The sequence below is a fragment of the Diuraphis noxia genome, unplaced genomic scaffold (genome assembly GCF_037042655.1).
Source record: "Diuraphis noxia isolate RWA-SAM2 unplaced genomic scaffold, SU_Dnox_SAM2 contig0001, whole genome shotgun sequence".
Taxonomy (NCBI): domain Eukaryota; kingdom Metazoa; phylum Arthropoda; class Insecta; order Hemiptera; family Aphididae; genus Diuraphis; species Diuraphis noxia.
The window spans coordinates 19,485,627-19,557,715 of record NW_028301711.1 but is presented as its reverse complement, the minus strand read 5'-3'; the positions used below and the strand labels follow the sequence as shown (position 1 = coordinate 19,557,715).

The following is a 72,089-nucleotide window of genomic DNA, read 5'->3' as shown; positions in this document are numbered from 1 at the left end:
GTGGATTTTGTGTTTAGTAAGAGAACTATGTAAGTAAATTTTTAGCATCGTTTTATGTTATACACAATTGTAATATGCAAGACACTTGCTATAAAACATCAGCTTCAGTTGAATGACTTATTTACTAAAGGAACTTTATCTAACGAAATAGAATTAGGCCCTTGTAATAAAGTAATAAGTGATATCGATATACAACTTCTATGATTGTTTTTGAATATTGAGCCTCTAAACATGTTAACAAGTTGTCCATGGGTTTCAGTTAAAGGTACTCGGTATCAGCTTAAAATGATTTTTACTCTAGATATAGTTGAATATGATTTTCCTAAATTTGGTATAATATTGATGAAATATATGTTTACGATAACTTAATAATATTTCAGTGTTTTAAATTTAATACTATTATGTTTGATGATGAACACTATCATTGATTTGAGGTAGAAAAAGTGATAAATGAACTCATATTTGTTAAGCATAATATGCTGGTTTCACATATACCAAATCATATGTGTATCATGTCAAATAGAAAAAACTATATAACAGTTAGAGGTTAAATTGTAATTAGGTAATATTATAAATTTTTGTTTTTTTTTATTAGTCAATTCTGACTGCTCTGGTCATTGGAGTTAACTATTATATGTATTACACACAATTCCAGTCTCCAGATGTAGGGAGTTAACATATTTTAATTTATTTATTATTAATAATAATAATTAATATTTTTAAAAGTTAATTTATTATACATTTTGGTTTAATAACAATCTAAAATTGTAATCATAACTGAATAAATATGGAACTGTACATAATAATCAGTAAATGTTACACACATTTTTATGTTACACATACACAAATTCACCAAGTATTGTCGTAGAGACTATGCGATTTTCTGTAAGAGAAGTCAAAAGAATACTCAGCCTTTATCAGACTGTATACTTAAAAGTACAAAACAGAAATTAGACCTAGTGAATTAATGTGTTATGAATACAAATGTACACGGTATACACAACAAAACAAACTGTTTGAGGAACAATTATATTGGTAGAAAATAACCAAGCTCATAATGTACCTACAACAGAACATTTTGTTGTCATTACAATCTCAGTCAACAACAATTAAAATGTAACTCCTACCGAACATTTGGCCGTCACAAGAGCAACCAAAAAACATGGTTATTATATTCTGACTACAATTACCAAATATTTTTTTCCTGGTCTGAATCATCATTAAATGAAAACTCCTTAACTAATAACCTTTTAAAATGTTTACCTGAAAATCAAAGATACCTACTGTAATCTCTTATATAAACATTTTGCCCTTTAAAAAATATGGTAATATTACTTAAATTCACGATTTTGAAGTTGAAAAGCTCAAAAAACTAAAAATTATCATAACTTTGAAATATTGAAGATTGCTTTGTATATGATTTGTTAGAAAATAAGCCATCTGACGATAAAGTCCAACAATATTCTGACTATTTATCTGAAAATTATATTTTTTCGTTTTCATTATTTTCTCCAAAATTGTGGTCTTCTAATGAAATTACTAATGCATACGAGTCATTTCATTCAAGATTTAATAGTAGTTTTTATCATTATCATCCAAATCTCCATTTATCCATGAAAGTTTTGAAAGATGTACAAACCGGAACATACATTAAAATTAAGAGCAGTCATCATACAACACAACGCAGATAGACAAAAACAATTTTGAAATATTAATTTATAAAAAAACAAATATATACAAGGAGAAATTTTACGTTAGGAGTTTATCTCCAAAGTATGCCACAAAAATAGATTATTTTAATTTTTGTTTTAAACATAAATGATTATGACTATTGTTTTATTAACATCTGAAGTATATTTTTCAAACAATTTTTATTTAATGTGTTAATCTTAATTTATTGCAAGACTAATATTTCTTACAGCAATACGAGTGATATTAATTTTTTGTAAGAGTTAACACTATCTTTTATAGGAGTTAACGTTATCTTTTGTAGGAGATTACACTACATTTGTAGGAGTTTACCATTCCCCATGGTTTCTGGGGTTTTGTCTGCACATTTAAAGGTACTTGTGATTACTTAAAAACCTCTTGCTCATAAAAACAAATTTGTATTTAGTTACAAAAATATAGAATTAATAAGTAAAAATAAAAATTGTGTTTTAGAAGATTTATTAATTAGGTATATTCCATTTTCTTTAAATAATAATATTAAAAAAGAAAGATTTTTTATAACAAACAGCTAGTATTTCTTCATAATAGTAAAATTATACAATATAAATAGGTATTAAAAAAAAAAATATTACAATGAGAAAATTAATAATTTTTCTTTTATAATAAATTATAAAAAATAAAAATTTAGGAATAGTATAGTACCTATTATATTTCTTTTAATACAAAATAACTTTATTGTTTTAAATTAATAAACAAAAAAACACTCAACAACATTGTTTTATAAGTATCATTATTATAAGTCATCAACATTTTCTATGAATTTTGTTTTAGGAGCGTCTCTTATATAGTTGTCGGTAACAGTATGAAATTGCTTTTCGTTGAATGGTGTTTTTCTGAACCCAGACAAGGCTTTTAAGTTAAAATAGCACATTATTATTAAATAAATTATACAATAATATCGCTATACAAATGATACTTTTGACACTTACCATAAACAACCAAAAACAATTTTAAATCAGTTAATTTATTTTTAGTCTTTCCTTTGTAGCTAAAATTACTTAGAACATTGTAGTTGAAGCAACAATTAATTGCTTCTCGTATCGCAGCACTAAATGAGGACATACTTTTCCAACTTTGATGAGAAGATAATCATACCTAATAGTTTCTTAGAAATACACAATGTGCATAAATATTATTATTATGTAGGTATATAAAATAGTATTAATTAGTTTTGAAATAATAATGAAAACAATAAATCTGATTTTGTCAAATTTGAATTATAATAAGTGACTTAACCTAATCTTGTGTTTACCATCCCTAAGTGGAACTATACATATAGTTTTTAACATTATTTAGTTTAAAATATTATTATATTATTATTTTATCAAACAAACCTAGTGAAAATGTAATAGTTAAAACTTTTCATTTTTTTTTTTATCTAGTATCAAAACTCTGATATAGAAATGTGCATTATTATGTATTTGAAAATAATGTTGAAATGTTGTTGAAATCTAAAATATACAAACTTAATAATTTAGTAATGTGATACCTATACTAATACTCAGGTCCCCCACATCAAATGTTGGGCCCCCGTACTAAATGTTTTTGAGGGCCCTATACATTTCCCAATAAAATACAACCCATTACAAGCAATGCGAGTATCCCATACACGTTTTTCACTTAATATATAATACTATACATTATTTATATCAGAAAATAATTATTTATATAAGATAAGTAATCCTTTATCAACGATTCAAAATTTCAAAAATTACAAATCAAGCCCTTCAAATAGCCAGGACCCTGTACTCCAGAACCAACAGCCCCCTTTTGTGAGGGCCCTGCTAATACTAATAATAAATGGTTTACATTTAATACTTTTAATCTATGCGAATTATTATAGGTACTCACTAATTGTTCAATATTATCTATTTCATGTTCACCAGATAAAAGTGATTCAATAGTATATACTTCATCCATACTTTTAGCTGGTAAAATACTAATAAATACCGTTGGTATAGTAGGAATTGGCAAAGCTAATGCTCTCATTCTTGAATCAGCCTTCATAATTACTATTAGTTTTTGATCTAAATTTTTGATAGCTTTGCATATTTTTATATTAGAATTATTAAGCATAGAAAGCTGAATCAACATTTGTTTTAGTATAGATTTATTGGATTTTTGAAAACATTTTTCTAAAACAAAAATATCAAACATCATATTATAGTTTACCAAAGAAAATGAGTAAATAAGTAGAAAATAAGGAATATCATAAGCATGTTTTGAATTACCATTATCCTGAAGTTCAGATCAATTCAAAGCTGTATTATTTTGAGAATTAATATTAGTATTCAATAAATCATTATTGTTTTCTAAGATAAAGTCATTTTATCCCGCACCAATTAAAAAATCTGTTAAATGGTTTATATCATTATTATAATTAGGGTCAAGACATTTTGTTTGACTAGAATCTGTAAATATAATATTTTTAAAAATGAATTAATAACATTTAATGAATATGTAAAAATAATAATTATATTGAACCTGATATAATCTTATCATCTTTGGTTATAATCTGTAGGTATTTCGCCAATGTTTAATTCATCATCATAGTCTGCACAGTGCAGAAGATTTGAATAACAAAATGTCTACATTGACTGATTTGACTTTTAATAAGTATAATAACAATAAAAAAGATTATAACTGAAGGAATTGCATAATACTAGCTAAAATTGAAAATAATAATACATATAATAATAATAACCTTCATTTTTATCTTTATAATAATATGTACTTCAAGATGCACTTTCAGTTTCTTTGTCAAGAATTAACTCTTGGTTAAATATATCAGCAGAAGATTCAAACAGTGACTTTTTTGCATTCACTGGTGACACTTCTAAAATAAAAACAAAATTTAAATAAGAAATGTATATATTATACTTATTATATTGAAAATATAATAACCTTCATTTTTATCTTTATAATAAGTACTACAAGATGCACTTTCGGTTTCTTTGTCAAGACTAACTTTTGGTCAAATATATCAGCAGAAGATTTAAATAGTGAATTTTTGGCGTTCAATGGTGTCACTCCTAAAATAAAAACAAATTTAAATATGAAATGCATTTGATATCAATATTGATAATTTACCTGCTATTTTTTTCTCTCCGTCAAAGTGAAATTTTTTTAAATTATTGGGAGTATAATATGTATGGTCGTCAGTATGATTAAGATGACCAACAACTATTTAATATAAAATTATATTAAAAAAAATTATATAAAATAAAACAGTATAATATTAGGTAGGTATATACTGTACTCACATTTCATTTTAACTGCTGAATTAGGTGGTTTTGGTTACAATATATTTTTACCGGGGTTTTTATTCAAGTTATAGTTTTTCGTAACTAATTTTCTTTTTTTTGGAGAAGGCTGTTTTGGAGATTTTGGCAGTTTCATAATTATCTGAATCGTCAGATGACTCATCTTTTTCAGACCACGCTTTCGATACTTTTTTTGCCTTCCTAATTTTGTCTATATAAAAGGTATAAGAAATAATTTTAAATGAATATATTTACACTTTTATCCTACATGATGCTTACCAAATGGTCCTGCCAGAATCGAAACTTCATAATGTCTTCCATCTTGATCATTAGGTGGCACACATTTGTTTATCATGTACGTTATTTGAGATGAGCTAAATTATTTTTCTTGATTATCACATGTGGTTTATGGGAACCAACAACATGTTGGGTTTATTTGCCATGTAATGAGAACATGATTAATTTCATTAGTTTTTATAAACAAGACAACATTCCAATTCCTATAATAATATAACAGAATGGTAATATTAATAATATATATTTTCATAACTTAAATTAATATTATAAATGCCATATAAGTTTAAAATTTAACTAAACAATATCAATTTTAATTGAGAATATTAACAGGTTACTTAAAATCAATAGTATATATTATATAAACTCTTACAACTTACAATATATATTTTATACACTAATATATAATATTATGTGTTTACTTATAATATACTGTGTACACAATATTTCTGAATACCTATACCTACTATATTATTTGATTCAGCTATCTAGTATCTACTTGAATATTATGCACCTAATATTATATTAAAACGATTATTAAAGTTATATATATATATATATATAATTACCAATATTATAATAGGTTCATATATGAATGTTCGACATGATCCAAGTATAAATCCATATTTTTGTAGTATTAAAATTTATGTTTAAAATGACTTAATAAAGAAAGTTTTTTACAATAAATAAATATATATACAAATAAATCTATCTAGAGTAAGTGGCCTATTTTTGAATTTACACTGACTGCTATTGAAAGGTCCTAAAATATTAGGTTTACGTATAGGTTGTTCACTTTGTAACATTTTATCCTCGGTATATCGCCTTGCCAGTTGTTGTAGTGGTTTAACTCCGTTTTTTATAATTTTTTTTATGGTTTGCATATAACTTTCAAAAGGAAAAGCAGAAAAGTTATTAATAGACCTAAATTTTTTTGCGCTATCAGCTAAATGCAAAATAACATGTATATTATGGGACATTTACATTTTTCCATAAATATCTCCAAATTTGTCTACAAAATGAAATATTAAAGATTTTGCATACTGATTAAATTCTTCAGTGATATTGTTAATAGACAAAATTCTCATTGCAATGCAAAACTCCATAAAATGATCATAACTTCATTACTGATTATTCCTTGAAAAATCACCATACCAGTGTACAGAAGTGATTGTCTCAACTCGGTTGCTTTCCAACGGTTAGAATCACGGATAGGATGTTTTATATTGTTTTCATTAGGCGATCGTTGAAATTCATCAGGGATATATTGGCTTACTTTGTTTAATCTATCATCTAGTATGGATAATAAATTACTTGGAAGATTTAGATGGTGTATTTTGATTCCTCCTATCCAAAATCTTAATATTTTCTCCATCAGACCGATGCATGAACAATGCATAAAGTCAAATGGAACTGAACATATTATATCAAATTAAGGTATTCGTGTAAAAATAGTTTCTCCACAATGAAATTCTGGATCAGAATAGGATACAAAGTCATCATGGTTTCTTAATGATGATGATCAATCAGGAAAATTTACACTTTTGTTCTCATTTGACCATAAGACAACTGTTTGACACCGTAAACATGAATGTTTGCCAGTATGGCCCTTAATATTTAATATAAATGATTTTGCAGGCGTGTCGAAAATTACAGCAGCAAATATAACATTAATTTTTTTATTATTATTAACAAAACCAACATTGATTAGTTCACACATTTCATCAATAAAGTCCTTTAAGTATTCATTACAATCATTTGGTTTGGTTTTGCCATAATATGCAATGATAATGTTGATGGCAAATGTTCATAAAGCTTAAATAAATATTCAATTTCATTTTTTATTCCAAAATGGTAGTATTCACCACCATTAATGGATTGCAATGATGTAGTTTTTGGTGTGTTTAATAATGAACGAGCATCTTTTGATAAACTAGTAAGTAAATCATTCAAAGCAGACTGTGTTATACTGTGGCGAATAGCCTAACATGCAATTATTTTTTCAGGATCTTCACTAGTAGCATTAAAAGGTACATTATTATTACTACTTGAGTTACTGTTATAAGGTGTATTTGAACTAACATCTTCATTTTGTACAAATGTATTTAAAGTGGGAGTGTGAGATGTTGATGAATGAGATAACAATGTATTACACTCATCGTTGTCTTCCCTACTCAATGAAAATAGACTAGCAACAGACATGGCAGCTCTTTTCTGTTGGCGGTAGCGAGTCAACTTTGACCTACATGAATATATTTAAATACAATATGGCAAGATTATTATAATTATATGGGTAGGTACTCTGCATTATTTTTATTATTTATGAAAATGTATGTATAAAATAAAATATAATATATGTAATGTATATATACATCAAATGTTTTTAGTTAATTATAACACATTATTAATAATATGGCAATGTCATGGTTGGTTACAAATGGGAATTAAAAATTCAAGAAATTATGATTAATGTATAATAGTAGTTCAAGTAGTTCATCTATATAAAATATTTGTATGAAAAATAGACATTATAATTGTATAAATAACTTATAAAATATAAGCACACAAATCTACTATGCATATTACAGTACCTATATAATTAATATACTTGGGTATAATTCCATTTTTAAATAAATGAAAACATTTAAGTAGATTATAGCTGATATAGGTACAAACTATATACAATTATAATAAAAGTATATAATTATATAATGTACAGTATCTATATATATATAGATAAATTCTCAAACAATAAGTCTAGGTAGATGTAATATTATATAGTTTATTCTGTCACATATTATGATGATAAACATAAGATGATTTATTTTTAATAGTAAAATTATAAATCATATTATTTGAAAATTGTGTGAAGTTGGGTGACCAAAGCTAGGTGACTACTTTTCGGGCGGGTAGTGAGAAACCTTGTACGTTGGATTGCGTTCTTTAAATTTCAAGGGTGCCAAACTATTAGTTTATGTTGCATCGAAACTATAAAGTAGATGTCACCCTATGTCACTTAATAATTATTTGTTTCAAAAGTATATAAATAAATATTAAATTATATTGGCGTCGTTACCACAATAATTATACCAAACATATTATAGTCATAATTACATTATGTTTATGACAAACCAATATTAATTGAAAGTTAGGTTATAATTCTCTCTAAATTCGAACACACGTTCTAACAAATGTACATAGTTCATTATTACTTTTGCAGTTTACATAACTAATTAAAAGTTTAAACTGTTTAACGATATAATTTGTTAGAGATCACACTTTTCGGAAACAGGTAAGTTTACTACCGTAGTAGTACACCATACTGCAGCTTAACAATTATGTAATTATGCTATGTTAATTGTTTTTATTTAATGGTAAATTTTAATTAATGTTTGAATCTCGTTTGTGATCATCACCATGTCATGTAATTATTGAAATAATAAACTTGCTCCTCTGTAGGTAGATTTTAATTGTGTATAATATCATTAATTTAAGAAATACTTATTATGCATATAATACATAATATTATGCTCATTGCTCAGACACTATTGTTTAGTGACCTACCTTCCTTAAATATATATCGATTGTAACATTACAGTTTATACTACCATTTTGAAAAAAACTATATGTATTGTAGAAACAATTGCCTAAGTTATAATTAATATTAATACATTTATTTGTCATAAATATAAAAATTAAATTCAACACCTATAAAAATAATAGTATGTGGAGACTATGTGATATTCATGTTTTTAAGGTAACGTACAGAGCTAATACCAACTATTAGGTATCTAATGTCACAATATACAATATCAAATAAAATTATATTATATTTTAATTGTGTTTATATCATTTTTATACATTTGTTAATTAGCTGTTATAAATATAATGATACAGACAGTAAAATATGTTTGTGTTACACATATGTGACAGTTAGTTTGGTAGGGATGTGTTTACTACCCAATATTTTACAGGATATCTGCCTATGTATTAGAAATATTCTAGGTACATTAAAAATATGGATGGACATTTGGAGTTTATACAATTATTTATTTTTGTAAGTAAAATATATAATAAATAATAATATGTATCAAATTATGACTTATATCAAAGTTGTTACTTGTTTGTATAACTGTAAAAACATATAGGTAAAGAAATAATTTTCATGATGAGAAATAGTTTTTAATAGGTTTTAGAATAACTGAAACTGTTTCTATATGTAAGGTAGTATTGTATTAAAGTTCTAAGTATTTAAGTTTTCAATATTAATTATTAAATGTATTTGAGAATCTCTTGACATAAAAAAAAAATTATAAGTTATTAATTTTAAAATGTATATATTATTCAAATAGTTAATGAAATTGATTATTCAGATTCTGGGTCTTAAGTGGCCTCAGTATTAACTTAAAACATACTTAAGTCATATTCATACATACTATAATGGTTTATGTATATTTGAAATATTTCATTCAATAAATGGGTAAAAAAAAAACATCTTCTTAATTGAGTATTCGTTACCCACACAGTAAAATTATATTTTCAAAATATTGTGTAAATTTTTTGCGAACATTAAAATATTTTATTTAGATTGTCAGAATGTTTTAAAATATTTATGACAAAAACATTTATATGTAGTTTATTATTTATAAGTATGAAACATCCAGTCACAGTTCTATCATTGAAGGAGTGTTCATGTTTTTAGTATTTCAGCTCGCAAACTGTTGGATGACTACATTTCATGACACAATAAGTAAATACAACTTTCTCTTGTACTTCCCATTGTATTTATTTTCCCATCCATTTTCAGGTGGCATGCAGTTTACATTTACTGTTGTACACAAGATTGGATTATTGCATTTATTATTGAACTCAGTATTGTTGTATCCTTTTTAGACTTAATTTAATTTAATTATTAAAATGATACATGTGTAATATTTATTGTTTGAATATTCAATATTTGGTAAGTGACAATCGTCAGCACAGGCTACAGGCGTCATAGAATTAATAATTGTTCTACAGAAAATAATTATGAAGAAACTAAAGATTAATTTTAAAATTAAAGTTTGTTTTCATAATAACATAATTTTATAACAAGTAATACTTTTTTTTTTTTTTAATTTAAAATTATCTTTAATATTTTTGTTCTCTTAAAATAATATCTTAATTTATTATCCATGTGTGCCAGTGTGGCATTGTCACAAGTTTAATGATGATTTATAAAAGTGTAAAATATTATTGAATATGTTAATATTTATAGTTTATTTTAAAATTAAACTGTGTATTTTTCAGGCGCAAGTGATCCGGGTTTTTCTTCACATTTTCAATTCGGTTTTCCACTGCATTTTCCTTGCGGACTCACTTCAGTGTTTCTACCAAATGCTAATTCTAAATATTTAATTGTTAGAAATATTAATTATTTGATTTATTCCAAGCGCATTTACTTTTGTTTTCTACAGTTATTCTGCAAAGTGCTAATTCTAAACATTAAATTGTTAGAAATTTACATTTTTTATTGGTTTTAATTGTGTTTTTATTATTTTTAGTTTTCATTTTTTATAGTGTTGTTTTATTATTAGATAATTTTTTAAACATTGTTTTTCTTTTTTTTTTAGTGTTAGGTGTAGCTGTCTAAGGTTAAGAAAGTTAATTTTAGACGGCTAAGATATACAAAAGTGTCCTTGAATTACTATTTCAGGCATACAATAGTGTCGTTGAATTACAATCTCAGACATACAAAATTGTCGCTGAATTACTATTTTAGGCATATAAAAGTGTCGTTGAATAACTATTTCAGGCATACAATAGTGTCTTTGAATTACTATTTCAGGCATACAATAGTGTCGTTGAATTACTATTTCAGACATACAAAAGTTTCCTACAAAAGTGTCGACGAATTACTATTTCAGACACAGAAGGTAAACAATTAAGTTTAAAAATGAGTTTAAAAGATAAATTAAATGAGGTAGCTCTTTATATAATAACTGAATATCCAAAATTGAATTTTGTGAATGTCTCAGTTTCTGACAGTTGCATAAGTAATATTTGCAATATTGTATTTAAGAAAAATATTGATCACAAGTTGAAAAAATCAATAGTAAATGCTATTAACAGAAAAACTTCATCTCTTCGTAAGTGTATTGAAACTATGAAATGTGATAATGTAGTTAATACATCAAAAATGAATAATAGTGCAATAATAAACTATATTGAACATTGTAATTACAAGTCTGACGATTTCGTAAATTACAATAATAAAATTCTATCTGACATATGTAAACACATTAAAGTCACTGCAAATAGAGTCAATTGTTATAAAGTGTACAAACAATGTATAAAGTACCTCAATCTGCCTTCGTGTCTACCGATGCATAACACAGAAAAAATTGATTCCAATAGTTTTTGTTTTAATGGAAATTCTGGTAATGATAACAATACTTTTGAAAATTGTATTTCTTACTCTGTGCACACAGAGTCTGAACTTCTACAAAGTGACAATGTTTCATTGCAATATACGAATGGATCGCCAGAAATTGATTTCATTCAGACTAAAAGAGATCCACTAATACCTAGTAGTACTCCAATTCTACCAGAAAACATAACCGATGAATCTGTTTTTGTTACCCCGAGTAAACTAACTAACAAAAAACATGTTCCAAGCCCCCTTAGGAATGCCTTCTATAAGAAAACGCCTGTAAAGTCTGGTGTTGTTCTACCTTTGGAAACAAAAAATCAATTTTCAAAACAATATGACGACCATGATTTTAAGTGTTTTGAAGGATCTTTTAAATTTTCATTTGAAGAATGGTCTCTTATGAATTATACAATTTCAGAGGTGAAAGCCGTTTGGACAAGACTAAGTATCTTATTATGTTTAGGAAGCGCATAAGAACTGTGAACAATACATGCGTTGTTAATGCTAAAATGGTCAGATATTTTAAAAATCACTGCAACGTGTACATGTATTGTAGCTATGAGGGGTGTAAAACTTTTAGGATTAAAGTTCAGCCCGCAAACGGAGTGTTAGTGGCGGATGTGTATAGTTCTGGTTTGAATTATCATCACAATCCAGATGACACTGGTCTCACAAATCATGTAAAAGAGTTTCAGCGTGACTTGAGCAATGAAGCACTAAAAAAAACTAAAGCGTTTTCCTTCAGGTCAGACACTATTGACTCGGCATCACCCACTCAGTTGAATTGTGGCAATTTGCAAGGCATTAAATCAGATTATGTTGTCAGAAAAATCAGATCAGAGGCCTTGACTGCTGATGATTATGATAAAGATGATTTTCATGATATTTTATTGATGTGTAACGATAAAGAAAACAATTTTGTACAGCATGTCGGTATACCTTCAGTGCATTGCTATAGTAAAGAACAGTTAGACATACTAAGAAAACTGATTAAATATCAAAATTCAGTAACTGGCTATTTGGATGCAACTGGTACATTGGTAAGGAAAATTGACAAGAACAGCAAAAGAGTTCTTTACTATGTTCTAGTTGTGAATGTCCCTTTACCTAGGAACTCTAGTGTCACGTGTCCCGTTGTTGAGATGATTAGTTCAGCACACGACATAGTTGCAATTTCACAATGGTTGAATGCTTTTAAAGCATTTGTTTTGAAACACAAACTGACTTGGCCCGTATTCACAAACATAGTGACAGATTTCAGTTATGCACAAATGAATGCCTTGTGTATAGGTCGGGATGGTTTTACCTCCATATTCGATTATCTTAACTGGTGTTACAGAGCATTGGTTGAAAACAATAATGGGTCTAATGTCACGATCATAAACATATATGCGAATCATTATACAAAAATCATAGTAAACCATGTCTATACATATTTTCAATCTGAGACAAACAACAGTAAGAGTGTAAAAAAATGAAAAAAAATAATGTTATTGATTGGATATGTTTACTGTTTAACGCAAAGAGTTTGGATGATATTGAAAATTGGTTCAAAATATTTTCATTAATATTGTTGTCTCCGTGTAGTACAGGAGAAACTAAAAATGCCATTAGTACGATGAGAGACAAGTGTAATATTAACCACCAACTGTCGAATGAATCAAACGACGAGGGCGAAGATTATTCAGAAGAGATAAATATATTTCTATGCGAGTCAGACACGAGTAATTCCATGATGTACAGTAGATTTCAGTCTATCAAAGAACATGTTAAAACCGAAGTCTTAAATTGTGCTGTAAATAGTGATGATATAATTATTAATGAATATCATGATGAATTATATTTACACAAATTCATAGTCAAGTGTGTACTTTTCTTAGCATTGTGGACACCTGTTATGAACAATAAAGTCAACAATGGCAATGAAATCCGCCAGAGTAATACTACCGTTGAGTCTTGGTTTAAAACGGTAAAAGTTGACATACCTGATGGCGACTGGAGGTGGAAATGCGGTCGTATTCTAAAACTTATGAGAGAGCGTGTGTTAAATATGCTCACAAACAAATAAAGTATAATATTAGAAAAAAAACTTGTACGCGTACACTTGATTTTGAGAATAAGTCAAGGCAGATAACTACCAAAAGAAAAATCTTGGACATTTCTAGCCATAACCATTTAGAGGCAATAGAAAGTTGGGGGAAAAAAGAGAAACAGCACAGACATCTCCAACACACCCAGTATCGTCCTTTCAAAGCCCTGTCATTAAAAATCCCAAAATATTCGACCGCTACAGCAGATGAAAATATTTTTCCCATTGTGGTTGATGGTATTGAAAGTATTGTGGTTACAAAATGTGACAATGAGACTAGGTTTAATGTTGTTGAGCCTATTAACAATGACATGGATGTACATGACTTGAGTAAGCAAATCAATGATAATTGCTTAATTAAATCTGTTTCGACACCTGGCAGTCATAAATCTCCGTTTCGACAATCAGTGCAATCTATAGATTTATATAAAAATATGCTTCCTAAAGATTTGACATATTTTAAACGAATGCCAAATGATATATTCCAGACAGATTATATAGTAGGAAGTTATGGGTACATATTACCTAGTTCCAGACATACTATGGACGTTTTGGACGACCTGTACTTTCAAGATTTTGATTCATTATCTGGGGAAAATTGGTTGACTAACTTTGTTATAGATATCTGCTTGATGTCATATGCTTTTAAGCTAGGCTCAATGAATATCCAGGTTTTATCAGTCAACCATGTCAGACGTCTGTTTGAAAAAAGAGAAATTGGTGAACAGCATTATAAAACTACTTTTACTCAGGACAGTACAGTTATTCTACCATGGTTAGTTAATAATAATCACTGGATAGTAATTGTTTTAAATTTCAAAACCAAAGAGTATTACATCATGGATCCATTTAATCCATATAACACAGAAATTCAATCATCAAAATTTCAAATCAATGTACCAAAAATGCTAAAATCAAATGTTATATACGGTGACGATTTACAATGTCCAACATTATCACATATTACATGCCCTTTGGAAAACGTTCCACGACAAAAATATGGGTATAATTGTGGAATTTATTTAATATACTACGCATTTAAAATTATGGACGATTCTGAATTCAGTTTAGAGTTTAATCCTAAAAATTACAGAGAATATTTAAAAAATTATCTCTTAGAAAATTTTGAAGACATGACAAACATATGCTTATACTGTAGCCGGCACTCAGATAAGCATCGAAGTCTCCCTAAAGATGACTGTGTAGAATGGGTGTCGTGTTCGGTGTGTTGCCGCTGGATAGCAATAAATTGCATTCCTAAAAAAGATAGAATTGATAATTATGAAATAAATAATTTCTACTGTTTTCTTTGTCAGAAATTATGAAACTAAAACAATATATAGAAATATTAAATATTGAGTTTAAATAGGTGAACAAGTTTATTGTTATATTATGATTTACTATTATATCAATAATAGCTGCTATTAGCAGAGCAAAATTAAAAACCGGTTTGCTTTAAATTTAAATTTTGAAAAATATATTCTATGGGTACAGAATTCACTTATAAATAAAAGCAATAGATATCCATTAAATAATTTATTACTTTCCATGAACCACAGCTGTGTTTGAGAGAAAATACTAATTGTAACTATACATTTTTCTTAATGTGGGGTCTCTTATAATTGTAGGTCAGTAGGCTTAGACAGGCTCAGTCCTTTCCTGAATTAATTTTATATAATCAAAGAAAATAAATCAATTAAAGAATCACATACAATTTTTTGTAGAGGATACCTACTGCTCAAATGAATGGCATGCAGCGTTGGCTGTGAGTTTATTTTCAAATACATTTTCCAAAGCCATATTGTTGAGTGGAAACATATATATCAATGCTTATAACTAGAAATCAATGAAATTAATATACTATTAATTATTACAATATCTATACTTACTAATTCAAACTATTAATGCTTAAGGCACAATAGGCTTATGATGATGATGTCCCAGGAGAAAAAGTATAGTCAATATTGTCATGTATCTTAGATAAAATCTAAAAATATTATATTAATTAATAATTATAAATTGATTTCTGTAAAAATTATATTATCTTACCAGGTGAACCAGGTAATGGAAGATCAAGTATTTCATTATTACTTTACTTTAAGTAATGTATGATTTCGAACAACCTAAATGTATAAAGTTAGCAACAAAAACAAATTAAAAAAATATATTTACCAGGAGTATCAGTATGTATAGTTGAATATTTGAGCAACAAAACAATGTTTTAATTGAATTGTTAAAAATCCCAACCTTATCACTAGTCATCGGCTTTGAAGACGTATTCAGTATTCACATCACAATTATCTTTTCTATATGAACATTAATAAAATGTGATTAAAAGTTATTGCTGTCGAATGTTGTATTAGTTCATAAACACCTAAAAATGGTGTGGGTGTAACCTGTTCTCCAAATCATTAAGAAACATATTTTTCTCAAAATGTTTTCCATACAACTTAACATTTTTTTTTTTGATAGAATATTAGCTGGCTTATCTGTTGAATGTTGATAGGTTTCTAACCAAATTTCACAGCTAAAAGTGGAACAAAAATATTAATTATCTATACGACAAAACACAATTGACTTTTTACTCATTATGTTTTGTACATTAGTACGTTTTAATTTGTGTAGATGTGTCTTAATGTTTACTAGACCAAAAACATTAGGTATGTATAACATCATGTTGTACATTTAACAAGTACCATTGACTTATTTCACAGTTAACATCGTTGTAATATAAAATACTTACCGAGCTTATTTTTGCGTTTTAATTTATCCAAACGATTTCACTACGCATTTTAAAGAATAGCCACTCTAACGAATCCACATTGTAATAATATGGGCATAATATAAAACGGAGTACGCTAAAAAAACGTGTAACAAATATTTAGGTATGCCTTTTGCTAAGATTTTTTTGCTAATCATGAGCGGCATGAACCATGAATGATGATGAATCATGACTAAACCACGGAATATAATAAACATTGTTCTGTGAGTGAGATAAACTAATTATTATGATATCAATAATCAATTTATATTAACCACGGTTTAAGATATACTGGTTGCACAACTCCCATATTAAATTGCTTATGATCACGCCGATCACGGACCGTTCTATATGTTTTTCGATAAGACTCGCGTAGACTTAGATTGTAGTGAACCCTAGCGGCAAACTCGAAAACTATCCTATCAATATACTATGTTATTGTGATTTGTGATATTACTATCAGACACGTCCGGTGGCGGTAAATATAAAAGAATAAATATTAGAAAAACGTCTCAAAAAAAAATAAAAAAAAAAAATACAATTATTACTTTAATTTTATTGTTATTGAATAATTTTAATTTGTAAATGTGGGCTACACTTCTACATCTTAAGAGCATTTAATATTATTTAATTATTATAATCTCCAACTGTTATAATGCCAATGTGTTGTGTAAAAGATTGTACATATCGCAATGCATCCTTATTTAGTGTACCTATAAATTTAAAAAATGAATGGGAAATAGCACTAAATATGAATTTAAACCACAATTCAAGGATATGTGCTACTCACTTTAATCCAGATGATATTATTACAACTTGGGAATCTGGTGTTGGTGTGAGTAAATATACTGTGAGTACATTTTACTACAGATAAAGATTCATTTTCTCTTAAACCACAGTTTTCTTTTAATATTTTTTAATTATTTTTAGATTTGTTTGAAAAGACCAAAGCTTAAAGCTGGTGCCATACCAGTTAAAATTTTGAAAATCAATGAAGATTTAGTTTTTTCTAACAATAGGGTTTATTGTGTACAACATGATCATACATACTTCAAATTTGAAAATACACCTGATTCTCAATCATATGAAATTCAGCATGTTGAGGTAATTATTTATTAAAATATTGATGATTAACTAGATAAGTTATTTGTAAATAATTACAGGTTGACAATGAAGTTATGACATTTTTTAAATTGATTTTTGAAAATGTATCATCAATAAATATTCCATCTAAATGGTGTTTTGATATTAATTTGAATGGAGATAAAAAAATAATTTCTTTCTATAAACTTAGTTTATATGGTATACATTACAGTCGCTCAATTGAAAAACAATTTGTTATTTCTGAAGGTAATAATTTGTCTTTTTATTTTGTAAATGTCATCAACACCATGATTTATTACTAATCTCAGAATGTATTAATACTCTTTTACATAACAGATTCTGATATATATTGTCATTTATATGGAGAACTATTTGATATGACTAACATTTTAAGTATCAATGAATTAAAAACTGTTGAGGATCTTGAAAATATCTTAAGTACTTTTGAAAATTTGAAGGTGTGCCCTGGTTTAACTAACAAAGGAGATTTTCAAAAAGTTAAATCCACATTTAGTCCAGATCAATATATTGAAACTCTTGAACGTTTTCGGCATGCACAATGCACTAAAATTGCATCTAATGAATTAAGGTATACTTCAATAGTTTGATTATGTATGTGATTTAATTTTAGGATGTGGTTATACATTTTATGATTTTAATAAATTTATTTGTTTCTATTAGTGGTATTTGTAATTTGTGTAAGAAACTATATTATTCCATGAGGCAAAAACTATTAAGGTTAAAACATAATAAACCAGTTGAAAGTTATTACTCTCCGAGAAAGCAAAAGCGCATTAAGATTTTACAGTTAACACAAAAAAAAAATAAAAAAAAAAATAATAGAGCCATACAAGAAATAAGAAGGTTGAAAAATGCTTTAAGTGATGTACATCTTCAGATGCAAAATGTTTCAGATACTTTTTTAAAAGAGTCATTAGCTAATTCTGGTGTAAGTGATATACAGGGTGAACTTATTAAAGACATTTTTTCCGCAGCTAAAATAAAAAATTCCAAAGGACGCAGGTATAGTGAAAATTGGATGATGTTGTGTCTGTTGTTCCAAATAAGGTAAATCATTTTATCTAATTTACCATTTTCATTAATTCAAAACAATATTAAATATTAATTATACCATTAATTGATTATAAATAATGTAGATAACCAAGTGGATACAAATTTTTAAGAGAACAAAATGTAATACCACTTCCATGTGTGAACACAATAAGAAAACACTTATTGGCAATAAAAATTGGTTGTGGCTTTGACATTAATTTTTTCAAATTATTTAAAAAGAAATTTTCTGTGAAAACAGAATATCAAAAAAAGGGTATACTTGTTTTGGATGAAATTTTTTTAAGATCAAGTATAGCTGTAAATAGTAGAACCCTTACATATTCTGGTCTTGAAGATTTTGGAGATGAAGTAAAAGAAGATTGTGCAGAAGCTAATAAAGCCGATCATGGACTTGTGCTAATGTGGCAAAGCTTAGCAGAAAATTTTACCCAGCTAATTGCAGTGTTTGCTTCGAAAGGACCAGTTAAAGGTGATGTACATCTATTTGATTTTTTGTTTTTAATTTCAATATTTTATTTCCAATAGGCATTGATTTGGCAAAGCTAGTCATCAAAGCAATTATGTTACTTGAGGATGCTGGTGGTCATGTTGTTGGGCTTACAAGTAATGGCGCCAGTACCAATAGATCTATGTGGAAAGAACTAGGGATATGTCCAAGTATTGAAGGATTTAAAAATCATTTTGAAAATCCCTTTGATAATAAGCGAAAAGTTTTTGTATTTGCCGATGTACCACATTTAATGAAAACTATACGCAACCGTTTGCACACTAATAAACAGTTAAGAGTAAGTAATTACCAATAAGTAATAAGTAGGTATGTATATTAACAAACAATACTTTTATTTTTTTATAGATACATTTATCAAAATCATACATAAAATGGAGTGATTTCCATGATCTATTTTTAAATGAAGGTCAATCACTTTTAAAGGTTTGTCCTAAGTTGACAAAACATCATTTCGAGCTCAATAACTTTTCAAAGATGAAAGTTAAGTATGCAACTCAGGTAAAATTATTTATATTCTTAACAATGGTCAATACTATAAAACCTTATATACAATAGTTATAAGTTATAATTTATAATATATTAGAAAATGTCGATATTAATTAATAACTTTATTTATAGTTATTTAGTTCTTCTGTAGCAGTAGGCATAAAGTTTTATAGAGAAAAAGGATTAAAAGCTGTACAAGATTCTCATGAAAGTGAATTATTTGCTATTACCTTAAATAATATGTTTGATGCCTTAAACCGCCGATTTTCTGATGAAGGCATGAGAAAAAATAGCAAAGATTTACAGGTTTTTTATGTGTTGCATGCACAACCTGTGGATTTATGTTGAATGTAAAATATTATGTGTACCTATAGTTAAATAATAAATTTATTTTTACTACATATTACCTATTACCTGCAACTAAATCAATAATTTGTGTTTCAGAAAAAGTGTACTAACCATAGCGGTAAAGTATTTTAGTAGTAGTATAAATCATTAATTTGTGTTTCAGAAAAAGTGTAATAACCACAGCGGTAAAGTATAATTAGTATAATTAGCGGTAAGTACTTAAAAATTTTCCTATAATGATGCTTCGAGTTGTCTCTATAACTACTTGAAGGAAAATATGGAAAACTTAGTGTTGTATTTTTAATTCTTAGTTATAAACACAAAAAATTTTATGATTTTTCGACTTCAAAATTATTTGCAAATATTCGGGTTTTCCACAGATTTCGTAAAACTTTGAACTATAAACGCTTATAAAAAAAATGTTGACTAATGATTTTCAATTTTTTTTAGCTACAATAAGAACAACTCATAAGGAACCTTGTAATAAATTTTCAAGTTTTTTGGTCATCCAACAATTTTTTACCGACACTTTAAAAAAAAATTCTCATAAAAATCGATCATTTCAGTGGTCTATAAATAACTCAAAAAAGTCAAAAAAATGTTTGAAAATTAAACTGTATATGGATAATACTAACAAACATTTAGTGAAAATTTCAAGTATTTACAGTGATTAGTTTTTGAATTACAACCATATAAAAAAAATCGATTTGATCGAAAACTAGTTTTACGTAAAAATTCCCGTTTTTCTGTCACTTTTTTTTTGTTTTCTCGATTTTGTCGAAAACTGTACCTAACCGACATTTGACCTCTATAATAAACCAAGGATATTCACTTTTCCATCGGAAACCACCCCAAAAGTTTGAATTTGAAGCATTATTTCAACCAGTTATGCTGTACACAGACACAAAAAAAAAACACACATCATTGTGTAAAATCAATACATTCATCACTCCGTTCAGAATCTAAAAATTAAGGAAAACGGGAATTTTTACGGAAAATCAATTTTTGAGAAAATCGATTTTAGATATTGGTGTAAATTTGCAAAAAATTATCGTAGACACATGAAGTTTTCACTAAATGTTAATATTGGTATTTTCTATGCATGAACAAATTTTAAAAATATTTCAACAATACTTATAATAAGAAATATCACGTGTATTATTCAGTCTTAATTTCTGTAAAAAACATGAACTAACAAATTTCGAAAACTAGGTTCAAATTAGTTTCAAATTAGTTCCAAATTATTGTTGAAGTTTCGAGGTCGATACGAAAATATGGGGGTCTGCCCCCTCCCAAAAAAAAAAATATTTCATGGGGAAAGTTAGATGTTCCAAATTTCGAAAACTAGGTTTCAACTAGTTCCAAATTAGTTCCAAAATATTAATGAAAGTTCGAGGTCGATACTACAATGTTTGGGGTGCGCCCCCAACTGAAAACAATTTTTTCCGGGAAAAGTATGAGGTTCCAAATTTCGAAAACTAGGTTCCAATTAGTTCCAAATTAGTTCCAAAATATTGGTGAAGGTTTGAGGATGATATGACAAAGTGGGGGTGGGGGGCTGCGTGAAGTTGACCCCCCAACTGAAAAAAATTTTTCCCGGAAAAAGTATGAGGTTCCTAATTTCGAAAACTAGGTTCCAATTAGTTCTAAATTAGTTCCAAAATATTGGTGAAGGTTTGAGGATGATATGACAAAGTGGGGGGGGGCTGCGTGAAGTTGACCCCCCCCAACGGAAAAAAAATTTTCCCAGGAAATGTATGAGGTTCCAAATTTCGAAAACTAGGTTCCAATTAGTTCCAAATTAGTTATAAAATATTGGTGAAGGTTTGAGGTTGATACGACAATGTGGGGGGGGGGGGCAACTTCACGCACGTGCTGAAGAATTAAATAATTACATGGAATCTTGTTTTAAATTTTCAATCGTTAGCTATAAAATTCAAGCGTTTTATAAATTTTTAACAACTGAAGAATTTGTAATATTTCAATTAAATAAATTTTGTCAAGATTTGAACTTTAAATGCTTGTAAAAAAAAAAAACGTGGCTATGTATTTTTAATATTTTCAATCTACTATTATATAAACTTATGGGGAAACTTGTATTAAATTTTCAAGTTTTTTGACCCAACGGATAAAATTTTATTGACATTTATAGAATAAAAAACGAAAAATTTCAAATGTCTGTTGTCTGTACATAACTTAAAAATTGTTGAAATATTTTGAAGCTTTTATCAATTGTAGGAATTAATAAAATAAATATATGGTGTAAATTTCAGGTTTCTACAATTATTCATTTTTTAATAACATTAAAATAAGAATATCGGTACCCAAGAAATTGAGTGAATATCCAATGTTGTAATTCAAATGCTCATAAAAATGTAATTTGACTTTCCGGTAAAAATTTTTTAATTGATAAAAGTAGACAAACTCACGGCGAATCTTGTATTGAAATTTCTAATCTTAGATTTAAAAAGAAAAATTTTTATGAATTTATAACAAAAAATAAATTGCAAATTTTCGTGATTTTTACGTATTTACTATTTTGTCAAAATTCAAACTTTAAATGTATTATAACAAAAAATGTATTGTAACAATGTATTAGGAGCCTTGTATTAAATTTTGAAGTTTTTTTACCAAACGAATAAAATTTTACTGCCATTTAAAAAAAAAAAAAACAAACGATCGAAAATTTCAAATGTCTATAAATAATTTAAAAACATTTGAAATATTTTGAAAATTTTATTAAGTATAGAAAATGCCAATATAAATATTCATAAAATTTCATGTGTCTATAGTAATTCGTTCAAGAGTTACACCAATATCTAAAATCGATTTTCTCAAAAATTGATTTTGCGTAAAAATTCCCGTTTTTTCTTATTTTTTTGTTTTTCCTGGTGCTTTTGAAAACTATTGGGAATTTCTAAAAATGACCTCCCCAATGCACTAACTAGATTCACTTTCGAACCAGAAAAGCTACTGAAGTTGAAAATAACTATCTACCTAAATATTTATTTTTTAAATTATTTTTATACATTTCTTAACTTATGTACCTTACCCTATTATTATACACATATATATATATATATAAACAGGAACATTTGGAAAACGGTTTTTATCTGACGCTTAAAGGATAAGGGATAATAACACAAGATGAAGAATTTTGTTTCTAAAAATAAAATTAATTTTAAATCTTGTGAGCCTGACGAGGATTATGGTTTGACTGAGCCATTGATGGATGAAATTTTAGAAGATATAAAAAATAAAAAAAATGCGTTTATAAAGAGTCTATCGAATGTAAGCATACATAAAAATGTTTTAATAAGTAGGTACGTACAATACGTATATACCTCGTTTTGAATCAACAACAATGGAGAGGCTTGTGTAGCAAACCATAACTGCGATAAATTATACTCCAAAAATATATATTATATAAAATAAATAAATATATCTTTTGTATATGTTAACTTATTATTCATTTATAATAAACATAGATTATTTGGAAAAAGAAACTAGAAATCAAGCCGACTCTCAACTTTGGCATGTCGAACGACTAAACCGAATAACTGCATCGAACTTCGGAAAAATATGTAAGATGAGACCACATACGTCTTGTAAAAATACCGTTCATGGTTTACTGTATGGTAACAACATACATGCAAAGGCGTTAGACTATGGAAAAAGTATGGAACAATATGCTAGAAATGAATTTGAAAATAAATTTGGGTTAAAGGTTTCTCCAGCTGGTCTATGTGTGGATTCTGAAATACCCTATTTAGCTGCGAGCCCAGGTACCTAATATAACTACAAAAAGTTCAAGCCATATAACATTATACCTACCTTATTATTATCATATTATAATAAAATTAATATTTTAGATGGTTTTGTTGATCATGATTCATTGATCAAAATTAAATGTCCATTCTCAGCAAAAGACTGTGATACCATATATAATTCATGCGATAAAGGAAGAAAAAGTACCATAATATAATTATTATAATTATTTAACACACTTTTAAAACTAAAACATAAAAAAAACTTGTTCATTTTATTTTGCAGATTAAGTATTGCAGTTTAAAAATTATAAACGGTGAAAACATAACTGAACTAAAGAAATCATGTGACTATTATTATCAGATTCAAGGGCAATTGCATATAACTAGAAGGAGCATTTGTTATTTCGTAATATATTCTGAAAAATGGATTTCAGTTGAAAAAATAATTTACGATCAACACTTTTGGGCCGAAAAAATGTTAAATTATTTAAAAACGTATGTAGGTATTGCTTATTATCGCACAACAATTTATAACTTATAATATTTTTTTTTTTATAAATTTTAAAATATGAACTCAAATGGTTGTTTCAGATTCTATATGGAATGTTTCTTACCAGAATTGATAAATCCTCAGTATTGTAAACGCTTATTAATAAGCAATGATGTAGTCGTAATTTTTTTAGTGAGTATACGCTTAAATGTGTTTGATATGTAAACGTGGGGGCTTCGCCCCCCACACCCCCTATATATCCTTCGTTACTATTATATTTATATTTTAGTTGCATTTGCATACGTATAATATGTATGCTAAAATATGAAAGTAATGTGCTAACTCGAAGCTTATTTTTGTCTGGTTCCATATTTAATGATTAATATAATAGTGACGCTAGTCCATAGCATATGTAATAAAAGTTAGAAAAATACAAGACATGCACAAATATGAAATAATTATTGTAACTGGTGGTCTAAGCCGGGCGTTGTTGTTCTGTAGTATCTTATCAGTTAGGTACATACTTACATAGTTACATATTATAATACGTTTTCCCACAATGTTTATAATTAACTCTATGGCCAGGAGGGCGATTGTAAACTCTCCCGGATTTAGTCCAATACTACCTGAAGGGAACATGTAAACTCTCCAGGGTCTAGTTCAGTACTACTAAGCTAGCTGGGGAGCACGGGGTATTATTCGTGGCTACCATTGAATTGGCTCCCAATTTTGGGTAAATATAAATTCGATCTTTGAATTGGCTCCTGAAAAATGTATATTTAAATTGGCTCCTTAAATTGTTAAATATTATTTTTTAACCAGGGATTCTCATATTATAGGCGTTTACTTTTACGATGTAAAATCCAAATATATTCAACTTTTTATATATATTATATAGTACTCAATCTGATACAAAAATTATTATAATTATAGACCCTGAAGAATAGTCTAATATAATATTTTTGTTTAACTTATTGATTTTTATGTATAAATTTTATAATGACGCACTTTGCTAAAATACTGACTGTTTTTTTAATTTTTAATTTATATAATATACATACATTTTATAATGACGCACTTCGGTAAAATATTTTCCGTTTTTTAAATTTTTTAATATAATTTTGTGTAACGATATAAAATATAGGTACATAGACCTTATACTTATATACCTTAGGAGTATAAAGTCTATGAAAATATATGAATTACGAATTATACGTACTTTAAATTATTAACATATTGGCAATCAATAAATTTTTGAAAAAAAAACGGTAGGGAGCCAATTCAAAGGTAATTAGTAAGGGTAAAATATTGACTAACAAGGGGATCCAATTCAATTGCTCCGTTATTCGTTTTACACAGTTAGAATTGGTTGAGCCATTGTAGTCGATATCGTTTTAAATATTTAAATTAAAAATACTTTAACGGTAATTAAATATTTAAATGATAAATACAGGTTAACACAAGATAAATACAGATTAAATACGGTAATACAATTCATAATAAAAATCATAATCACAATCTCTGCAGTGTAAGGTGTAACTAATTCATAGGGTAGCAATAACATTTTAAATAACTCGGGAGAGTTTGCACATTTCTTTCAGGTAAACATAATATTGACCAGGCAGAGTTTACACATTTCTTTCAGGTAAACATAATATTTACCCGGGAGAGTTTACTAATTTTAAAAATCGGGAGAGTTTACCACCGCCCGGCCAAGATACCAGCGGCTATATTGTATAGGTAATAGATATTAATGTCTAATCACAGTGTAATTCATTCATATATACTAAAATGCCTTTAGTATAACAACTGTATAAGCAACTGTTTTCATTAGGGAAACCGTCAAATCGATAAGGTTTGTACATTTAAAAAAAAATTATTTATCAAATTGGTTTATAGAATAAATGCATTTCCATACGCGTATACCCGCGTATCATGTGTTATTCTATAAGTATACGCACTTACAGAAAAACAGAGAAGTGGTTATACGCCGTATACCCGCGTATACGCCCCACTACACCACTGTTAATAAGTGATATTAAAGAACCAGATCACATGAACCAGCATCAAAAAAATAAAAACAAACAATAATATAATATATTTAGCCATTAAGGCAAACGGTAGCTTTAATTAATAATTAGTTAGTGAACGCGCGCGATTGTTTTATAAAATGGGTTGATAATATTAAGTCGGTGAAGTATTTTTTTTTTTTTCTCTGACCCATTTAAATTTAGTAATAGTTAAATTTGCTATTTTACTAAAGTTGACAACACGAGATTAATTCTAGTGAAAAAGTGCTGTTGCGCAAGAGTCAGAGAAAGAGAAAACAAATAGTGTGCAATGTGCATAGAATATATACATATCTACTTACATAATAATAGTATACGTATAACGACTATAACTTATTAGTTATTACCATTGGTTATAAACACTATTAATAATAGTAGTTTTACAATCAATCGTTTTACGTATTGGTGTTATATTATTAACATTCTGTGAATTTCTGTGAATAATATAACAGCATTAATTAGAAATTATTAATTATTAATTAGTATAATATTTAACATTTTGGATTATTATTACTTTTTTTTAAATTAATTTTTACAAAATTTAAAATATTTTAATCTGTGGTTTAGGAATAAAATTAACTTTACTTGAAAATAAAATAAATTAACTCATATGTTACTAAATAACATGGAAAAAATGTAACTCATTATTTAAGTTAGTTAAAAGTAACTTAACTTTTAATTTAATTTTAACTTTTTAACTCGTTAATGCCCAGCCTTGAATTAATATTGATACACAATATTTTTATTTAAGAATTGCAGTATTAACACGTAAAACATTCAGATGACTTTTTTTAAACCATTAGTGTAAAATAAGGGTATATACTATTATACTGTTATGTAACATGGCTAAATATATTTTATTTTTATTTATTTATTTATTTATTTATATAACGTCGTTAATGTAAGCTTATGCTTATAAGCATATTAATTATATTATTTTTTATAACTTTTTGGTAAAACATTAGTGTACGGTTGTTTTTATTTTGTTTCTCTAGATATCGATATCAAATCTATTGACTCAATATATGCTTTGGTTCGGTGGCCCTAAAATATATTAACGTTGAATAATAGTTCTTTGAAAAAAATAAAAAAAATAATAAATTTATCTACCTAACTCATATATTATTTGTATTTTATTTATGTGTTGTGAGTTTTGATGGTATTATTAGATATAGGTAATTAATATATTTCTATAATATTTAATACTGAAAAATTTTTATAAGTTCATAATATGATGATTTTGATAGTCGCTTAGAATTTTTTTTTTTTTAATGTCGCCCAGTGATAATTCTTAAAAATATCTACTGCAATAGAGTCTGCTATGTACATATAATCACCTTGATAGTTGTAATGCTTCTCACACAGTTAAGACTGCCATTTCGTGGGTTGTGGTCCAATATCAATATAGAAACAAACAAAATAACCAATTTATTTTTTCATATACGATATACCATGTAGGTAAATATATAATAATATAACAATAGATAATTTGAATGAGAACAAGCAAACAATAATTATTTTTTTTGATTAACAAATGATAATAGACTTAACATTCTTGCCTCATCATTAAGGGCTTATGCATTTTTGTCAGTAGACAGTCTGAAAAGTCAAGACTAAACTTTGAATGCACTAAACAATTATGAAATATGTGTGATAATATAGTTTGAAATAATTTAAAATAATTATCTACCTATGTGTAAATAGTAACTTCAAGTTACATACAATTAAATCAAAATATCCACTTGAATTAGAAGATATATTAAATATTTTTTTTTCAAAGCAGAATTAATTGACATAGGTAGAAAGACATAGGTTAGAGATCTTAGTTTTAGTTAGGTTACTACTGTCCATTTTCGCATTTTTCAGTACATAATAACCAATAACAATCAGTGTTGTGCCATAACTAAATTTATCTAGATAGGTTATCTAAATAAACACTTAATATCTTTATCTTATCTAGATAAAAAATAAAATTGACATCTAAATTTCATCTAGATAAAATTTAGAGCCATCTAGATAAATTATCTAGATAATTCACTAAGTCCGTAACTAATTACTAATAACTAATAAGTAATAACTATTCTACAATATTATCATTTTCAAATTTTCAATATAATATACCTAAACAACTAGGTAAATAAGAAATTTCATTTGTAATACTATATTTGGTTCTAAAATAGTTTTACATAGCATTTATTAATTATGAAAAATTACGATTTATTACGTATACCTAATACCTATTAGGTTAGGAAATTATTTATAATTTTATAATACGGTCAATACGGGAAATCTCAAGCCCACATTACGAAATACGAAGGTCGATCAAGGGACTAGGCAGCTGCTGCGCGGTGGTTACCGATCGACGATCGCGGATGGTTTATAAATACTAAAATACAGAAATAATTGTTGATAAGAAAATATCAATAGTATAATGTCTAATAATACGCTGTATACCTACAAAAATTTATCGTTCCCTATCGATTACCACAAAGGCACAAAATTATTTATAAATTATGCTATTGTCACTAATCATGTACCATAGAGACTGCTCAGTTGTACTACTAGAACTCCCTCTGGTGGTGACTTCTTCAAGTTCGTTTATGATACAATTATATGGAAATATTTGTTGTGTATTAACTAATCTCCAATAATTGCCAATATTAAAGAAATAATTTTAAGTTATCTTATAAGTACAGTTGTTTTTACATATTATGTAGGTATAACAAATATCAATGTAGTAGCACAGATTATATGTTTGAATAATAAAAACAAATTAAACCAATATATAAGTATTCATTTAATTTATTCAGATTTTGACAATGAACTTAATCGTTATAAATTTAATCAAATAAAAATATTAATTATACTTTCAAATTCAAACCATAAAAAACAAAAAATAAATTTAAAACATAACTAGTACAGTTAAAATAAAAAAAAAACATTTATACATTTAGGTAGGCACTGGACCAATTTTTGAAGATAAAAATTAAAATAACAATATGTCATTCTTTCTAACAATGATTCTATGAAATACTCATCTTTTTCAATTATTATGAAAATGGGATCAATATTATTGTAAATAAATAGTATACATGAGTTTAAGCCAGTACAATGAATTAACATTTGGCATTGTGTGAAATACATAAAACTTTTTTTTAATTCTGGTTTTCCATTCTTATCTATTTGAATATATTTTAAGTTTGGTTTACCGGTTTCTATGATGGGTTTATTTTTGCATGAAATTGGAATTTCTAGAACACTTTCCACTATACCAGCATCACTCAAAATTATTCCATCTGGACTAGCACAAATCCAGGGTCTTACAGAAACAATGACTAATCCACATTTCAATATTATATTATATTTATTTTATAATAAATAATAGCACAAATGTGCTTACATTTACCACTTGCACCTGCTGGACAATTGTATGAAGTGTGTTTAACTTCAAAATTATTATCCACCTAAAATAATACATTTTAAAATTAAAATAGGTACAATTTATTCAACTATGTCTACCAATATTTTATAATTGTTAAAACTTAAAATGTATTATTATGTTAATCAAGTTCTTACTTCTAGAGTAATTTTCCATGGTTCATTTGTTACAGACGTTTGTCTTAAGCCGGATTCCCACGACTGGTGTACTTGCCAAATACGCCAATAATTGTACATTTGACCAGTGCACGAATATGGTGCTCACACGTCTGGCGTACTTGACAAGTACGCCAATACCGGAGCACTAGTGCAAGTAGCCAAGTACACTGTTGTCTGTTCCCATTGCTGGCTGTTATACGAACCGGTCGTGGGATCAATAGTACAAGTATATTGGCCGTTCCTTTGACTTGTGTCACATTTACCGACAATCGCCGGGAACGACACCAGTGACAAATAATTGTACAAGTATGGCGATCCGACGGCATGGCAAGTAACCACCAGTGCCAAATATTGGCCAAATACACCAGTCGTGGGAATCCGGCTTTATACAATACCCAATGATATTGGAATGCCCGAAAATGGATTTTATTTCTAGTACATTAAATACATGGCCACTATTCACCAATTTCTCTCCTTTATTATTAGGAAATGTAAAACTAAAGTTCACAGACTGAAACCCATGTTTTATAATTATATCAGCCATAGTAAGAGTAAGTATAAAACATAATAGGCATTAGGCAGCTACTAAATTTTAGGAGTTATAAGAGCTTTTTGTTTCATGTTTGTGATAACAATTATTTTAAAAATGTTGTTTGTGTTAATTTATTGTATTTCTCACACAGTGTAATTGCTAAATTTACCGCATGTGGTAATGTCATTTCTACTTTGGTTGACCACTATATTAACCATAGTCGATAGACCTAGTTTAGAGGTCTATACCCTATGATATTAACCAATTACCATATATTAAGATTTTGAAATTGCATAGTACACTATTGTCTATTATTTCATAATTGTATTGGTTTTATATACTACAAATATGGGGAATAATTGTATTGATGAATAAAAAATACAAATTCGTATACCTTCATGTAATATTGTATCATAACAGAACTTCGAGCGTTGTCCACCCAGAGCGCAAGTAGTACAACTGAGCAGCCTCTATAAATAATTATTATTACCAGACCCCGATTATACGAATTTGTATGGGTATGCTATATTGTACAACAAAATAATTAACTGGTGTGAGATATCCTTCTCGTATTGTACGCAGCGCACACTCGTCCTCAACTTGTTCAGTGTTCCTGTTTCCTATAGTTTTTATAGTTTTGTCTATGACTTAATTTATTGGAGAAATATTTTATATTTTGTAATGGATCGTTTCTTGATTCAATCATTACCCAACACTAAAAGAATTCGTCTACAAACGGATGAAAACGTTGATGATCCGATAACTGGTACAGACGTTTCACCAACATCGTCGACCGAAAATGTACCGCATCATTCAAAATTTCAATATTTATTTGTTGAATTTTACAAATTGGTGTCGATCAATGGTGATAAAATAATAGCATCTTGTGTTAACTGTCATAAAAACATAAGTGCGCGTCAACTAAGTCGAGTGGCAATTTGTTAAGTCATATTAAAGTAAGTTTTTTAAACAATTTATTTTAAATCCAAACATTGTGGTTAATTTTTTATTGGTAACAATAATAAATAATAAAATATCACAATTTACAAGGAGTCAAGGTATATCTAAATATTAAGAACAAAATGTCAAAGTGTATCATAATATTTTATGTTTATAATTTAGGTACCTAGTTCCCACCTATAATTATAACAATTACCTACATAAAATTATGAATTAATGTTCTTAAAATTACTTGTTTATAGCTTCAACATCCATTATTAATTCCAAAAGTTGAAATAGCCAGAAGTAAGAAAAATTCAAATTTTATTCAAACCAAACTTGTTGATGTTCGTCCAAAAAAAATTAATAAAGACATGGTAATTATTAATTCAGATTTTTTCTAATTTATTTGTCCTAAAATAATCAACAGTATCAAACCAATAGGAATTTGTGGTTATTTTTACTGTAGTTCACTAGGCTAGGCATTAACGAATTAAAAGTTAAAACGTTAAGTTAATTAACTCGTTCCTTTTTTTCAAATTAACTTTTAACTTAATAAGTTATTTTATTTTAAGATTAACATGTTAACATCAAGTTAATTTTATTCAAAAACATTTAAATTAAGTTAGTTTTTGTCCAAAGAATAATGCAAATTTTTTAATAAGGGTTTTAGAAAAGTAGGTTTTTTGATAGTTAATAATTTGATGTATCATTTTAAATTTCTCCAGGAATTTTCATGAGTGTAAAGAAAAACTATCTATCTAATAAACATTGTTATGTCGGGAATTTTTTATTTTGCAAATTAGAAAATTTTAACTTAAAACTAAGTTAAGTTACTTTTCTTTCAAAGTTAATGTTTAACTTAACAAGTTGACAAAAACAAATAGGAGTAATTTGTAACTTAACGAGTTAAAAAGAAACGTTAACTTGCCCAGCCTTGGTAGTTTAATACTCAGGCAGGCACTACCTATATCACAGAATACAGATTACAAAAAACAAATTTTAATTTTATCTAATCTGTGATAATATTTTATTAACCTTACTTAATTACTTAATTAGTTACCTAATACCTCAGTTTTTAAAGATGCATTTTAATACATTTTTTTCTATGTCATATCATAATTATTAAATCAATATACTAGTCTTTTTAATTACTTTAAAGAATATTATACATATTTTATTTATTATTTTGATATAGTTTTTATTGTACTAGTTGAATGATGAATAGAAACAAAAAAATTATCTAATTAAATTATGTTTACAAATAGAATTCTTTAAAATTTAAAATAATACAATACACACACCACTATGAGACATTTTCTAATAATTATAGTTTTTATTTTATACTGTGCTTTAGACATTAGATTTATTTTATAGAACTACTACAATATTTGTAAAATTTTTAGTATCCCTGACTATCAATTGTTTTTTGGTATAAGTTTTATAATATATTAGGTACTGGAATAATTATAAAATATTTAATAAGTAATCATTTTATATATGTAACCAACTAATAACTCAAGTTAAAATGAATAATTATCGATAATAAATTATATTCCTCCTAACCTAACTCATAATATATGAACAAATAGCCTTTATTTTTAGTAATTTAACAAATAATATAATTCCTATTATCATTCATATTCACTTATTCATTTATTGGAATATTATTTAATTATTATTTATTATATACATTTAAAATTACTTTTATTTTAATAAGAAAAACAATTTTTTTGTATTATTTAATTTTTATCTAAAGTTATGCTCAAAGTACTTATATTATTAACTAATATACTTCCTGAATTTTACACTGTATTTAAAAAATAGATTATTTTTTTTATAGTTTTATTCCATAAAACATATCATTATGAAGATTATGCTCTTTTTACAAAATACCTCCAATATGTAAGCCATTTAAGTGTTAGATAACACTTTTTTAGTGTGTTAATTGTTGTTATTTCATTTTTAGGTGAAGGATTTAGTGTTTGAATATATTGTAAATGAAATGCGCCCATTAAGAACTTGTGAAAAAAAAAGTTTCAAAAGATTAATTGTAGGACTTACTGGATCAAATGATGATATTGTTCCAAGTAGAAAACAGTTATCAAAACAATTGGATTTAAAATATGAACTATACGTTTCAATGCTAACCAATTTAGTTGCAAAACATGACTATATTTGTGCAACAGCTGATATATGGAGTGCCAATAATCGAAGTTACATGGGTATATACTATTTCTTATGCACATTATTAATATTGATTATTTTATAATTTATTATAGTTTATTTGTAGGAATAACTTGTCACGTCATAGACGAAGAAACATATTTTCGCCAATCATATGTCATTGGTTGTATACGCATAAAAGGAAGCCACAACTATCAAAATGTTACTGAGGTTATGATAGAAATTACAAAAACTTACAAAATTGATCTATCAAAAGTAACACATATTGTCACAGATAATGCTTCTAACTTTGGTAAGGCATTCAGAGTATTCTCTTCTCTTCCACCTCATGAAGAAGCAAGTACAAGTGATGTGGGAAATTTTGATGGAAATAGTTCAGAGAGTTCAAATTTTGATAGTGAATCTGACTGCTCAGACTTGGATTCAGAAAGAGTTAATTTGAATAATTTGTTAAATTTGGAATCAAACCTAGCCAACAATGGTAGTTTTTTTTTACCTCAGCATATGCTATGTTGTGCACATACTTTAAACTTGATTGCAGCCAGCGATATATCTAAAATTTCTAATAATGATTACAACAAAATTTCTAAGTCAACTTTTAATAAATTAACACACTTCTGGAATTTAGCTAGTAGAAGTACAGCAGCATCAGACACAATATATGACATTTGCAAGTGTAAGTTCCCAGTTCCTGTGGTAACTTGATGGAATTCATTGTATGAAGCAACACAAAAAATTTCTAATCATAAAACTAATGTATGTATATTATTTGAAAAATTACATTTGCCTAAATTAAAAGTTAGTGAGTGGGCATTCATTGAAGAATATTGCAACGTAATGAAACCATTAGCTTTTTCCTTGGATAAATTACAGGGTGAAAAGAACAGCTTCTTAGGTTATGTTGCCCCCACGCTTTTAGTTTTAAGAAAATTGTTAATACAGTCAAACCAGTTAACATATTGTAAACCGTTAAGCCTCGCAATTGTGTCTAGTCTCGAAAAACGATTTAGTTTTTTATATAACTTAAGTGAACCAAAAAGTAAAAGTTTTATAATAGCATCAATCAGTCATCCAAAATTCAAAATGGATTGGGTACCTGTTCGGTATAAAGATCTTTGTAAAAAAGTATTCAACGATGAATGCAATTTGATGTCTTCTTTAGTTACTACAAATTCTGACTCTGCAGATGACAGTGATAATATGAGTGATAAAGAGTTTTATAGTAATGTATGTGATCAAAGTTCAAATAATTATTCTCCAGATGAAGAAATAAATGTACAAGTATTAAAATATTTAAATTCAAAAAAAAAAGAACTACAAATGTTAAATAATTATCCTATAGTTAAAAAAATATTTTTGAAGTACAACACAACCCTTCCATCATCAGCACCTGTAGAAAGATTATTTAGTGGTGCTGTTCAAGTTTTGACTTCAAGGGGAAATCGTCTTGGTGATATAACATTTAATAAATTATTGTGTTGCCGATCTAAACAATAAATTTATTATTATTTTTATATGTTTATGTATATTCGCAAAAGAAAGCATTTTTATACTTTGTTAATATGTTATTTTAATCTTACTATAAAATAATTCATAAATTTTTTTTAATATAATATATTAATATGTTTGTATACTGTATTTATATTTATATAAATAAATTATAATGTTATAAACACCTATGTTGTTTAACGATATTTTTATATTTGTACACAAGACAGGAAAATCCCAATAAAAACTAATTTCAAGTCTTAAAAAACTTATCTTAAACTAAAGTTGGTATAATATTATATTATAACTAGAACTGAGTATGAGCATGAGCACAAGGTGGTGTATTAATTTTTAAAATTTATAAATATGTATTATTATTTATTACATTCAATAATTAATAATTATAGTGAATTTGAATTTACTTCAACTTCGTAGAAAATATGGATATATTAAAACATTTCACCTATCTATTAATTAGATAGATATCACTTCACATAATAACATGTATTGTTTTATATTTATTATTTATATTAAGTTTAATGGGAGTGAAAATAAAGAGTATTAAAATTAAATACAGATGCGTGTAACAAGATACTTTTTTTTGCATTATTGAAAATATATATATATATTTTTTTTTACTTGTTTGGAATATTGTAATAAAAATACAGTCATTTTAATTTTCAAATAATATTATAAATTTAAATATTGAGATAATACTAAGTAATTGTATACCAAGGTAACTAGATAAAAATTATTTTATCTATCTATATCTAGATAAATTCAATTGCTACAGTATCTATCTATAGCTAGATAAATTTAAGTTTAGATATCTTATCTATATCTAGATATTTAACTTTTATCTAAGCACAACACTGATAACAATAGAATCAAGAGTAGAATGTATTTACTTAGAAATCTCTGTCAATATTATTTCAACCAAGGTCTATCCATGATATTAATTGTATAGATATAGATATAGTTTATCAGGTTATATTGACTTAACTTTGTTTTCATAAAACATTTATTGAATTTTAACCTAATGTTTATTTTTATTAGTCATGGATAACCGAAAATCAATAAAAACCTATCATGGTTTTATATTGGTCAAAAAAATTGGTGGGGCAGTTTGTGGACGCTTTCCAGTTACTAAAAATCACCTCAAGTCAACGCAAAGGTAAGAGTTTTGTTCACGCTGACACATACCTCGGAAAAGTGCTTATTATATTAGTATTAAGTGATTTTAGCCAGGTCGGTGTTTTCCAGTTAGCTAGGATTCCCGAGTTAGAATTACGTAAGAACTATTCTGGTACATAAGGGGAATTCCGTGGCGACCGCGAATAACCGTGAACCGGCTGTGGGAAATAGTTATAAGATTAGAGCAGTATAGCGTTAAATAACACAACCCCTCCAGCGTACGGATACAGCATAAAAACCGGTATCGCTGTCGTCGTCGTAAGCCGCCGCCGAGAAAAACAGGTTTCAGCCGCCGCCGCCGAGGCCGTTGACCTAGTTACACTATATTTGGAAACGCGCCTCCGCCACCAGCTGACCCATATCGGCGAACACAAATACCTAAACGTATTTCCGTAACGCCGCGAGAAAAATACGTATATCCACCGAAGTTTCTCTCCTGTTCTAAATTCACTCTACACGACTAGACCTCTCAGCAGTGTATCGACCATTTTTGGATTACCACTGTCAAAAGTAGTAATACAAAATGTCTGGAAAAACGATACAACAGTTGACGACGGCCGAGTTACGGAGTGAATGCACGGCACGGGGTATCAGTATATCCGGATCGAAGCCAGATCTCGTGATTAGGCTGGAGCACGGTTATCTACACAGGTTGGAGCTCGCGCAATATCACACTGTGTATACGTACGGCTATAGGCGGTAGACACGTGAACTATTAGCGCTAGTTGTTTCCGACCCTAAATCTACATACTATTATAGAACATTGTCGTGGCTTTTTGACTTTTTACTGCTTAACGACAAAATTTACGAAGAAATCGACAATTACTGAACTTGTTGGTTATGTGTGTTTACATTTGATAACAGCATAATAATAAAATAATTCATCTTTTGATAATAATTACGTTGTATTCGAAGTTCGAACATAAACAAATTGTTTACTGTTTTACAGTAAACACGATATTTGTGACTATTATTATTTGTATTCATTAAAAATTTACCGAAAATTCGTAATAATGAAATTAATACCTATATAATACTATAATTATGAAGTGTATTGTTGTTGATTGCACCTCTGGGTATTCAAGTAATCTCGAAAAAGTTGCCCAATTTTGCATACCTAAAGACGCAGAGCTTAGGGGAAAATGGGCTTAGGGGAAAAAAGTGTCAAAGTTGTATAATACATAGTTAACAATTGAGTAAATTAAAATTTCATTATCTAATTATAACATCAATATTCAATATTTTTAATTTCTTATTTGTATTTATATGATAAAATATTTTATGTATTTTAAATATTTATTTTCAATATTAATCGTTATCAAAAACTAATACATAGTATGACAGTGCTTATTTGCAAATTGCTTGAATAATAATGTCTTTCAAATTTGCATGCTGCTTTTTCAATTATTTTTAATTCATGAGTTTTTTATTTCTTTTCATTATCTTACAGGTTACAAGAATCATTAATTATTCCTGTCACATAACAACAGGAGTGTTTTGTGATAATATTCAATGAGGGTGATTTGATTTTTCTCTGTGTATTTAGAAATTTTTAGGTCCAATATCAAAACAATACAGTGGTCATGAGAATCCGACACATATAGGACAAGAACATTATCAGATTTAAAAAATACAGTCATCATTATACTATATTTATAGGTAATTAGTTAAATTACAGAGGTAAAACTGTACTACACTTACACCCAATTCACAGCAGAGAAGCAATGAACCAAATACATTTGTTTAATTTTTCATGAAATAATCTTGTACTTTATGAATAAATGAAATTTTTGATGATTTTTTTATTCTAATTAGTTTTTACCTTTACGAGTGGTTTACATTATAGTTTAAATATATTATTTTGGTTAACATGTTAAATCAGCGTTTCTTAAACTGTGACTCACGACCCCACAGCGGTCGTGAGTCAAATTTTGGGTAGTCGCGAGAAGTTTATAATTATACAGATTGTAGAAAATGTATCTTTTTAAATTAAATTGTATTCGGATCCGGGTCGGAAACAACTAGCGCTTTTAGTTCACGTGTCAGCCGCCTGTGACCACGCGCAACTGCGCGAGTTCCAACCTGTGTAGATAACCGTGGGCTGGAGGAATACATTCGGGAGTGCGGGCAAGACCCTGTGAACGCGCGGTTCTCGTTTGTGCAGCCGGTGAACGCCAGATCAACGAACAGTACGGAAGAGCAGCCGTACGCCGCATCAACACTGATAGGGACAGCGGCAAGCCAGTTCGACGTACGGTCGCCCGTGGGTAGCGTTGCGGGCCCTACTGCCCACTGCCCAGCATACGCACGCGGACGGACAGCCAGGACTGAGCAAGCCACAACCCATCAGTCAACAGGGCGGGTCCGCACAAAATACAACGAACGACATATTTAAAACTGCAGCGGAACAATTAAAATTTAAAAATGTTGACACAAACGTTACCACAAACGACCGACTCAAAGTCGTTACTGGCGCTCGAGGCAAGCATGACACGTTTCTTTACGGAAACACGTCAAGCACCAGCACAGCAGCCACTCAACAGTCCAGTCCCGCGGTTCCCCAACCACCCATCGCCCGTACAAGTAGCAACTCGCGATCACGACAATTACCAGTCGGGCAGACCGTATGTGTACAACGATGGCGACGCTCAAACGAGCACCAACCACATTCCCGCCGCGAATGACCGACCTTTCATCGCGCGCGACACTCTTCACACACATACGGGTCACACAACACACACAACACAGTACGTGCCATACAATGCACGCGCACAGGAGCGATCTGTATTGATACCGTACGAGGACTTGCGCACAGCAAGATATGAATAAAAAAATAAATAAATAAAAAAAACGCTTATCGCGCGTCGGTATCGTCCGTCGTCGATTGGCGGTTGAGAAGAGAAGTAATGGCGCGGATTTCTGCACAAAGGCTGATTGAATTCAAACAGCTATTGCGCGGGACCGTGTCACATTGTTATTTTTAGCAACATATATGTATTATTTACTTCTCCTTTCCTAGTACCAGGGTGATTGCACCGCGATCGGCCAGACTGCAGTCGCCAGATGAGTACTAACTAAGCGTCAACCAATTTGAACAAATTCGACAGTTCATATACTTCAATAATAATAATAACATGTTACCTAAAGGCCACGTGGGCCATGATAGGTTACATAAAATTAGGCCAGTTATGGAGACATTAAAAAAATGATTTGCTTCTATACCTTTAGAAGAAGCTTTATCTATAGGTGAGCAATTATGCTCAACTAAAGCTTGTCATTTTTTCAAGCAATATCTACCAATGAAACCCCATAAGTGGGGATACAAATTTGTTGTATTATGCGGTGTATCTGGTTTTTCCTACAATTTTGAAATGCATAGTGGCCAGGAAAACAATGACGCTTATAGGTATTCATGGGAACCAGATTTTGGCGCTTCGGGAAATGTAGTCGTTCGACTATGTAGAATAATTCCAAAAAATATGAATTATAAAGTTTATTTCGATAACTACTTCACATCTGTATCATTGATGGTGTACCTATATGAAAAACCGTAAAGTATGTTCTTTGGGCACGGTTCGCAGAAATCGACTAAATAATGTATTATTACCTAATGAAAAGGATTTTTTTTTAAAAACCACGAGGTTCGTCAGATTATTGTTTGGCAAACATCAATAGTCAAGAAGTTTTCGCCACATGCTGGCGTGGTAACTTTACTATCTACATTTGTGGAAATCGATCCTATGTCTAAGATAAAAAGATTTTCAAAAACGGGAAATAAATCCATTGAAATAGACTGTCCACTAGAGATCAGCCCGGGCCCGGGTCAACCCGGACCGGGATCGGGTTAGGTCCGGTCCGGTCACTTGCTTTTATATTCTTGGTTTAGGCGTTTCCGGGCCTGGAAGTAATATAATGGGTTAGGTTTGGATTAATCATAAATATATTTTTCACTGGTTTGGTCCGGTCCGGTCTTTTGGTCTGGGTTAAAAATAGTTTTTTTTTCAATTTATATCTAATTATTTATTAATAGCATAATATATTCGTATTTCTTGAAATAACTTAATAAAATCGGCCATTTCACTATTCGTGTATTATCGGTTATTAATATTATTTTCCTCCGGGCGGGAAATTGTAAAAATAAACGTTGTTTACTGTTGAATAAACCATACTATCTAATACGATACACAATATAATATAATATATATATACATTATACAATTAATAATACTGTGAAATGTGAATGTCTAAAATTGTTTTATTTTATTTCGCTCGTTTGTCGGAGAAGCATCGTATCTGTATTTGATTGATCCATTCCACGAACATAAAAGTAAGCATAAGAATTTAGTAATTACTACGAAATTGTTATTTTAAGTTATAGATATTAGTAGGGCTGGGATTTGTATGTAAATACATAATTTTATTAAAACATGATAAATTAATTATTGTAAATGATAAATTCGTTTCACGTAATTTGCAATGAAAAAAGACATATTTTATTTTACATATTTTTACATATTTTGGAAAATGTCTGCTTTTTATTACATATTACGTAAATTTAGACGATTTCGGTGATTTAATTCATACTTCGATAATAGTACTCGTATAAATTGTAAGTGTATGCACTATGCAATATGCATAATATGGGAAATAAGTATTAGTTAAATATTAATAACTTAATTATAGTTTATCTTATTTGTTTCTGTTCGATAACCATACATTAATATTCTTAGATTATACTTTGTATTCAACAATTATTAGACAAAATTGAAAATATATAATTTACAAATTTTCAGCAGTGTCAGACGTGTAAATACTTGCGTTCGCATGGTTGTGAACATATCTTAATATTTTATATATTTTTTTAATTTAATTGGTTAGAAATTAAAAACAATTAAGGTACGCGTTCCTAGGTGCGTCTAGACGTTGCGTCTAGACGTTGCGTCTAGACGTTGCGTCTAGTGGTGGGTCGTTCATGAACGAATCGTTCCAATGGAACGAGTCCAGTGGGGGAACGAATCGGAACGATTCCACCTATTCGTTCCTTTTAGGTGCAATAGGTCCAAAACCAAGTTGTCCTTAAGTCGTATCACCGTATCGGTGATACGACTCATAGTATAAGGAATAAGAAGTATGCTCAATGATAAGACTGCGCATATTTCGTTAAGGGGTAATATAGGCAACCAACAATAAACACATGGTGACGTCACATGCATATATTTCGTATATACCATAGTATAAGGAACAGTCATACGCCATACGGTTATTCAAGTTAAAAATGTTGAAAATTTGAAATGTATTTTTCATAATTCTAATATTTTTTAGACTGTAAAATACTTAAAATAGTATAATTTATTATAGTTTTTATTCGATGTTTTCAAAGGTAGTTTAGTTTAGGAATTAGGAATTAATCATAGCTAGGATAATGTGAGTCGTATCATTATACTATTATTTTTTTTAATTACATTTATTTTATAAACTTTTGAATTTTTTTATGTTTTTGTTTATCAATTAATTGATCTTTTTGTTTTTTGTTTAATTCTCTTATTCTTAGATAAATTCGCGTTCGTATCATTGACCTTAAGACTTCATCTTGAACCATCACGTCGTGCACTTGATGTTTGGTTAATTCCATTATTTCAGTTATTAGTCCTGAAGTTTTCTTTATGTCATCTAAAAGAAAGTCAATAATCACTTGTAAGTATTATTTATATATTTACTATAGTTACATATATGAATTTAAATACCTTTTCCATTCAATTTTTTAAATAGTACTTCTACGATTTTGCCAACACTTATGAGGATACTGGATGGCTGTGTTAGTGTTCCAAATGATTTAGCTTGTATCCATTCATTTGTAGCACCGTTATCTACTAAATCTTTATATTTTGATTTAAACTTATGAGCTGTATACCCTAAAATGTATGTTAGGCTGTCTTCCTCAAACATATCTTCTGGTATATATTCATTTTTAGCAGTCATCTAAGTAAATAAAAAATTCTATGGAGAACCTACCTAAAAATATGTAAGTAATAATCTGTTTTTTTTATTTTACCTCAAGTTCAAATTCATTTAATAATTTCATTTCATTGTTAGTTGCTAATACATTTTCATCAGAACACATTTGGAGTTCAGCATTTTCCATTATGCTACCAACCAGTACCTCAGATGAATCCAACAAGCATTCTTCTGTCAAGCTTTCATCAGTGTTTCTGTTTGTTGAGAAAACTACTGAACTATACTTTCCCAGAATGTACCATCGTAACCTAAAGTATATGAAAAGTAATATTTTATTATTATTATTATTATTATTATTATTTTATTATATTAATAATTAATATTATTCATTTTAGCATACCTTTTACCATTAATCAAGTTACCTGTAGCGGAAATCTAGTGGTGTTGGATGAGTATTTGCAGCACCCATTCCTCGTAGGTAGCTGAAACAATTTTCTAACACATCTTGGTTCAGCACCCGTGTGCTGAAAATTAACAGAGCCCCCCTACTTTAAATTTGCCAAGTCGAGCACTGGTTGCAGGTGATGCACATTTTATACACACACACTTTTTAAATAATGTAATAAAGATGTATGTCGTTAAAATATTATTTGTTCTTTACTTATTTTTGTAATTGACCCCTACTATACACCAGATCAAGGTACCTGGTTTTCTAAAATTGTAATATTAGTGATAAAAAGACAATTCAAAAATGTTTTTAATTATATATTATTTGTGTTTTTCATTTAAAAATTTGATGTATTTAACACTTTGAATAACCTATAAATTTAATGTATGAACCAATACCTACACTAAAATTTAATTCCTACAAACAGTTTAAATGAATTCAATTATAAAACTTACTGTTGGACTTCAAATTACAAGTATATATGGCACAGGTAGGCATTATTTAAACAAAGTACAGAATATAATGATCAATATTTTTATAGTCATATAAATCAACAAAGCACAGAACAACAAATCATACAAATATAACTATTTAGTATTTAGTACATGTGTTGGAACAATAATTGACATGAATTATGAATAAATCATGATATTATCATATCTCTGTGTGCTATATTTATAAATTATAAGCTATTTATATATTAATATTCAATTTATTCATATATTTTGTATTTACATGTGTTTGTTTAATGATAACACAAGTTATTTTATTTTATTACAATTTATAAGCGTTCTGTTCAGAAAAAATCCAAAATAGCTTATAATTGTGTTGATTAAATGTAATTAGTTCAAGTTATATATATTCTATGTAGTAAAATAAAAACTCAAAATATTTCAATTTTACATAATTTATTAGACATTTTTAGAATTCTAAACAAAAAATATGATTCCAACCAACTTACAATGAAATATATATATATTTTTTTATTGTTTCAGCATTAACTACAAGGTTATATTATCTTAAACTTATTTTTACAGTTGTGATATTTACATTAGGCTCATATATATATAATAAGTTGTACATTTCAAATTTTTTTAAGAAACTAATTATTTTATAATATATATGTCATAATTTCTTTATTTGCTCCAAATATGTTATCTGAAATTAGATATTCTTCTCTAGTCTTTGTTGACTTTTTGGTAGGTTAAACAGCTTGTATATACTTTTTGCCATTTTGAATTCCATAAATCAGTACTCAGTATTTATCAAAATTTCTGTCGGTATAAACTAGTGAAACAAAAAAAACGTCATTTGCTGTTAGGATTATTGATTGATATTATTAATAATATATTATACTATGAATAAATTCAAATCATTATCTAACTATATTTTAATTTACATAATCAATCTAATTTTGTTAATAACATATTATAATGTTATATATATTATTAATTATTAATACACATACCTAATAAAAATATAAAACTAGGTAATCAAATCAAATAATAAATAAAAGATTTTTGAAGGTTAATTGATAATGGTTGAATGATTCGATAAATAATAAATACAATTTTCAATTGTTAATTTATATAAACATTTAGTAGTAAAGAATTCTTATATTTACTATTATTCACTGTACACCATATTATGGTTATATTTATTATATAGTGAGATAATGTTTTAAATAAAGGCGCCATAATCATTACTCGCGAACCGATTACATGAATCCGAACCAACACGAGCAGACACGAATGCACAATTGCAGTATGCACAAAAACACAAGGCAATGCACATGCGCGAACTAGGACGAAAACACGGTTCGTGTTGAGCATACTTCTTATTCCTTATACTATGATACGACTGATACAGCCATATCGAGTACCGATTACACCGAATACCGAAGTACCGAATTGAGTCTTATTTTGTGGTATACACACTCCGTTCATAACGTATATTCCCCACTACAACAATATTATAACGTACTTTACTACCACAGAACTACTATGCTGACATATTATTATTATTCTACATTAAATTTAATTCGTACGTTCCACCGCGTCTCGCGCGTTGGTGCGTCGTACGTCGGCTATACGACTATGAAACTTCCAAGCTGTACGTTTATTATCTATTTATAGGAATGGGACTATAAAATTTAAAAATAGCTTGATTATAATCAATAATGTTTATATTTATAATAATAATGAATAATTTTAATATAAAGATAATCAAATCATTTACTCCGTGGTTTGTTTATCGGCAAGTCGTAGTTCGTTTGACAATTATTATTTATTGTAATTATTATTTTATTTTACTTTTATTAATTATTAATAATGAGTAGGAAAACAAGCGATATTTGGTATCATTTTACTACAGCGAGTAACGAATCAGCAAAATGCAAATACTGTTCGGTTTTGTACTCTTATAAAGGTGGTTCAACCGCAAACCTCAGTAGGCATTTAAAAAGAAAACACATTATACAATATGATGTTAGGAAAAAAATGTGCACTGAAAAAACTGATAATCTGGATCTGGAGGAAAATATTGATGACCCTAATACAGTTTTTGTCCAGCAAAATACTTCTGAAACACAAAACCAACCGTCTACATCTTCACTTTTGACATCTAAAATAACTCATACTTCTATTAAAACCTCCCAATCTCAAACAGTGATGGACTCATTTATACCAAGACCTCTATCTATGAATAAATCGCAAAAAATTGACGAACAATTAGGAATTATGATAGCCAAAGAATTTCAACCATTTAGTGTTGTTGAAAACGTTGAATTTAGAAAATTTGTTAATATGCTAAATCCTAATTATGCAATTCCTTCTAGAAAAACCGTCTCCAAGTCCATCATACCACAATTATTAGAAAAAACCAAACAAAAAGTAAAAACGAATTTAAATAATGCTAAATATATAGCATTTACTACAGACGGCTGGACGTCTTTGAACAACGATAGTTTCGTCGCTATAACAGTCCATTATATAGATAGTATAGAATGTGTTTTAAAGTCATATTTATTAGGATGCTATTATTTTGAACAAGCCCATACTGCAATTAATTTGTCTGAATTTATGAATAAATGTTTCGATGAGTGGGAAATATCTGAAAAAATTAAAATTGCCGTTAGTGATAATGCGGCTAATATTACAAGCGCAATAAGTTTAAATTCAAATTGGCGTCATATGCCATGCTTGGCACACAGCATAAATTTAATTGCACAAAGTGGGTTATCAGACATACAAATTGTTCACAAAAAAGTTAAAAGTATTGTAGAATTTTTTAAACGATCAACAAAATCATACATTAAATTAAAACAAACTCAAACACAAATGGGTCTACCTTTACTTAAATTAATTCAAGATGTTGCTACCCGTTGGAACAGTACGTACGATATGTTCCAAAGGTGTATTGATATTAAAGATCCTTTAATATCAACAATAGCACTTATTGGTAAAGTTGAAAATTTATCATCCGATGATTTTGATATAATGGAACATTATTGCAGTATTTTTAAAGAAATGACAGTTGAGCTTAGTTCTGAAAAAGGAGTATCGATTTCAAAAGTCATTATACTATGCAATGTTTTATTATCACATATAAAAAAAAAAATAAAAGAACCCAATTTACCATCTGCCATATACTCAATGCTTTTAACCATGGAAAAAAATGCAGAAAAACGATTTGACGGAATTGGAGAACAACGATTATTAACCGAAGCAACAATATTAGATCCAAGGTTAAAAAAAAAAGGCTTTAATAATACAACATCATATGAACGTGCATACCAGAAAATTATTCAAAGTGTTACAACAATTATTCAAATGGAAAAACATAATTTGTCGGAAAACGAAGTAAATGCCGTTCAAGAAAATTCAAATGAAAAAGAACAATTAGATATTTGGAAAGACTTCGACTTACAGGTTAGTTTTTTATTATATATTATTTTAGTAAGTCATAGCTTTATTTGTTTTAAAATAATAATCGATTTTCCACAGGCCTCTGCAACTACTATAATCAGCACTCCAAAATCTAAAGCTATTATTGAAATTAACAAATATTTAAATGAGCCCTTGTTAGATAGGAAATCGGATCCATTAATGTGGTGGAAACAGATGAAAATGGTTTATCCAAATTTGTACCAATTAGCGTTGTTAAGGTTATGTGTTCCCTCAACTTCAGTACCGTGCGAACGCATTTTTTCTAAAGCTGGGTACACTATATCAGATCGACGAAATAGATTGTCTATGAAAAATGCAGAATCTTTATTGTTCTTAAATAGTAATATTTAATATTTAAATTTAATTATTTCTAAAAAAAAGATATGACGTATAATCTATGAAATAATATAATACATTTATTATATTACTTATATTGTATAATTAATTTACATTTATTTTATAAAATGACTTGGCTTATGGTTAATTTAATACAGTTATATAGTTATATGAGTTATATAATATTTACACAAGGATAAGTAAATCTAAAATTCAAATAAAATACAAAATTATTATTATTATTTTACACATATTGTTTTTTATTTTTTTTTTTACATATTTTAGTGTCAGTTACTTCAATATAGAAGTATAAACAATATTGAATATAATATAATACAATATATGTATATTGTATATTATTATGTTATGATACCTATGCTTCGTTCAATATTGAAATTAAAATAATTTGCTTATCATTTGTTTCATGTGTATTTTTAATTCACGTGTAATTTGATGTAATATGCCATAAATAAAAGTTTATACATTTTTATAAGTTTATAAGTTATATTTTGTAATTTTGTATGTTAAAAATATAATATATTTTAACATCTGAAATTAATGATTTTATTGTCATAGTAATTAACATTAAATACACGAACTTTGTGTACAGGTATATTTTAAAAACACTTATAAAATTGTTACTTTTAGATTATTAATTGTCGAGTATAATACGCGACACGAGTGGCTGAAAAACAGGTTGTGTTTGTTGTAGTTATTTGGTTTGACATCGGTATTCGGTACTCAGTAGGTACTAGGTATTACATAGGTAATAATACTATTATAGGAAAAGTAGGTACTGAAAGGAACGATGGAACGAGTCATTTGGAATCGTTCCTTTTGTGAACCTGGAACGAAAGGAACGATTCACTAAAAGGAACGAAAAATCCCATCACTAAAACGCGTCTAGAAACTGCGTCAGACGCAAGTAACTGACGACGTGTATTTTTCTGAACTGCTTTCCTAGATGCGTCAGACGTCGTGCGTCTAGCGTCTTGACGCAACGTTACTGCCCCGATAGGAGTGTCAAGCGTCAGACGCGGTATTTGACCACTGATCACTCGCATTAACATGGCCGAGTTTGCTCTCGATTTTTAATTTAGTGAAGTGGGTGATGTTATTGGGCGATTTAAAGGTAAACTAACACGTATTTAAGTAAATAATAACAATAACTTCATTTTTAAGTAATTATTTGAAATTTATGATAAATTATTATAGTTGCAGTGAGATCTAGCACGTCTTGCTGATTCCATATTACAAATATATAAAATACAAGTTTCGGCGGTTCTGCATTAATATTTAAATTTATTATTTCTAAACTTAATTAATCCATGGCTTCATAATTTAAACTTATAAGTTGTATGATAAATTAAAGTTCCTAATAAATATTAATAGTTATCTAGTTATTATATAAAATTGTTACATAATTAATAAATAAATAACTGATAACTGAACAATTACTAATGTTATTCGAAGAATATCTAATTTAACCTGGTTACGATCAATTCTATACTTGCCGCTCTCGAAGAATATTTTGATTAGGTACTCTCATAGTTCCATATAATAGTAAAAATAGTCGATTTCCATAAATTGTATACAATATTATACAAACTTTGAATTATGATAAACATGGGTTTGTGTACATAGTATAGTAGGTACCTATTATAGTCTATAATAGTAGTATAGTGACTACGTTGACTGTTTCGCGTGCAAGTGACCACAGGTGAAATGGCGAAATTTGTTTTTACCTCTACTGAAGATGAATTATTAATAGAAAATATTCGATCTCACGAGATGATATACGATAGTGCTCATCCTAAACACAAGGATAACGTGATTAAAGAAGAATGCTGGAAAGATATTTCTAAAAATGTTTGTAGATCTGGTAAGTATTTTTTTCTTTTATTAACACTATAACATGTCTTTTAATATTTAAATTAACACAGCATTATAATTTTTTATTTATTAGGTATTATAATAATTATTAATACATACTACTATTAATTACTACTATAATTTTATTGAAATGATACAGCTCCTTCATTCATAAAAAATTGTTTAAATGAATCCCTTACATGAAAACCATCAGCATTTAAAAATCCACCTTCGCGTACAATTGGCATCATGTTATTTATCGGCCTTGATTCTTCTGGGTCATAACTATAAAACACTTTTCCATTTTTTTCCAAATATTCTTCTCTCAACATATTATGAAGGCAGCAGGCAACAACTATCATACTATCACAAGTATCGGGATTGATATTAATCGTTTGATAAAAAACACGAAATACTTGACTCAATAGTCCAAACGCATTTTCTGTAACACGACGTGCTCGACTTAGTCGGTAATTAAACACCGCTTTTGAAGCATCGTCATTGGCTGATTTTCTTGTGTATGGCTTCATGATATGTGTGTGTAAACGAAATGCCTCATCTCCTAAGATAACAAAAGGTAGTACACTATTGGTACCAGGTAATGCATTTGCATCTGGAAATCCAAATGTACCATTCAAAACTTTTTTCCCCAAATTAGATTTCAAAAATGTACCACTATCGCCTTCTCTCCCGTAAGAACCAACGTCAACTGCTACAAATTTGTTATTAGCATCTACCATTGCTAATAATACAATTGAGAAATAATCCTTATAATTGTAATACAAGGATCCTGTATTACTAGGAGAACGTATACGGACGTGTTTTCCATCAATTGCAAGTATACAATTAGGAAAATTCCATTGTTTCCAAAATTCCTCAGATTTAACCTTAAAATCGACGGTTTCCGTATTGGGTAGAAATATTGGCATAAGTCTGACTTTCAAAGCTTCCAGCGTTTCTTTAACAATTTTGCTTATGTAGCTATTAGAAATTCGGAACGAAAACGACAATGAGCGAAATGATTCTCCGGTAGCAATATATCTTAATTAAAATAACAATTAATATAAGTCTTGTATTATAGGTACATTTATTCAAGGCAGGTCATTAATAAGTAAAAAAATTAAAGTCAAGTTAAAAAGTTAATTTAATTTAAACCTTTTAACTTAAATAGTTATATTTGGATTTTCTTTAACTTAACTATTAACTGTCGTAAAATTTTTTTTTAAATTCAAAAAGTATAAGTTTTTAAAAATATTTCATGATAACTTTTAAAGAATTAACTACTTGTTAAAGTCTAATTATTTAAAAAATTTTACTCTTAATTTTACTCTTGTCTTCAAAAAATTTTTATGTTTTAAAAAATCATAAAAATAAACCACTTGATTTGATAAAAATGTTTTTATAATCAAAAGTTTTCTAAAAACAAAATTTTCAAATTGCATATTTGGAATTTTTCAAAATAATTTAAAATTGTATAGTTTAAACGAGTTTTATGTCAGTCATCTATTTTACTTATTGTGTGTAAAACAGATTGTAAATTTTCTAAAATATAAAAAAAGTGTTAAAAAAATAAATAATGATGTCAAAAAATGAAAAATGTTAAAGCTTTATGTATATATATATATAGGTAAATTAATTATTTTAATTGTTATTAGTGAATGATTGTAAAAAAAGATGGAGAAATATAAGAGACACTTACATGAAAAGTAAAAAAAAAACTAGGTACAGGATCTGAAAATGCGAAAAAAAAACCTTGGCCTTTAGCGCAAAGTATATCATTCTTGGATAAAGTCGAATTTGAACGAAGGTGAGTACATTAACTATACTTATAACAAAATATAATCAAATAATTTATAATTAAATAACAATCATATAACTCTATTTATATATTTAATATTTAAATCCAAAAATGTGTTTTTACTAACTAAATTAAATTTTTATTTTAGAACAATTTCAAACGTGTCACCATTCAGTCCATCGGCTAACGAAAGTCATGAAACAGATAACGACAATGAAGATATAGATCAGAATGAAGAAGACATAGAACCGAATTCTGAAACTATATTCGCTAGTATTCATAGTCAACAAGAAAAACTGTTAAATACGAAAGATGATGATGTGGATTTATTTTTTAAAAGTATTGCGGAGACAGTTAAAAAATTTCCAAAAAAAGGAATATCAGAGGCCAAATTAAAAGTCTTAACACTGGTTTCGGAATTGGAAGAAAAATACACTGAACCCGAGATTTCTGGATCAGCATGTTATCCTGCTCACCCCCCTCAAGATAATTCACTAAATTCAACTCCGAGGTCAACTTTATTTACTCCATATAATTACGCTGCATATCCTCAAGTTCCAGAACCACAACAGTTTTCAAATTTTGCTCCATTTGATAGTACAATTTATAAATCATAAGTGCATAAGTAAAAAATAAAATGGTATTTGTTTTCATACATTTTTTTTTCTAATATTTAAAACTATTACACATGATTTCAATTACACGATTTTTTTTTAATTTTTCTATTACAGAATAAATTGCATATTAATCTTTATTATTTATTATGATTATATAACTTTAATACTTAATATAACTACATTACCTCAACGTTAACGCTAATTTTTCTTCAGGTGTAATCGGCTGTTGTACTCGATTATATGGCTCTGAAGAGATATCATTTTTCACCAGTGACAAAACAAAATTAAACTGTTTTAAATTTAATCTGAAAAACTCTCTGAATAATTTTTCATCGTTCACTAAATGCCCTTTAATCAATTTTTTAAAAAATCCTTCCTGTTCTCTCATTAAAAACATAGGTTTTATAGATCCTCTTTTCTTCTTTAGTGTTAAAGATTCTAACATATTGTCTTCTTCTTCCTCTTCTTCAAGCAATAACATCAAGATATTATTAACATTCATAACAGCTTGTTGGTTATTCATAATAATTGTTCTAATGTCAGTATACGATGAACACTCAAGAACTAATGTTCCATATTTATAAATCACTTAATTTCAGAGTTAAAATCTAGTGATCTAGTTATCGAAACATAAATAATATGTTCTAGTGATCCTATCATTAAGTTTCACTAGAAGTTCATTGAAATAATATTAAATTATTTGTAGAATGCAATTAGGTAGATAATAGGTACCTAGTATATTATATAATTATATAGCGATTCACTATTTTCAGTATTTTGGATCTAGTTAAGTCCATTATAAAGTATTAAATAAATATTAATACCTGCTAAAAGTTACTTACTTTTTTCTACAAATAAAATATAATAATTATTTTTTTTTACTGAAACACCCTTTCCCCCTAAACAGCTACCGATATACAATACACATATTTAACATTTTTTGAAATATACAGTTAATACTTGTTTTTAATAAAAATAATAATTTTGAAATATATATTTATTTTTTAGGACCTTTCGAAAAAAAATTAAATAATAATAAATTATAAATAAATTAATATTATTAATAAATAATAATCCACTTCTGATTAGTAGGTATTAACCATATAGGTAAACAAGCTAAACGCAATGCCTTGACGCAATGTAGGAAAGCAAGCCAGACGCAACGTCTAGACGGGACGTCAGACGCAGCTTTAGAACGTTGCGTCTTGACGCACCTAGGAACGCGTACCTTTAGGTAATTGTATATTATTCAAAAATTATTTAGAATTTAATTTTAATTTTACATCACATTGACATAATTTAAAATTTTTCTTATTACATATTTTTTGTGTGTAATAATTCAATTTCTATAAAAAAATACCTAATGTAGGAGCATGTTTTAAAAAACTAAGTTAATTTAAACATTTAGATATTTTTAGATGTCAAAATTTCAAATGGAATATTAATCGTATCAATAATAAGTAGTAGGTACTAGGTACTCTAAATTTTTTTTTACTTTTTCAGTATACTCAGAAATATATTATCACCTAAATTAAAAATTATAAAATGTGTAAGTTTGGTTCAGCCCATGATAAGTTATGGGATACACTTTTCAAGAAGTGCTTACCATATTCACATTAATAATTAATAAATTAAAGTTTACAATGAATTCACTTTTAAACTTATATTTTTCAAACCAATTCTATAACCTAGTAATATTTTAATATCTTAATAATTAATGAACTGTCTATCTAATTTGGATAATTGATACCTACATTGTATTATAAAAAAAATATGTATGTTTATTGTTAATGTTAAATTATAAGGAATTAATAAATTACTTGTGCTACTAGATATAATAGTTTAATTGGGATTATAAACCTTATATTTTACACTTTTACATTGAGAACTGAGTTCAATAAGTTTTATCCGTTATTGGCTTTTTGTAAAATTTGCACATGCCACATGGTTTAAAATTAATTTATCTATTTTTAATAGTTAATAACTCTTTTAATTTTAAACATTACATTGATAGAATAAAATTCAAGGATTTAATAATTTAGTAATATTTGTATAGGTTTTATTTGCATAGGTTATATTTAATTTGACTAAAAACTATTGTTAATAAAGTTTTTTATAAGTAGGTAGGTACCTAATAGTTAAGTAATATTTTAGTTATTATGTCATATTATCTGTCATATCTTAACTCTACTCACACCACAGCCACATACTTAAGTGAGTAGAGGAGTAGACCTATGTTGTAATAAAGCATGTTATCTCATTTGTACTAACATTTTGTTGGTACATAAAAAATCAAATACCAAAGTACCTACCTAGTACCTACTACCTACAATACCTACTCAAAGTTTTTACTGCATATTTTTAATTTTTTGATGCACAAGTGCTAAAGTGCATATTGTTTTTAAATGCCTATTTGATGATTTTTTTAGTACTCCTTACTCTAATTATAATATATAATCTGAGAACGAGAGAATAGAAATACCTAAGTGAGTAGAAATACAAACGTATAGCATATGCCCTATAGGTACTATCAATGGTAATACATAATATTTTATATTTACAGTTAATATTATGTACAATTATAAGTTTGTCATTTTGTACAATTTTAGTTCCAATTGTTCTATAAATATTTAATTTACACAATTCTGATGTTAAAATATGGAAATTGACGCGGCTTCGGCGGCGTCGATGACGGTGGTGATCCGCGGAAGACCGGTCGCTAATGTGTGGTGGCGAGGTGAGTGTGACGGTGTAGAAAAACAAAAGAAAGGAACAAACAACACAGTTGGTCACTACTACTGAGGGCAATGTGGGGTTACCACGTTTATTGCGTTAAGATATATTAAATAATAATGTGCGTCTGATTGACGTGAAAAGTGTCGGCGGGTATTCGTCGATGCGTATCGCACGGAGATCGATGAACGAGAGAGAGCCCGGCGGCGGCCGGTACTCGTCCGGCACGACTTGTCTTCCCGTCCCGCCTAGCCTTTCCGGCGTAGAGCGAGAGTCGACGATGTCGTGTCGTTGTCACCCGTGGTGGTGGTTGATAAGGTCGTAGCTCGGTCGCGGCGGTGCCTGTACTTTGTACTGGCTGCTGCTGCGTACCGTGTCAAAATTTATTTTTAAATTAGATTTAATATTCAAAAAATGGAAGTTGATGAGTCGAAATCTAATTCTGAATGTGAGCAGACATACTTCATCAAGTTGAAACAAAAATAACGATAAAAAAAAAAAAAAATATTGAGTGGAGAATGTATTTTAATGGACAAAAAAGGTACAAGTGCCGTTTGGGAGGTTTTTAAAAATGTGGTTTATAATAATGATGAAAATATATTTACGGGTTTTGTTGCATGTACTAAATGTAAAGCGACGTTTAAGTACAACTATAGTAGTGGTACATCAACATTAAGCAGGCATAAATGTGTAATTGTTAATACCAAAGACGGTGCTCAAGCCAGTATGGATTCTTTTGTGTCTAAAAAATTAAAAACTATTCCTGATAAATTAAAATCTGAATGCATAGATAAATCAGTAAAGTTTTGTAGTTTGGACATTAGACCACTGTCTATAATAGATGGTTCTGGTTTCAAAGAACTTGGACAATTTTTAATAAAAGTTGGTCGTCAATATGGGGATGTAGATATAAATGACTTAATGCCACATCCGACTACTGTGTCAAAAAACACAATAAAAATTGCTGAAAATCATAGAAATACACTTTTTGAAAGTATTGTACCGTTTATACAAGACAAATGCTGTTCTATGACTACGGATATGTGGTCCGATAAATATAAAAAATGGCACTAAATCACTATTACTGTTCATTATATTGATACAAACTGGATTTTGCAAAAAAATGTACTACACACTGGTCAATGGCCAGTGTCAGAGAAAAAAACGGCAGAAAATATAAAAAATTCAATTAGTACTTTTTTAACAAGCTTTGAATCTACAAAGTCTCAGATTCCTAATGAATTAATGGAAAAAATCACATTTGTAACCGAACAAGGACCAAACATGACAAGTTCAAGTGGACTAGGAGCATACAACAGATTAAATTGTTGTGCTCATATGCTCAATACCGTATTGAGACATGTTTTTGAACCTAAGTTTTTAGATGCTGAAGATGAAAGAAATAGGAAATTGTTGGAGCCCGTTACGAAACTTCTGCCAGGAGCTAAAAGCTTTGTAAAATACATGAAAACATCTGGAGAGGTAAACAAATTATCTAAAGGGTTAATTCAAGAAGTGGAAACTAGGTGGAATACTAGGTTGGCAATGCTACTATCGATACACGAACAGTGGGATGAAATAATTAATGAATATGGTGAAGATTTTTGGCGACTTCAAAATATAGATATCGATTTACTCAAACAAATTACTGAATTTCTCAAACCATTTAAGACGGCTTCTGATGAGTTGGAAGGAGATATTAACCCTACTATACACAAAGTTCTCTTATACAAAGTTGTTCTTGAAAAACACATTGACAAGTACTGTAATTTGGAAGAAGACACGTTTAATTCATCGGATGAATTAAATTCTATATCCATAACTCAAAAACTAGGAATCCGCGCTAGAGAAATGTTTAAGAAAAAATTTATTATAAACAGAACACTCATGTTGCGTGTTTTCTATGGCCTAATTTTAAAAAACTAAAAATGGTGTCAGACGAGAGTGAAAGGAAAAGAATTATGAACAATGTTAAGTTAGAGCTTCTAAAAATAGAAATTGAACAAAAAGAAGAATATACTGAGACTGAATCAATCGAAAACCCTGCCCTGAATTCATCGCAGTTTTCTGAATGGGAAGATGATGTACCACAACCAAAACAGTCGTATGGACAAGAAATAGACAACTATTTAACCTGTTTTGTAGGTAAAAATGTAGATATCGACATACTCAATTTTTGGAAAAGTCAAAATGAGAAATTTCCTCTACTTTCCCGATAAGCTCGTCGAACTCTCTGTATACCAGCATCTAGTGCAAGCAGTGAACGAGTTTTTAGTGTTGCAGGGAGAATAATTGAAGAGCGCAGAAGCCGTCTAAAAGGAGAAACAGTTGACTCGCTCATATTTCTACATGACTACTTTAAAAACACATATGTTTCATTTTCCTAACAAAATTTATAATATTACATTTTTTTATAATAAAATTAAATAAAGTGACTAGGAGTTTCTAGTGAGTGGTACTTTTGAGTACTGACTATAATCAGTGTCCGTTTATTGTTAATTTATTAAATAAAATAAACAATTGGTATTCTTAATCAATTTCATGATTTTTTAATTTAATAAATAATTACTGTTCCTATCTCCTATCTCTAACCTAAGTAACAAATAATAAACAAAACTCAATAAATAACCATAAACATGAAATTATATTAATGAAGATTTCAATTGCATGTGTTTAAATTATTGTAAATAGTTATTTATGGGCCAGTGGTAATATTTTAAATTAGCAACTATAGGAAAACTGAGTAGACAATAGACTCGATCTAAGTAAAATAAATAACCCGAGTGGAAGTAATGCGAGAGCAATCCCCTCCAGGCAACACGATTTAACCTAGAAAAAAAAATGTAAAATATATAATTCTGATCAATACTTAATTTGATGATCAGTCAATGGAACGACATATTTTTATTTTGTTTTTGATTAATTTGTTTTATGTGGACGATCCTGTTTAGTGTTTAGTTTCTAAATCACCAAATTTGTCATGGGTCAAGTTCATATTAACAAATAAAAATGGTCCTGATCCGAGTTTTCATTATTAAATAAAAATGGTCCTGGTCCGGGTTTTCATTATTAAATAAAAACGGTCTTGGTCCGGGTTGGTTTTTTTTTTAAATATAAAATCCGAGCTGGGCTGGTCCGGGCTTTTAAAAAAATCGTGAGCTTGGTAAAAAATGGTCTGGGTTGAAAAATATATTTTAGAAATTGGTCTGGTCCGGTTAAACAAATCGTCTTAAATATTTGGTCTGGTCAGATCCCATTTTTATAGGACCGGGCTGTTCTCTACTGTCCACATATTGTAAGTGTATATGTATAATAAACACATGGGAGGAGAAGACCTATTGGATAGCTTGTTAGGACGACAGAAAATTAAAATAAGAAGTCGTAAATGGTATTTAAGGATTTTCTATCATTTACTTGATGTGACTGTTGTCAATTCAAGGCTGTTACATAAGCGAATAATTGGACGGTTTTCGGGAAAAGGGGCATTAGTCAAAAATAGCTACTTTTCAGGAGAAGCATAAAACTTAATAAAATCAAATATTCTTTATCTTTTTTTATTCTGTTTTCATATTTCTTATTGTTATATTTTTATGGATTTTTGAAGTATTTGAAAAAAATTAAAATAATGTTTTACCTTTTGTTTGATGACTTATGACTATCTGCATGGAAAAATAACTGTAAAATGACTTATGCCCTTTTTCCTATTTTGACTTGTGACCATTTGCTATTTAAAACAACTTCAATTCTAACTTATGCTGTTTATCTTGTTTTGACTTGTGACTATTTGCTATTCAAAATACTATAATATAACTGGATTTTCACTGTTTTTATAACTAAAGAAAGTTACTTTACTATCCTTTAATACAAATTAATTAAAATGTTGTTGAGTTATTAATTTATTAATTTCCTAATATTTTCTTCTTATTTTTTCACAATGGATACTTCCCTATTCAATAAAAAACACAATATATGTGATAGTATTGTAACACATAAAATATTTTTTTTCCTTTATATTTCATTATAAAACTAACCTTTTAAACAACTTAAAAAAAGAAAAACAATATAACACTAGTAATAATATATAACATAAAATAAATTTTTCCTTAGTATTTTATTTAAGTAAAAATTAACATTTTAAACAATTTATAAAAAGAAAAACAATGTATAACATAAAATTAATTTGCATTCCATTTTATTAAAAATTAAGCAACTTAAAAGAAAAACAGAAAGAAAAACAATGTTACGCTAGTAATATATAACATAAAATAAATTTTTCCAAGTTTCAAATAATTTTAAGTATAAAATAAACGATTTAAAAAAAGAAAAACAATGTATGACATAAAATAAATTTGTTTTCCATTTGATTAAAAATAATTATTAACTTTTCAAACAATTAAAAAAAATTACAGTATTATCAGTCTTCATCATCTGAAATAATAGGATCATTCATGCCTGTTTTTGTTTTTAAATTGATATAATATTGGTGAAATACTTCCGGTATCAATGGTAATAATGACAGAAGATCTTTTTTTTTTCAGTGGTTATTGGTAACTCTTCACTATAAGTATTAGGTAAAATAGTACTATTTTTTACCTTTTTACGACTCAAATCAAGACTTAAAAAATCTTCTTCTTCTGTTAAGGAGTTTTTATAATACACTGTGTTAAGTTTTCCTTTTATATACCTTAGCCATTTGGTCTCTTGAAAGACAAATTTATCACCTACTGTATTTAGTTTTGACATTTTGTATTTAATTTTTAAGAGGCTGCTAAAATCAAAGAAGTTACTTTGATGCATATTTATTACTTCAAATTTTTTCCTCCAGCCCATCGAATCATATGTGTCCAGTCATTTGGATGGTTTATTGAACCAGAGTATCTTTTTCTTGCTTTTTCAATCCTAGCATGATCAGAGTCACACTCCATCCTAGTATGCCCTGGAACCATAAACTTGTGATCTATGGTCTTAACTGAATTATCTTGTTCCAAGTACCAGAGACACATGGCCATAAAAATACTATTTTTGTTTTGGCCAGAGCAACAGTCACTGTACATTACAACGTGCTCTATATCTGGAGAGATTTTTTTCAAAAAATTAAAAACACAAGAACTAATATCACTGGCACCTCTTTTTGCAATTGGTTCACTCCAGATATAACAATATGATGCTGAAGAAGATATGATATTGTGAACTGTAAGGTTGTATGTCCACAACTGACGTTTGTAAAACACTACAGAAGACTCTAAACTTGGTGTTGGAAGACACTGTTGAAGGTCGAACGCTAAAACACATTTTTTGTCTTTTGTTGTACATACTGAATCATTTCTTTTTGATTCGTATGCTTGTTCAGCTTGATTTTGGTGTTTGGTCTGTTCAGATATGAGTTCAGTTTTCTGATCAGCAGTTATATGGATATTTGAAAGTTGCATATGAATCCTATCACAACGTGCACACGTATCTTTCTTTGGATTTTTGGCTTTAAGTCCAGAGGCTTTAAAATATTTTTCGTATATAGTACGACTAACAGGAGTTTCAACAGATTTCTTATATTCGTCATATGCAGCTTGTAAACTAAAAAATGGTGGTAGATATTTTTTACTAGTTTCCTTTCGACAGTAATGACTCTCATAGGTAGGGAGACTTTTTAAATGATCTTTAACAAGCATTATTTCTTTATAACTTATTTTATGTGCTGGTGCTGATTTGCCTCTTTTATCTGGTGATGTATTGCTAACTGGAGAGTTTAATTTTTGTGCACAGACATTACGTACAAATTTAGTTGTTTCTCCAAAAATTTTAAGAAAACACATTTTGCAAACCGATACTAAGTTACCATGTTTTGGAACATAATAATGGTATGTTTTTCCCCTATTTTTTTGCTTCTCGGGGGTCAATCTACGTTTTCTTGTTGTTGTTTTTTCAGTAAATTGTATCAACCTAGAAATATAAGTTACTCTTCTAGTAAAACATTTCATGGACCAATACAATTTAAAGAAATTTTCACGCAATTCAGTATCAATTTTAGTAGGTATTACATTTCGCTCTACAGTTTTTTAATGGCTCAGATGATCTGGCTTTGACAACTTTACCTTTATTGGTAATATATTCTAACCCACTATTTCTATTAAGTTTTCGGTATTTTTCAACTCATTTGTTTCTCCTTTAACACTAATTATAATCTTTCTCTTATTTGGAATAAATGCATCAAATTCATCGTCAAAAGTATCATGTTCGTTATCTGCTACTAAAATATTTTCTGGAGTACCTGGAATTACACTTAATGTCTTGATTGAACTTTCCCAATTTTCATTTGGACATTTATCACTTTCTATCTGGGTAAGACAATTATACTCATAATTGGTTCTAACCTAGTTTTGTATCAACAAAATATTTTATTACATGATTTAAAAACAATCAAATAGTTAAATATTTTAAGAAAACAATAAAAAATATTTTTTAATTATTTAAATAATAATTGATGTATTGAATAATAAGATTGATGTTTTAAGTTTTTAGTGTATATACAATCTACTGGTATTAAAATACCTATTCAATAGCTATACAATTGTCAGTTAGTATGTTAAAATTATTTTAAAATTGAAAACATTAATTAATTTGTACTAAAAAGTGTAAATATTTTACAATCAGATAATTACATAACTTAGAGTTCTAATAGATTAATATTTGCATTGCATAATAGGTATGAAACATCTTTTAAAAAATATCATAATCATAATTTCTAGAAGGTATATTTAAAAAAAAAATTATTATTTGTGGAATAGTGGGCAAAATATTGATATTTATTTCTAAAGTGTAAAAAATATATTAACAATGTAAAACTGTATTATAAAGGGACATTTTTATATTATTATCCTTGTTAAATAAATTTGTAGTAGATGTTTATATACCTACTTATTTTGTGGTTATTATTCTTACCTCATCCACGCTTTCTTTAGTTGCATAGCATAGAATCCTACCATCATCTGCATTGGTAGTTGTATTTATTTCATTATCAAATACAATTTCAAAATCTACACCATCAAGGCTTAAAACATTATTTTTTATTTCATTTTCTTCGACATTTTTAGATTTACAGCAATCAATTATCTAAAACAAAATTCATAAGGTTATAAGGGTAGTGAGTGTAAAAATAAAATAATAAAGTAACTTACATCATGTGTTTGAACACTTTGAACTTCAGCAGTTTCATTACCATAAAATAGATTATGGTTACTTTCTTTTACCCATTCCTAATTTGTAATATATTTTCATAATAAAACTTTTGAATACATACCTAATACCTATGAATAATAGTATTTTATAATCTAAATATGTTTACCTGTATACGATGGTGATGGGATGAATCCTGTAAAGGTTTAGAACTAAATCTTTCAAATAATAATTTTCTTTTAACCTTTTCATTTTTAGGTTTCTCAATTTGTTTTTTTTCTATATCAATAAAGAAGATTAATTTTAATAGTATTTAATATATAATAATTACTATAATATATTATTACATTAATGTATAAACATTTTTCCTACTTTTTATCTATCTATTAGATTCTGAGCGGAGCGATGAATGTATTGATTTTACCATGATGTGTGTTTTTTTTGTGTCTGTCATCACGTTTTGGGGCAGTAAAAATGCATCGATTTTTGACTTCAGTACCTCGTTCGATTAGAAAGTGAATCTAGTTGGTACTTTGGGGGGTCAAGAGTAAAAAATTCTTAATACTTTTCTAAATAATTGAGAAAAACAAACTAAAAATTAAGGGAAAAACGGGAAATTTTACGCACACTCATTTTTCGACAAAATCGATTTTGGTTTTTGATGTAACTTTAAAACAAATGACCATAGATACATGCAATTTTCACCTAATGTTTATATAAGTATATTCTATCCACCATGCAATTTTCAAAAAATTTTGACTTAAGTTGAACTATTCATAGGCATTTCAAATTTTCGATCATTATTAGTTTTTTTTAAATTAATATCGATAAAAATTTATTTGTTAGGCAGAAAAGCTTGAAAATTTAATACAAGGCTCTTAACATATTGTTACAATAGCAGTTGAAAAATAAAAGAAATTCATAGTCACAATTTTTTTTTATAAGCATTCAAAGTTTGAATTTTGACAAAATACGTAAAAATCACGAAAATTCACAAATTATTTTAAGCTAGAAATTCATAAAAAATTTTCTTTTTAAATCTAAGATTTAAAAATTTATTACAAGATTCCTTACAAGTTTTTCAATCTTTATCACAAATAAAAATTCCACCGGAAATTCAAATTAAATTTTTATGAGCATTTGAAATTTAAATTTTTACAACATTGGATTTTCACTTTTAGCGATTTCCTTATTTTGGTGTAACTCTAAAACAAATTACCGCAGATACTTGAAATTTTCGCTGAATGTTTATATAGGCGTTTTATATATTTGATAAAATTTTCAAAATATTTACATTTGTTTTGAGCTGTTTACTGACATTTTAATTTTTCAACTTTTTTAGTTTTTTTTTCTATAAATATCGATAAAAATTTATTTGTTCGGTAGAAAAGCTTGAAAATTTAATACAAGGCTTCTGACACGTTGTAACAATAGAAGTTAAAAAATATTAAAAATTCGTAGGCACGATTTTTTTGTATAAGCATTTAAAGTTCAAATTTTGACTAAATACGTAAAAATTACGGCAATGTTCAAATTATCTTAGATAGAAATTCATAAAAGTTTTTCTTTTTAATTCTAAGATTTGAAAATTTAATACAAGGCTCCTAACATATTTTTACAATAGAAGTTGAAAAATAAAAGAAATACATAGTCACAATGTTTTTTTATAAGCATTCAAAGTTTGAATTTTTACAACATATTATGTAAAAATCACGAAAATTCGTAAATTATTTTATGCTAGAAATTCATAAGAAATTTTCCTTTTATATCTAAGATTTGAAAATTTAATACAAGGCTCATTATATATTTTTAGAATAGCAATTGAAAAATAAAAGAAATATTTAGTCACAATTTTTTTTATAAGCATTTAAAGTTCAAATTTTGACTAAATACGTAAAAATTACGGCAATGTTCAAATTATCTTAGATAGAAATTCATAAAAGTTTTTCTTTTTAATTCTAAGATTTGAAAATTTAATACAAGGCTCCTAACATATTTTTACAATAGAAGTTGAAAAATAAAAGAAATACATAGTCACAATTTTTTTTTATAAGCATTCAAAGTTTGAATTTTTACAACATATTATCTAAAAATCACGAAAATTCGTAAATTATTTTATGCTAGAAATTCATAAGAAATTTTCCTTTTATATCTAAGATTTGAAAATTTAATACAAGGCTCATTATATATTTTTAGAATAGCAATTGAAAAATAAAAGAAATATTTAGTCACAATTTTTTTTTATAAGCATTTAAAGTTCAAATTTTGACTAAACACGTAAAAATTATGGCAATGTTCAAATTATCTTAGATAGAAATTCATAAAAGTTTTCCTTTTTAATTCTAAGATTTGAAAATTTAATACAAGGCTCCTAACATATTTTTACAATAGCAGTTGCAAAATAAAAGGATAGTCACAATTTTTGCTTTAAGCATTCAAAGTTTGAGTTTTGACAACATATTATGTAAAAATCACGAAAATCACGAAAATACAGAAATTATTTTAAGCTAGAAATTCATAAAAAATTTTCTTTTTATATCTAAGATTTGAAAATTTAATACAAGGCTCATAATATATTTTTACAATAAAAATTGAAAAATAAAAGAAATGCGTAGTCACAATTTTTTTTTTACAAGCATTCAAAGTTTGAATTTTGGCAACATATGTAAAAATCACGAAAATTTGCAAATTATTTCAAACTAGAAATTCATAAAAAATTTTCTTTTTAAATCTAAGATTTGAAAATTTTTAATAATCTATAATATATCCTAGACAGATAAACCGTCTTCGCTCAGAATCGTTTTTTGTATACAATGATATAATATCATTGGATTCAAATTTAATTCCATCCATTACAGTAACCCACTTGTAACCTACTGTACAGCAGAGCGACATACACGACTTACCCGCTTTTTTATACATACCTATATATTTATTTAACATGATATGATATGATATGATATACATAATATAAATAAAAAATAAGTAATAAACAATTGTAATTTTATTTAACTACCCACACCAAAATTATTATTATTTTTATATACATTTTAAGTATAGGTAATTATTATAATAATTACAATAAATCATGATTCAAATGTTTAAATATTCTTGAACAATTTAATTTGTACATGTAATATTAATTTATAAATAGTAATTATTATTAAAATAAGAACTTACCTTTTGCTAATAACAAGAGTAAGTTAGTACGTTTGGACATTTTTAACTTATATCAAAATTTTAATACTATAAATATCACAAAAACTGACTAGTGCCCTTTAGAATTTGATAATGTTGAAGTTTGTATTATGAGTATTATGACAACCGACTTGTGACCATACACATATAACGAATATTGACTAGTGCCCAACGGCATTTGTCAATTATGTGATAACTAATAGGCATATCAAAATAACAGTGGTACCATTCGATCGGGCGTAAAATTTCCTACAAAATAGATGCATAATCTGAAAAAGTCAAAATTTGACTTGTGCCCCTTTTCCCGAAAACCGTCCAATTGCTCAAAAAAATAAAACTACGAGAGGCAACGTTGAAAACCCTATGACATTAGCTGCGTTTAAAGAAGATTTAGCCATATCTTTGTGCAAAGTTGGTCAGTCAACTTTCACTAGAGGAAGGCCATCAAATACCATAGAGAATGCAATATTACAAAAATCCAAGAAGCCGAATGCTTCGAAACCATCAAATCAAGATCCACGCATGGATCGCATTGATCACTGGCCGATCCAGTGGCGTAGTGAGGAACTTGGTGGCCCTAGGGCCATAAGAGACAGAGGCCCCCTTTAACACAGAAATTTAACTATAATACAAGTATAAATTATTCAATAATGATTCATGAGCTAATAATAATTATAAAATATATTTTTATTTTATTATTTATTACATATTTTATTAATAAAAACGTATAATATGTTTTAGTATTATACTTAAAAATTAACTTTTCGAGCCTTCATTTGAGCAAACTTGTCAATTACTTCTTCTAAATTCAATTGTCGTGCCCGCCTATTCTCAATGGAAATATTTGCCAAACCACTCAGTCGTTCCTCTGCCATCGTACTCCGTAAATAATTTTTTATTATTTTAAGTTTTGAGAACGATCGCTCTGCTGCTGCAACTGTAATGGGTAACGTCAAATACAAAATAACCTTGTTTCTTCGACGATGATTAAATGAAAAATGATTCAAATTCAATTGATGAATAATAATATAATTTAAAAAAAAATGTGCATGGGCATTTAAGATCCAACGTATTAATATATATTTAAAAAAAACATCATTGTAATATATTAAATATTAATATCTAAATATACACAAATTCGGTCACAATAATTTAATAATTATTACTATATGTCTATATATTTTGTTTGTTACATTCGATACCTGCAGTGGTGCTATAAGAATATTCTATACTACATTACTACCTATTATGGAATGGCAACATTAAACTACTTACAATATCAGTTGTTTCCGCAGGCGTAGATTTCACAGTCGTACTTAAACATGAATTATTTCCAAGATCATCTCTATTCAAAAATCATTTATTCGCGGGAGTAGTTTTTCTTTTTCAATGCGTTGTTTTTTTAATTTTCTTTTAAAACTTCCACTCAAATATACACGTTTAGAAATTATTAATAAACGAAATAGAAAAAAATAATTGAAAATATATATTTAAATAATTAGTATCAAGTAAATATAAAATGCAAATATAAATAATAACTTAATATAATATGTATGTAGTAGACAACCCGACAGGCGACAACGAACGTGTCGTACAAATCATAATAGATTAAACAAACAGATAATAGAACTGCGGACTGCGAAGCCTACATGATGGTGGCTGGTTTAGAAACAATATTCTTAGAATAGCTTATCTATATAACTAACCGTCCGTTTGAAAAACCAGTGACGTTTATTATTGGATTTCGATAGTAATATACAAGATGTCAAGATAATGAACGTTACCGCCGCGCTGTACATATTTTTTCGTTACATATTTTAGATCAAATTTTTTTCTACGTAAATATAATTTTTAAAAAAAATATTCAGTATTTTTTTTTTATGTAATAATAAAGGTCCTGTGGCCCCCGACTTCGGCACACCTAGGGGGCCCCGGGGCCTAGGCCCCGGCGGCCCCGGTCTAAATACGCCCCTGGGCCGATCGATGCACCAACGAGGAGTCGTTGTAAAATGCTAGGTTGCAAGGGATATACATGGCAAGCGTGTGAAAAATGTCAAGTTGGATTATGAACTGGAAAAGGAAAAACTTGCTTTAAAAAATATCATACTACCTAATAATATTGAGTAATTTAACTATGACATAATTTAATTGTGTATAAATTTGACAAATTTTAGGTATATCTATTATAATATGACAACATTTTAGAAAAATTAAAGTTTTCAAAATTTCAAAATTGTATTAATAAACTTGTAAAAACATGTAATATGTTAACACATTTTCAATATAATAAATGAAAAAAAAAGTTTTTATTTTTCGTAGTTACAAATGCATAATGTTGCTCTATAGCAACAACCAACTTTTTCGACTTTTTCAATATTTGAAATCAAAATAGATTTTTAAATTATTTTTTACGTATTCTATAGCTTTAGTACTATCCAAAAACAATTTTTTAATAATAAAAAAAAATCATGCATTGTAGGGTTAATAACATACATGATAAACTGAATAATCCTATGTTGGAATCATATTTTTATATCAAATACTTCCCAAGATAATGCTGATAGCATTTCACGAATGACAACATAAAAACCCCAGTAACGCCTTTAATTCCGCCCCATGGTCAGCGATCTCGAAAGCCCTGCACGAGAAGGACGTACCGGTATACCTAAGGCACGTCATAGACAGCTACCTTGACGATCGCACCTTGAGCATCGACCAAGAAACACCGGGCTTGAGCATTGATGTCACGTGTGGAGTGCCACAAGGGTCAGTGATTGGACCGACACTGTGGAACATATTATACGACGGTCTCCTGCAAACGCGCCTGCCACCCGGAGTCGAATACCTGGCCTTCGCCGACGACGTCGCCATAGTCGCCAGAGCAAGGGACTCCATAGAACTTGAACAACTCCTCTCCACGTCAGCGCAGATAGTGAACGACTGGCTGGCGAAAACAGGTCTAGCGTTAGCCGAGCAAAAATGCGAGGCAATGGTAATCACGAAAACCAGATCAAACAACGACATCAGCATCAGGATAAATGAGCACGTGGTAACCTCCACCAAGTGCATCAAATACCTGGGCGTGCTTATCGATAGCGGATGGAGGTTTACGGAGCACGCCAAGACGGTTGCAGCAAAAGCTGGCAGAGTAGTTCAAAGGCTCTCACGCATAATGCCGAACATAAGTGCAGCAAGGCCAACCAAACGAAAACTGCTGAGTAATGTGGCCCACTCAATATTATTATATGGCTCGCCGGTATGGGCGGACGACATGAGTGCGGCAGGGTGGGAAGCTCTACACAAGGTGCAGAGGCGCATCTGCCTGAGGGTAGCGTCAGCATACTGCACAACCTCAAGAGACGCAATCGGGGTCATCACTGGGATTGCCCCCCTGGATCTTCTCGCCAGAGAGAGGAAAATGATGTATGACCGGAGAAGAAACCCGGACCTCGCGCTACCAGCCGAAAATCTCCTGGAAACCTGGCAGAAGAGATGGGACACCAGCGAGAAAGGCAGATGGACGCATGTCCTCATCCCGGAAATCAGCCCCTGGATAAGTCGTCGACACGGAGAGACCAACTTCCACCTGACCCAAGTCCTGAGCGGCCATGGATGTTTTGCCGCGGACCTAAAGAGGTTCAGAAAGCTGGATAGCTCAGAGTGCTGGTTCTGCGGGGACCCTGTAGACGACGCAGCACACACAGTATTTTACTGTGACGCATGGCACACCAGAAGGAGGTACGCAGAGATCACGATGGGAATCGAACTGAATCCTAGAAACCTGATCCCTACGATGCTCATTTCAAGAGAAAATTGGAATACGGTGTCTACCCTGATCCAGGAAATTATGAAGAAAAAGGAAACAGAAGAAAGAAGAAGGCAAGGCCAGTAATTAAGCTACTAACTAAGTCTTATATTGTGCGCCGAAGGCGGAATTTGAGAGGATAGAGCCTCTCCCCAGCTGTAAAATTACTGTAAGACCACAAGCAAGGGGACTGTCCTTGTACGTGGCCAATGTTTTTGCCGATGTAATTATTGATAAATAAACGATGGCACATGGGGGTGAAATACCGGGAGGTTGGTACCACCCCATGCGTCGATTTACATGTAAAAAAAAAAAAAAAAAAAAAAAAAAAACATAAAAACCCCAATAACGTTTTAAAAATACCATTAGGGTCGGGCCACACTGCGGTACTTTCGCCGTTGAGTCCGAACGGTTTAACCGTCGGCGCTTAAAAACCGTTCGAGTGGCTGCGCCACACTATAGGCCGGCAAAACCGTTTGGTGTTTCCAGTTTTTCGTTTTATTTCCACTTGGATTTTTGTGATGCACACTCGTAATTTGTTAATTTATTCATAAGTAGAAAGACCGAATCATCTTATATCCAATATATCCTAAGAATATATAATTATTTGTTTGTATTCATAATTATAAGATATAATTATATATTGATATATATATATATGCAGAGTAATATGTAAGTATCAAAAATATAGTTGTTAATACGTAAACATATTAATAAAGAAGTACTTTTAATAAATATAATAAATACATATTCAACTAGAATGAATTTTAACCGTGCTGTTTACCACTACAATTTACTCAAAGTAATTGCCGTTACTGAAGCTTGTGGAGAACTAGATCCACCAAAGCAAGAACGAAAATACTGGGTGCATCCAATTAACTCTGGTCGCGAAGAATCAAACAAATTTAATATATTTTATGAAAATATAAGGTGTTATTCCGAAAATTTTTTTGAGTACTATAGAATGTCAATCAGTTCTTTTGACGAGCTATTTGAAAAAATACGTCCTTTTATAACAAAACAAAACACAACATTTCGTAACGCCATAAGTCCAGAAGAACGACTAACCATTACATTGAGGTACGTTAAAGTAGATTCAAGCAATATTAACTAAGAAAAACCTTAACTTTACTAATCAAATATATTAAATTTAAAATAAAAATATTATGCATTTTATTTGTGGGAAAGTGAGTTTCTACAAAATTTAACACGGTAATATAAGATAAAAGTATATTTAAATATAATATAATATACCTATTGACAACTTGATTGAAATAAATAGAAAAAAAACATATTCACTGTTTAAAATTTAAAAATAAATTTATCTTTGAAATAGGTACTGTTTACCTCTTAGTCACCTATATATAAAAGTAATAGAAAAAACAAAAAATAAAATTGCATATATAACTATTAGGTACATCAATCAGCCTTTGAAATGTAGGTACTCTATAGTTTAAGAAAAATTAATTAAATCCATATTGGTCATTAGATTGCTCTTGACTTTGAGTTGTTGATGATGGTCCAGTGTATGAGTTTTGAGCTAGTGGTTCTGGAAATGCATATGTAGTCGCGGCGGATGAACTTATATTTCTATTATAGCTGTAAGGATATGGAAAAGTCGGAGTCATAATATTATGTTGGTATACTGAACTATTTGAAGTAGGACTATTAAAAATGTTTTGAGGTTGAGATATAGACTGTGTTATGCTCCTGAGGGATTGAAAAAATTGAAATTTTAATTCCATTTTCTGTTGGTCATTTAATTTCTTTATGTCCGGTAAAAACGAAAGTAAAAATGCTTTATCAGGGTCATCAACTTCAGGCGGTGTTTGAAAGAATAACGGGGGGTTTGTTATTGCGTCTAGTAAAGCATCTTGGAATGAAGTGGTTGGAACTTTTTTTTTAGTGCTTGCTGACGACAAATGTGTTTTAGAAACAGTACTTTCTAACGAAGTTTCATAAGTTGACGAATTATTACCTTCCACGTCAATCTCAATATCATTTGACGATACATCTAATACATTGTCCAAGGTATGATTCATATTCCCAGTAGTCCTAAAAATTTAAAAGCATACCCATAGTAAATCTTCTTAGATACTTATATAATTTTGGTAATAATAATTTCGGAGGCGTTGTTTATAATTCTCGATCATGATGTTTTATATGGTTTATGTTATCATTATGTTAAGTATATCATTTAATTACGTAATGTGTTAAAAAATGGGCAGACTGATTTTCAATAAGTATAAATCTGGACCACAAGTTTACCCAAAATTAATAAAACATAAAATACTGTTATTTGAAAATTTAGTTTTTTCAATTCATAATATCATGAAAATGTGTAATAAAGTAGGTATTACAAATATTTACAATAGATACTAAATACAATATGCAACTATTAATTCTATGCACTATGTTGATAATTTTAATTATTTATTAATAATATAACTATAATAATTTTACTTTTTGTACTCACTTTCTCTTTTTAACTACAGGACGTAAGAACGATAAAACATCTGCATATGCGTATTTCTTATTTTTTTTTGGCGCTTCAGAGCCACTTACAATTCGTCTTGATTCATTTACATCTCGTGTATAATTATCTCGAATGTTTTTCCATTTTTTTTTTTAACTCTTCGACTATATTTTAAATATATAATATATATAATAATTAATAATAGAAATGTTACATTACACATAACTGTACAACACGTATAATTATTTTATAATTGACGGAAGTTAAAAAAATGATAAACAAATCAATAAAAGTTGAATATTTTATAAACTTTTAATTAGAAAATAAAATAAAATTTAAAATTTAATAAGTTTTTCTAAAATTTGAATTTTTTAAAAATACTTATAAAATAAATTGCGCATATTTAATTGTAATATTTTTCAACTACTACTGTAACAATATATCAGGAGCCTTGTATTACATTTTCACGCTTTTTTGCCCAACAAATAAAATTTAATTGCTATTTAAGGAAAAAAAACTAAAAAATTTAAATTTGAAAATGTCCGTAAAAAGCTCAAAATTGGTCAAAATATTTTCAAAATTGTATGGAAAAGAAAAAATAAACATTTAGTAAAATTTTCATGCATCTACAAAGTTATTCATTTTTTAATTACAACAAAATAATAAAATCGCTAGGTAGGTACATGAGAAATCGAGTGAATATCCAATGTTGTAAAAATATGAATTCAAACGCTCATAAAAATGGATTTGATTTTTTTAAAGACATTTTTTACTAATAAAGGTGGATAAACCTATGAGTAATTATGTTTATATTTTAAAATCTTAGATTTAAAAAGAAGAATTTTAATTAATTTCTAATTCAAAATAATTTGCAAATTTTCGTCATTTGTATGGATTTTGTCAATATTAGTTTAAATGATTATAAAAAAAAATGTGAGTACGGATTTTTAATATTTTTCATCTGCCTTTGAAACAAGTTAATAATGAGCCTTCCATTCAAGTTTTTTACTGGACAAATAAAACTGATTTAGAATTCATAAAAAATTTTCTTTTTATATCTATAAGATTTGAAAATTTAATACAAGGCTCATAACATATTTTTACATTAAAAATTGAAAAATAAAAGAAATGCGTAGTCACATTTTTTTTTTTACAAGCATTCAAAGTTTGAATTTTGACAACATATGTAAAAATCACGAAAATTCGCAAATTATTTCAAACTAGAAATTCATAAAAATTTTTTTTTTTAAATCTAAGATTTGAAAATTTTTAATAATCTATAATATATCCTAGACAGATAAACCGTCTTCGCTCAGAATCGTTTTTTGTATACAATGATATAATATCATTGGATTCAAATTTAATTCCATCAATTACAGTAACCCACTTGTAACCTAC

At 28.3% G+C, this 72,089-nt stretch overlaps 2 protein-coding genes, 3 long non-coding RNA genes and 3 pseudogenes across 6 annotated transcripts; 2 read left to right on the top strand and 6 right to left on the bottom strand.

Annotated features, from left to right (window-relative positions):
- Window positions 1–2,247: 2,247 nt before the first annotated feature.
- On the bottom strand, window positions 2,248–4,361 carry LOC149060232 (uncharacterized). The gene is made up of 5 exons (XR_016189373.1): window positions 4,216–4,361; window positions 3,963–4,142; window positions 3,583–3,866; window positions 2,661–2,836; window positions 2,248–2,580 (listed from the first exon to the last, which is right to left on the bottom strand). It is a non-coding gene; the product is annotated as an uncharacterized LOC149060232 (long non-coding RNA).
- An 87-nt stretch (window positions 4,362–4,448) lies between these two features.
- On the bottom strand, window positions 4,449–5,483 carry LOC149060231 (uncharacterized). The gene is made up of 5 exons (XR_016189374.1): window positions 5,274–5,483; window positions 4,995–5,205; window positions 4,822–4,914; window positions 4,636–4,763; window positions 4,449–4,567 (listed from the first exon to the last, which is right to left on the bottom strand). It is a non-coding gene; the product is annotated as an uncharacterized LOC149060231 (long non-coding RNA).
- An 8,093-nt stretch (window positions 5,484–13,576) lies between these two features.
- LOC149060230 (uncharacterized) lies at window positions 13,577–14,102 on the bottom strand (annotated as a pseudogene).
- Window positions 14,103–15,327: 1,225 nt separating this feature from the next.
- On the bottom strand, window positions 15,328–16,733 carry LOC149060229 (uncharacterized). Its single transcript, XR_016189375.1, has 7 exons — window positions 16,533–16,733; window positions 16,164–16,316; window positions 16,037–16,095; window positions 15,839–15,912; window positions 15,679–15,776; window positions 15,525–15,625; window positions 15,328–15,448 (listed from the first exon to the last, which is right to left on the bottom strand). It is a non-coding gene; the product is annotated as an uncharacterized LOC149060229 (long non-coding RNA).
- A 14,184-nt stretch (window positions 16,734–30,917) lies between these two features.
- On the top strand, window positions 30,918–35,151 carry LOC149060228 (uncharacterized; annotated as a pseudogene). The gene is made up of 4 exons (XR_016191897.1): window positions 30,918–31,484; window positions 31,731–31,844; window positions 33,437–33,692; window positions 33,761–35,151. The product of XR_016191897.1 is annotated as an uncharacterized LOC149060228 (transcript).
- A 6,608-nt stretch (window positions 35,152–41,759) lies between these two features.
- LOC149060227 (uncharacterized) lies at window positions 41,760–42,603 on the bottom strand. Its single transcript, XM_089215833.1, has 3 exons — window positions 42,389–42,603; window positions 42,081–42,315; window positions 41,760–42,006 (listed from the first exon to the last, which is right to left on the bottom strand). Exons 1-3 carry the CDS (start codon window positions 42,476–42,478, stop codon window positions 41,801–41,803), a joined length of 531 nt encoding a protein of 176 aa, XP_089071959.1. The 5' UTR covers window positions 42,479–42,603; the 3' UTR covers window positions 41,760–41,800.
- Window positions 42,604–45,237: 2,634 nt separating this feature from the next.
- LOC149060226 (E3 SUMO-protein ligase ZBED1-like) lies at window positions 45,238–47,037 on the top strand. The gene is made up of 3 exons (XM_089228407.1): window positions 45,238–45,519; window positions 45,757–46,668; window positions 46,744–47,037. Exons 1-3 carry the CDS (start codon window positions 45,238–45,240, stop codon window positions 47,035–47,037), a joined length of 1,488 nt encoding a protein of 495 aa, XP_089084533.1.
- An 11,505-nt stretch (window positions 47,038–58,542) lies between these two features.
- Window positions 58,543–64,432, bottom strand: LOC149060225 (uncharacterized; annotated as a pseudogene).
- Window positions 64,433–72,089: the final 7,657 nt, after the last annotated feature.

Bases quoted from the DNA above. Each gene is read 5' to 3' on its own strand.
- LOC149060227 (XM_089215833.1), bottom strand. From the start codon at position 42,478: ATGGAAAATGCTGAACTCCAAATGTGTTCTGATGAAAATGTATTAGCA. The intron at 42,316-42,388 runs GTAAAATAAAAA...TTATTTACTTAG, and splicing joins TAAATGAATTTGAACTTGAG to ATGACTGCTAAAAATGAATA. The intron at 42,007-42,080 runs GTATTTAAATTC...ACTTTCTTTTAG, and splicing joins TAAAAAATTGAATGGAAAAG to ATGACATAAAGAAAACTTCA.
- LOC149060226 (XM_089228407.1), top strand. From the start codon at position 45,238: ATGTGCACTGAAAAAACTGATAATCTGGATCTGGAGGAAAATATTGAT. The intron at 45,520-45,756 runs GTTGAATTTAGA...TGTGTTTTAAAG, and splicing joins CATTTAGTGTTGTTGAAAAC to TCATATTTATTAGGATGCTA. The intron at 46,669-46,743 runs GTTAGTTTTTTA...GATTTTCCACAG, and splicing joins GGAAAGACTTCGACTTACAG to GCCTCTGCAACTACTATAAT.